Source organism: Ictidomys tridecemlineatus, chromosome X (assembly GCF_052094955.1).
Source record: "Ictidomys tridecemlineatus isolate mIctTri1 chromosome X, mIctTri1.hap1, whole genome shotgun sequence".
Taxonomy (NCBI): Eukaryota; Metazoa; Chordata; class Mammalia; order Rodentia; family Sciuridae; genus Ictidomys; species Ictidomys tridecemlineatus.
In genome coordinates, this window is record NC_135493.1 from 29,960,598 (window position 1) to 30,021,545 (window position 60,948).

General features: G+C 38.6%; 3 protein-coding genes across 4 annotated transcripts; 2 read left to right on the top strand and 1 right to left on the bottom strand.

The window, feature by feature from the left end:
- Positions 1 to 5,761: 5,761 nt before the first annotated feature.
- On the top strand, positions 5,762 to 7,367 carry LOC101975093 (rhox homeobox family member 2). Of its 2 annotated transcripts, XM_005319509.4 has the most exons (3): positions 5,762 to 5,980; positions 6,162 to 6,480; positions 7,037 to 7,367. In XM_005319509.4, the coding sequence occupies exons 1-3, from the start codon at positions 5,899 to 5,901 to the stop codon at positions 7,125 to 7,127; spliced, it is 492 nt and encodes a 163-aa protein (XP_005319566.1). In that variant the 5' UTR covers positions 5,762 to 5,898; the 3' UTR covers positions 7,128 to 7,367. The 2 variants fall into 2 exon arrangements, with proteins under 2 accessions (XP_005319566.1, XP_021578019.1); XM_021722344.3 differs by having other exon boundaries at positions 5,957 to 6,480.
- A 22,077-nt stretch (positions 7,368 to 29,444) lies between these two features.
- Positions 29,445 to 46,359, top strand: Nkap (NFKB activating protein). Its single transcript, XM_005319363.5, has 9 exons — positions 29,445 to 29,987; positions 32,658 to 32,738; positions 35,245 to 35,315; positions 35,802 to 35,942; positions 38,063 to 38,126; positions 39,174 to 39,283; positions 39,380 to 39,455; positions 40,419 to 40,568; positions 42,946 to 46,359. The coding sequence occupies exons 1-9, from the start codon at positions 29,602 to 29,604 to the stop codon at positions 43,118 to 43,120; spliced, it is 1,254 nt and encodes a 417-aa protein (XP_005319420.1). The 5' UTR covers positions 29,445 to 29,601; the 3' UTR covers positions 43,121 to 46,359.
- Positions 45,014 to 60,658, bottom strand: Akap14 (A-kinase anchoring protein 14). The gene is made up of 5 exons (XM_078034324.1): positions 60,436 to 60,658; positions 57,128 to 57,321; positions 56,956 to 57,047; positions 49,867 to 50,046; positions 45,014 to 47,237 (listed from the first exon to the last, which is right to left on the bottom strand). Exons 1-5 carry the CDS (start codon positions 60,591 to 60,593, stop codon positions 47,181 to 47,183), a joined length of 681 nt encoding a protein of 226 aa, XP_077890450.1. The 5' UTR covers positions 60,594 to 60,658; the 3' UTR covers positions 45,014 to 47,180.
- Positions 60,659 to 60,948: the final 290 nt, after the last annotated feature.

A 60,948-nucleotide genomic window follows, 5' to 3' on the forward strand; every position in this document is an offset into this window, starting at 1 on the left:
ATTTGTTGTCATGTCACACATATTAAAATTTTTAGAAAAGTGTGTTCCATCCTCAGTAACACACACACACACAAAAATAGAAAAGTACCTTTTTGTTTCGGAGGCATTAATTTTCCATTTATTTTTAGTTATATCTAAAGTGTTTATGCATATGCTGCTAGTTATCTACCTTTCTACTACCTTAATTTAAGAAGAAATAAGAAGCTGATATATTCCATGCTTGTGTAAATATATTAAAATAAATTCTACTGTCATGTATAACTAAAAAAGATCAAATAAAAATAATTTTAAGGGCTGGGGTTGTAGCTCAGGGGTAGAGTGCTTGCCTAGCATGTGTGAGGCATTTTGTGTTTCTATAACAAAATACGTAAGACTGGATTCTTCTTAAAGAAAAGAGGTTCATTTAGCTCACAGAGTATAGCACTGGTATTGGATTTTGGTAATCACTTCATGCTGCATTATAACATGGTGGATGGCATCACATGTTGGGAGCATATGAATGTGTGTGTGTGTGTGTGTGTGTGTGTGTGTGTGAGAGAGAGAGAGAGAGAGAGAGAGAGAGAGAGAGAGAGATCACATGGAAAGAGATCACCTCCACCAGTCCAATGAGTGAGAATCATTTCCAAGAAACCTAACTCACTGCCACAAGAAAAGTATTGTAGCCCACGTTCTGTGCGGGCTACGGAACCAGGGTCTCTTGGGCTGGCACGAACAAATCACACAGACACAGAAAATACCTTTTTCGGGATGAGGCTCCTCTGCCTCAGCAGTAGGCTCCCACAAGGGAGGCTAGAGAAAAAACAAGGGAGGTAGGCGAGAGAGCAAGAGCACGCCCACCGCCGGGAACCCTAGTTTTAATTGAGGAGAGCTGTTCTATAGAATATTCCATCCAAAAAAGACAAAAGGGTAGTATTACAAAAGAATGAGGAGGCAGCCCACTCCAACTGGGTAACGCCCACTCCCAGAGCTTCACTGCCCTGCCAAGCAAAAGTGATGTCCACCTGCTTTCCCACAGAGTGGAAGTCAGAAGCCAGTTCCACATCTCCATCCATCAAGGCTAAGGGTACGTGTGCTCAGCTCCTATGGGGCAGCTCTCGGCAAAGTATGCAGCTTTCTTAAAGATCTAATCAACATCTTTCAAAATCCTCACCACCTCAATCCTATTACATTGGGGGCCAAAATTCCAGCACATAAATCTCTGGGGGTAAACCATATCCAAACTATAGTAGATATGCTTTTTTTTTTTTAAGAGAGAGTGAGAGAGGAGGGAGAGAGAGAGAGAGAGAGAGAGAGAGAGAGAGAGAGAGAGAGAGAGAGAGAATTTTTAATATTTATTTTTTAGTTTTCGGCAGACACAACATCTTTGTTGGTATGTGGTGCTGAGGATCGAACCTGGGCCGCATGCATGCCAGGCGAGCGGGCTACCGCTTGAGCCACATCCCCAGCCCAGTAGATATGCTTTTAGTTCATGGTTTCTACTAGATGTTCTAATACGCTTTAGTTAAATATTTACCTAAGTACCACTATTTATTTATAGTGCTAACTTCTTAATACAACTGAAACATAAAAAGAATATAGAATCCAGGACAAACTTTATTTCAGCTTCAAACTTCCCAATTACTTATTCTACATATCTCTAGCCATCTCTATGTTACTAACATGTAGGTGCCACTAGTTACAGTACAAACAACATCCTATTCCAAAAAATGTTCAGACTAACATTTGAGAAGAATTTTTGTAGCCTTCAGGCTTCAACTATTTGTCCTGCTTTTATATGGTTATTTCACTTTAACTCTATCCGTGTTTATCTAGTTATCTACTTTACTAACTCTACATTCCCAAAACAAAGAATTAACAATTGGAAAGAGTGTGTTTCCCAGCCTCCTAAATTTGAAGTTCCTGTACATATCTAGTAAACTGGTTACTCCTAATTATCTATACTACTGATACATTATTTCAATCAGAAATTAGAATTTTGTATTCAGAAGATTGATTTCACACTCTTGCTTCAACTAGTTATTTGCAGTTAACTAGTATACATGTCACTACTAATTATTCATATATCTAAATCTTCATTCCAACATAAGATTAGGGTGGTAAGGAATAATACTACAATTTTTCAACTTCTGTACTCAAACAGATTTCTTGGTTATTCTAACTATCCCCTATAAACTAGTTACCTGGGTACCAATATTCATCTATGACAATTACAGATGATTGCAACAATAGTTACATTTATGTGTCAACAAGATGATTTTTTAAACTTCCTGGATTCAAATTGTTGTTCTATGTATACCTCATTCCCTGTAATTAAATAAATAGGTACCATTACTTCTAAATAATATTAACTCATTATTTTTTAAATTTTTTAGTTATAGATGGACACAAAACTATTATTCTATTTATTTTTATGTGATGCTGAGGATCCTACCCAGTGCCTCACATGTGCCAGGCAAGTGCTCCACCATTGAGCCATTATCCCAGCCCCTCGTTATTTTTATAACACATAAAAGTTAGAATTGAGAATAAAGCCTTCATTAACTTCCTGGTGTCAAATATTCATTCTTTTCTAGTCACCTTTATTTAACTAATCACCTACATGCTACTTCATGACCACACTACTCACTCATTATTCCACTATAATAAGAATTTAAGCTTAAGAAAAAGTGTTTTTTTCAGATTCTGGGTTCCTATGTGTTTTTCTATTTATCTCTACTTATTTCTAGTTAACTAGTACCCTGGATATTCTCAGTTATCAGTAATATTAACTCCTTATTTCAACAAGAAATTAGAAGGTAGAATTAAGAATATGGTTTTCATCTTCCTAGATTTAACTAATAACACTAGTTGTTTGTAGTTGACTTTTTCCCTAGGTTCTGTGACTTATCTAACATATTAACACAGTACACTTAAAAAAACTATGATGTCCAAGTTAAGAAGGATGCTTTTTCACTTCCTGGCTTACACTGGTCATTTTAGTTATTTCCAGTTTTCCCTAGTTATCTAGCTTTTATAAGGTTTCACTACTTATCTGTAGTTCTAAGGCAACATCCCAACAAGAAATACGAATATAGTATACAAGACTGTGCTTTCCAATTTCCAGACTTCAAATCAATGTTCTAATTATCTCTAGTTGTCTAATTAAATAAGTGTCACCAAGAATCTATCATATTAGATAATTATTATAATAAGAAACAGGAAATCAGTATAGTGAATTATGATTTTCAACTTTATGACTTCAAATATTTTTCTTAAGTATTCCAACAATAGACAAGAATACAGTGTTATTGAGAAGAATGGTTATTTAACTTACTAAATTCAACCACTTTTCTTTTGTGTCTTGTTTTCAACTCATTTTTTTCTGGATATTACCATTTATTCCTTGGTTACTTACTAATATACAAGGTGTCATTAGATATTTATGACACTAATTTGCTAGTTAAATCAGTAAAGAGAATTTTGAGTTGAAAAGACACATCTATCTCTGGTTATCTCTAGTTAATTAACTACAAAATATGATGATAATGGCATATAGCATATCAGGAAACATAATTGAGCATATCCTTGGTGTCAGGGTTAGTATTCAGAGGACAGACACAAATCCCATCTTCCAAACTGGGTGACCATAAACAGGTTACCTAATGTCTCTGTGACTCTGTAACATGAAGGTAATAATACATCTATGCCTATGGGGTGGTAAGAAGGTTAAACATATTAATATAAACCAGTTACTTAGACCACGAAGTCTATGAAAAAATTTGAGTGATTCATGCCAATTTTTACTTGGATAAGGCTAAATTAGGTATGTAGTGTTTTCAAGTCTGCATCAATTTAACTAAAGACTTTAAAACTAACTTGGCTAGGGCTGGGGATGTGGCTCAAGCGTAGCACACTCGCCTGGCATGCGTATGGCCCAGGTTCGATCCTCAGCACTACATACAAAGAAAGATGTTGTGTCCGCCGAAAACTAAAAAATACATATTAAAAAATTCTCTGTCTCTCTCTCTTAAAAAAAAAAAAAAAAAAACCTATTTGGCTAGTGCCCAGACAGGCAACAGTCAACAAAAGGGCACATGATTGAAGTTTAGAAAGCACTGGAATAAATCAAGGAAATCTCAGATGTGAGACCATAGGATTCAAACTTTGATAGATGTCCTACCTAGGCTTATGAAAGCCACGATTAAAAGTGTTGTAGTTCTCTCTTATGACTTCAAATATTTGAAGTCACAGGCCAAAAATCATTGCAGGGTACCTAGCTCTGAGATACAGAGCCCTCCCGAACCCAGTAAGAGCCAGCCTGAGGAGGTTGGTTAAAGTTAGGGAGAGACTGTGGGGGTGAAATCACTCCACAGTTTTTTTTTTTATTTTCAGAATAAAGAAATCATCATCCTATAGCTAGTTTCCTAATCATTCGCTGGAAACACAAAATATAAGAGATTTATTTTCATCTGTTAAGCCCAGGAAGCCAGTAAGTAGGGTCCACCTTACTTTTAGGGGCTTATAAAAATAGCTGGCTGGGGTTGTGGCTCAGTGATAGGGCACCTGCCTTGCACATGTGAGGCACTGGGTTCGATCCTCAGTACCACATGAAAATAAAAAAGATAGTGTGTCCATAAAAAATGGTTAATTTACCTTATAAAATGAGTACTGATGACAACCGTGGTTATGAAAGTAAAGATGGGGTAAATGATGTGCATTTTCAAGCATAGGGCCCATTATTAGGAACTATTCTCAATATTGGGGATATTAACATGACCCATGGTACTACAAAACACTTTTTGAAGGGAATCTGCTCCGCCTTTTGGGGGACCTTTATCAATAGGGAGCAAGAATTTAGAAAGACAGTTCTAGATCTAAAGGGAGCAAAAGAAAAGAGAAGGGGGTGGAAGACCAGGAGGGGGAGAGAAGGATGAGGAGGGGGAGGGGGAGAGATGTAGAGCTGAAGGCGTGTACTACCCCAGGTCTACAGCGAAGGGAGCCAGCGAAGCATAAATTAGCAGATACTGCATACTCCACAGTCGCGTCCAAAGGAAGAGCCAAGTGCAGCATAAGCATTCTTGGATGCACTGGGCAAGGTCTTGCACGCGGGCGTGTTGGGTTTCCTGCAGGTTGCATCTGAATCCTCTGAAAATCCAATCTGAAGCTTCCACTCCTCCGTACCCCCTGGAGAGCTTGGGGCGCTAAGCTTTCTGTACATAATTGCAAAAATTTTGCAAGTAGCCTACTACCTATTCATTTAATCTTTAATTACTAGGCCGATTTAGGGATTTGGGGAGAAAACGGAAAAGAACCAGAGTCCTAGGTGGGAGAGTGGTGCTTACAGACCTCAAGTGTCACAAGGCTCAAAGCCTTCGGTTCAGCGTGCTGGAGCTGCTAGGGGCTAGACGCGGGTTTTTCAGCTCTATCACGGCTTCTCTCGCTCTTGAAGAGCTTAGGATACCTTGCCATACGCCAGAGAGCCAGCATCGATGGCTGGGCTGAGAGATGTTCCAAACATTCCTCCAACGTCTCTGGAGGGTACTGTGAGGTCTCTCTCCTCCGCCCCTCCCCCTACACCAAATCCACTTGCTTTGGGGTGAACTCTTGTTCTAGACACGGGCAGTCTGGTACAGCCCCTTCTTCCAGACAGTCACCCCACTCGGGTCATAAGTACTCTAAGTTGCAACTTTCAGTTCCCAATAACCATATAGGCACGCCCCCTAGGCGCCCATCCCCCCAGTTTTGTGGCCACGCCCTAGCCCCATGCGCATCCCAGGAGGTCCAATCCACCAATCGCAGTGCAACTGGAGATTACAAGAATAGTAGTCATCTAGCCAGTAGCGTGCAAACAAACGATCACCCAGACTAGGCACCGGAGACTTAGTAGTGGCACACAGCTTAATCGACGGCACTGACATCATGGACCCTCCGCAGGAGTGCAGCCTCGAGGACGCCAGCTACCAAAGCCTGGGAATAGGGGAGCTCACAGAGAAAGTTCAGGGTCAGTGCTTGGGCCGGGACTTACGCTTTGGCGAGAACTCTTAAAAAACCAAAATCCGTCTGGGAGAGGCGAGTGATGGGACGCTGTTGCGCTGCCACTACCTCCGTTTCACTGGTGGTGGCCCAGGGCTTGAACACCGTGATCTCTCCCCGTCCCGCCCCCCGACTTCCCTCTTTTCCAGATAAGAAGCTGGCCAAGATCTCGGTGATTGTAAAGGGTAGAGACGACCATGGACAGAAGATAAGGTCCGAATCTGAGCAGGGAGCGACAACAGAAGTCTGCTATACTGGTGCGGGAGCTCTCGGCCCCTGGAACCAGAAGGGCGGCGGTGACGAGAAGCCCAGGCTGCAGCAGTTGAAGGAGCCAGGCCACGAGGCCGCTGAGGGTTCACAGTCCGGAGACACCAACCAGAGCGACTTCTGCAACAAGTTCAGCCAATTGCAACTGCAGGAACTGGATCGCGTTTTCCAACGCACTCAATACCCCGACGTGTTCGCACGGTAAGGGTTAGGGTTTGCTCTGGAGGTGCGTAGTTCTCCAGGGCAATAGGAGAACATCACAGGGCACCTTTGGCTTTCTCCCAGTCTCCTTCCCTTCCCTCCGGAGCCGGAGCGGAAAGCTACCTAGGGGACTCAAAGCCAGAGTCTGCCCGCCAGGTTGGGGCGATACTTACTGGGAATCACGGTTCATATTTTCATGCCTATATAAATTCAATCAACTAGGGAAACTTTAGCAGAACTTTTTTTAAAATAATGTTTTAGATGTTAGGGCAAGGAGAGTGAAGATAATGTGATCATTGTAGAAACATTTCATTAGTTTTGATGTTTAAATGCTGAATTAAAATAATTACTATTAAATCTTGAAATTTTTAGCGCCCCCTTAAATTCTACAAAGAAAAATCCATCCCTAAAGCAACCCTGGAACTGGGACGATGGAAACATTGGCTAGGGCCCATGGAAGGATAGACATTTTGAAATAAGTAAGAAACGTACATCTGCATATTTTACTTCATTCATAAATCCAAATACTGAACATTTGATGTTTTCTCCCCTTCAGAAAGGAACTTGCAATACCCCTGAGTGTTACTGAAGGCAAAGCGGAGCCCAATAAATCTGAAAAGCCCAATTTGCCAGAGAAGCCATTCTAAAACCTGCATCAAGACTTCAGATACTTTTCTACTAGATATTCTCAAGCTGCTGCTGTTTTTGTTGCCTTTTCCGTGTTTGTGAAATGAGTTTTGAATGGGGGGGGGGTTGGGGAATGAGAAATGAAATAAGTAAACCTTAGCATATGGAAATTTCTCGTTACCAAAAAGAACATGACTTATTAATGGAAGAAATAAAAATGATAAAGAACCAAACCGTTTATTCCATGTATGAATAAAATATAAATAAAGTTCAACTTCTAACAATGGTATTTATTTATTATTTATTTTTGATACCAGGGATTGAACTCAGGGATGCTTTAACCACTGAGCCACGTTTCCAACCTTTTCTTTTATGCCCCCCCCCCATTTTTAAAATTTTGGGACAGGGCCTCATTAAGTTGCTTAGAGCCTCACTAAGTTGCTGAGGCTGGCTTTGAACTTGGGATCCTTCTGCCTCTGCCTCCCATTGCTGAGATTACAGGCACATGCCATTGCACCTGGCTCTAATAATGATTTGTTTTAGGAAATACTTCTATGTGGAGTCAGGTTAGGGCTCAGTCTGACCTGGGAAGTACGCAAATTAATACACCAAGGAGCTAGGGCATGAGAGAGTTCACTGTTAAATTGTTTAAAACTATTTAAATCATGTGTAGACTCTTGGCTAAATGAGTGACTTTATAAATGTTTAGACAACAGAGTAAAGGAATAATGAATTCCCACACAGCACACTATATGAGTGGTTAAGTATGTTTGATTAATGAGCGGGGTAGTGTAAAAGTCTAAGCGCTTGGTTGTTCTGTTTTTATTCTTCAGTAAAGCAATGTAGATAGTGGAAGCCCTAAATTTCAGTTTTCTGGAGTGGTTTGATGTGTCAGCCTGAAAACATTGATAAAATACATTGTGAAGGGAGGGGGCAAGGTTTAGCAAACTGGAAATTTGTGTAATATTGAAACCAAAAGAACAATCTAGAGCTGGGGTTGTGGCTCAGTGATAGAGTGCTTGCCTAGCATGTGTGAGGCACTGGGTTTGATTCACCACATATAAATAAATAAAATAAAGGTCCATTGACAACTAAAAAAAACTTAAAAAAAAACCAATCTAGAATAAAGTTACACTGACCTAAGAAGGGCAAAAAGGTTAAAGACAAATTGCATACACTCAAATACATGCCTTGAAGATATGGCACACATTTAAGTTTTTGAACAAATATTCTTGAGGAATTTCTGACATCCAATGGTATTTTTTACCTTTATTTTGTTTATTTAGTTTTTTTATGTGGTGCTGAGAGTTGAAAGCAGTGCCTTACTTGTGCTAGGCAGGTGTACTATCACTGAGCGACAACCCCAGCCCCTAAGGATATTTTAATTTTTTTTAGTTGTCAGTGGACCTTTATTTTATCTATATGGGGTGCTGTGGTTTGAACCCAGTGCCTCACACATGCTAGGCAAGCACTCCACCACTGAGCTACAGCCCCAGCCCCTGAGGGTATTTTTGATTGGACAATAAGAATGTTTATATGTATTACATATAATTCCTTTGTCAGATATATGTTCTCAAGGTATTTTTCTCCTAGTCTCTACTATTTTATTTTCTTAATGCCTAATAAGGTTAAAGGGTTTTATTATTATTATTATTATTATTATTATTATTATTATTATTATTATTACTTAGTTGTAGTTGGACACAATACCTTTATTTTATTTATTTATTTTTATGTGGTGCTAAGGATAGAACCCAGTGCCTCCCATGTGCCAGGCAAACATTCTGCCACTGAGCCACAACCCTAGCCCAAGGTTAAAGTTTTTAATTTTGAAAAAAAGGTATTGTGGGGGCAGGCCAAAAAATGGCTTTAGTTAGGCTCCCTCACTGAGACTTCTGGTGGGCTGTTATGTTTTTGAGACTTCTGGTGGGTTATGTTATGTTTTTAGTGCATAGCCAGGGCTGGGAACTAGCTGTTATGGTTAGTCAAGGCCAGAAACACCAGGATTCAGTATATGGACTCAAGGTCATAAACATTAAATTGGGAATATGTGCCCCCCCCCATTATGTAACCTGTTGACAATGTGCCCTCTTTGGCCTGCATATAAAAAGGGCCCAAGGAAATGGGATAGGAAGGGCTAAAAGGGAACTGTCTGGGGCAAAGCTGAAGCTGGAGCTTGGCTAATGGCTATAGGGGCCTCCAAATAAAGGATGATCAATACTCCCACATCTTCTTCCATCTGCTCAACCCCAAATTTGTTTCCTGGGTCAGAGCCCCACCCCCCACCCCTGCACGACTGGTATTTTTTGTTGTCTGGTTTTGTTTGTTCAATTTTGAGAGTTTGTTGTTTTGTTTGCACTGGTGTTTGAACCCAGGGCCTTAGCATATGCTAGGAGGGGGCTCTACTACAGAGCTAAACCCCAACCCTGGTGGTATTATTTTTAAAGAATGGGTTCTGTGAAGTTCATTTGGTAGAGAGGGGTAGAGACTCTTAATTCAGACCAGATTGTTACCTGTGTTAATTTGAAATACTTTTGCAGTGGCTCAGGCAGTGGTGACTCATTTGTAGGTTAAGGGGCCAAAATATTACTATCTGACACCACAGAAAGCCATCAGTTGTATTAAGAGAATATTTTTCTAAACCAGAAGCAAACTCCAGGATGAGTTTATTCAGCTTTGCTCCACAGTGCATGCCTGAGTATAGTGATGGAAAGGAGCCATACATCTGGCTGTGTTGAGTTTTAGTAAATTTTGACCCATTTTGGCTAAATTGCTTTAACTCTATAGGCTGAAATACCCTTTTCCAATCACAGGTAAGGCAAGCTACAAATACTCCAGGTCACCCACGAACAGCGTTCCTTTTCAGACTATCTTTTTTTTACTCTTAAGAGGTTTCAGAGGATAAATGGCTCCTTAGACATCCTTGAGAAAACCTGTGTAAAAATCCATTGCACTTCTATTTAGTTACTTCAGACTAAAGTTGGGCTTTTCGCATAGGCTGTTCTCTGTAGTATGACTTTTTGTTTGTTTGTTTGTTTCTTTGTTTGTTTAGGTCTTGGGATTGAACCCAGGGGTGCTTCACTGCTGAACTACAATCCCAGCCCTTTTTATTTATTTTTCATTTTGAGACAGGCTTTCCCTAAATTGCTGAGGCTAGCCTCAGACTTGTAATCCTCCTGCTTCAGCCTCCCAAATTGCTGGGATTATAGGCAGGCACTGCCACTTTAAATGCGTTCCACCTTATGCTCTTCCCCCACAGCCAGGGTGATAGGAAGGACCAAAAACATCTGAACACCTGATGGTCAATGGTCAGCTCTCAGGATCATTTCTTCAGTATGTTACCAGGCATAGTATTAACTGCTGGAACTGAGTACAGTGTGTCAGCTGGGCTTGAATTCAAGAATAGGAAAAAGTTACTAAAGAATTTACAGACGGAAGGAAAGACAAAGCAATTAACCTAGTCCCAAAGTGAACTGAAGGGAAACAGTGATAACTCCCCTAAAATATTTTATCAATAAGGGGCTGGGTTGTAGCTTAGTGGTAGAGTGCGTGCTTAGCATGTGTGAGATTTGATCCTCAGCACACATAGAGATAAATAAATAAAGGTATTGTGTCCATCTACAACTAAAAAAAAATTAAAAAGTATTTTATCAATAAGGAAATAGCTTATTCCTGTGGAGTCTAAAATTTCAATGGTGTAAAGACTTGCATGTTGTGGAGTTTTTTTTTTATTATGACATTAATTGTTCAATATGATTAACCAATCCCCCCCCATTAAAGTTTTGGTTTAAGAATAAGAGGGTCGGGCTGGGGATGCGGCTCAGGCGGTAGCGCGCTCGCCTGGCATGTGTGCGGCCCGGGTTCGATCCTCAGCACCACATGCAGACGAGGATGTTGTGTCCGCCGAGAACTAAGAAAAAAATAAATAAATGTTGAAATTCTCTCTCTCTGTCCCCCTCTCTCACACTCTCTCTTAAAAAAAAAAAAGAATAAGAGGGTCAAGTGGAGGTGGTGTCAGAGGACATTAATGTTCAGAAATATTCCTCTTCCCCATAGCTCTGTGGGTGTAATCTTGGATGGACCTTAGAATGACATCCTAGTTCTGGGTTCTGATTGGAGATGGATTCATCTGGAGTCAGTCACTCAGGCCACCTATGTCATCCATGCCTCCTCTGCTCTTGCCTTCTTTTGGCCTGGAATGAGTTCCTGTCAACATCAGTCATTTTGTAGTCCCTATTTTCTTTCTTTTTTTCTTGGAGTTGGAGGGTACTGGGGATTGAACTCAGGGGCACTCAACTACTGAGCCACATCCTCAGTCCTATTTTGTATTTTATTTAGAGACAGGTTCTCACTGAGTTGCTTAGCACTTTGCTTTTGCTGAGGCTGGCTTTGAACTGGTGATCCTCCTGCCTCAGCTTCCCGAGCCACTGGGATTACAGGCGTGCGCCATTGCGCCTGGCTATAGTACCTATTTTCTAAGGTCTATCTTCATGATAGTTTTTCCAAAGTGTTATTTTGCCACTTTGGAGAACATAACATGACATCAAGAGTACATCACCAGGGCCAGAGTTGTGGCTCAGCGGTAGAATGCTGGGTAGAGTGCTTGCCTAGCACGTGTGAGGCCCTGGGTTCAATCCTCAGCACCACATAAAAATAAATAAGAAAAATAAAGGTATTGTGTCCAACTACAACTAAAAAAAAAAAAAAAAGAGTACATCACCAAATTCCTGTTAAAAAGAATTTAATAAATTTAACAGAGGGCTGGGGACGTGGCACAAGCAGTAGCGTGCTCGCCTGGCATGCATGCGGCCCGGGTTCGATCCTCAGCACCACATACCAACAAAGATGTTGTGTCCGCCGAAAACTAAAAAATAAATATTAACATTCTCTTTCTCTCTCTCTCTCTCTCTCTCTCTCTCTCTCTTCTCTGTCTCTCTCTCTCTCTTTAAAAAAAAATTTAACAGAGTCAATGCCTTTTTTTCTTTTTTCTTTTTAGGTGTAGGTGAACACAATACCTTTATTTTATTTATTTTTACGTAGTGCTGAGGATCGAACCCAGGGCCTCACATATGCCAGGCAAGCACTCTACCACTGAGCCACAACCCCAGGCCCACCTTTGTTGTTGTTGTTGTTGTTTTTGATAGGACTTGTTTTTGTATTTTTCAGTAAACAAGGGACTTCTCAGTATGATTGATTTTGTGTATAAAATGTTGTTATTAGTATACAGATGGGAATGCCATTTAAACAGAATGGTGGGAAGATCTCTTTTCATGAAGTGACATCCCTGAATCACCATCAGTAGGCCTATGCATCCCACAAAAGTTTGCCAGATACCCATAGAGTCTTTACACTGACCTCCATTTTTTTTCTCCTCTGCCTTCCATCACTCCACCCTCACTCTCACACTTTGGGACCACATGCATGTGCAAGATGGTGCAAGATGAGTCCCCAAGTGAGAGAACTATATTTCCAGGCAGGGCAGAATCCTTTCTGTGCTAATATGAATGTTCAGGCCCAACACTGGACTCATATATAAGGGAAACTTCTTAAGAGGCTATTCAGAGCTTCATGGGAAGGTAGTAGTGGAATCTTCATCTAGAACACTCCAAATTATGCTACTGCCCTCTCTCTTTATGAAGAACACAAGGAATAGCCATTCTGGCCCAGAGGTCCTGCTGCTTCAAAAGAAACACAACAGAATACTCCAAAACCAGAGTGAGACCCTTTTCCCCTTTCTCCTCCATCCCCGACCCAGAGAAGCTTGTTATTGTACCTTCCACATTGAAAACAGATAATCATGTTTTCAAATGTTCTTTGATCATCTTTGAGAGAAACCTGAATCCTGCTAATTTAATTTGGAAAGGGAAGTTTGGGGTTTAGTGCCATTGGAATCAAGGAGATAGAACAATCCTCACAGGAAAGAAGCATTCATTCATTTATGCTGTCATTTTCATGTGAAATAACCAGAGTAGAAAATAACAAAAATGAAAGTTCAGGCTGAGCACAGTGGCACACATGCCTGTAATCCTAGTGGCTCTGGAGGCTGAGGCAGGAGGATCGAAAGTTCAAAGCCAGCCTCAGCAAAAGCAAGGTACTAAGCTACTCAGTGAGACCCTGTCTAAATAAAATACAAAATAGGGCTGGGGATGTGGTTCAGTGGTTAAGGACACCTAAATTCAATCCCCGACACCTAAAAAAAAAAATTCAGCTGGGCATGGTGGCTCACACCTATAATCCCAGAAGTTTGGGAGGCTAAGGCAGGAGGATCGCAAGTTCAAAACCAGCCTCAGCAATTTAGCTAGGCCTTACTTAGCAAGATCCTGTCTGTAAATAAAATATAAAAAAGGCTGGGGATGTGGCTCAGTGATTAAGTGGCCCTGGGTTCAATCCCTGGTACAAAAATATATAAACAAATAAATAAATAAATTTAGGGTGATATAGGAGACCAGGACAACTTTTTCTGGGGGGAGGTACTGAGATTGTATCCCAGGGAATGCTTAACCAGTGAGCTACATCCCCAGGCCCCCCATTTTTAAGAAAAATTTTAATTAGTTATTGATGGACCTTTATTCATTTATTTGTTTATACATGGTGCTGAGAATCGAACCCAGTGCCTCACACATGCCAGGCAAGTGTGCTACCACTGAGCCACAACTCCAGCCCCAGGCCCCTCATTTTTAAAAATATTTTGAGACAGGGTCTTAGTAAATTGCTGAGGCTGGCTTTGAACTCGAAATATTCCTGCCTCAGCCTCCCAAGCAGCTGGGGTTTTAGGCCACCATGCCTGACATCAGGCCCACTTTCTAAAAAAACACTTTAAGGATTTCTCAGTACAGTCTTTGATTTTGAGTGATCTCCTGCAATTCAAGGACACATTAAGGTCATTTTTTGTTAAAAATAGTTAATTGTGCCAGGTGCAGTGGTGCAGGCCTATAATCCCAGTGACTCAGGAGGCTGGGGCAGGAGGATTGTGAGTTGAAAGCCAGCCTCAGCAATTTAGTAAGACCCTAAGTAACTTAGTGAGAGACCCTGCCTAAAAATAAATAAATATATAAACAAAGAGTGCTAGGGATGTGGCTCAGTGGTTAAGTAACCTTGGGTTCAATCCCTGGTAACAAAAAAAGAAATAAAGAGGGCTGGGATTGTGGCTCAGTGGTAGAGTACTTGCCTAACATGTGTGAGACACTGAGTTTGATTCTCAGCACTGCATATCAATAAATAAAATAAAGGTCCATCAACAACTTAAAAAAAATTAAAAAACAGAAAGAAATCAAGAAAAGAAAAATAGCTAATTGTGAATACTTAGGTCACACACTATGAAGTAATTGCTAGCATGAAGTACTATGGTTACATCAGAATTTCCTCCCACAAGGGTTAATCAAATTTGTAAAGGGTTAACCAATTTGTAAAGAGAGGAAAGCATTTTTTTGCCATTTATCCACTATTTTATTTTAAAATATTTATTTTTTAGTTGTAGTTGGACACATTATCTTTATTTCATTTATTTATTTTTTTATGTGGTGCTGAAGATCGAACCCAGGGTCCCGTATATGGAAGGTGAGCACTCTACCACTGAGCCACAACCCCAGCCCCACTATTTTATTTTTTTAAATATTTGTATTAGTGCATTATACTTAAACATAATGTTGGGGTTCATTTTTACATAATCATATATACATGGAATATAATTTGCTCCACTTCAATCCCCAATACTTCCTCGTTGCCTCCCCTCCTCCCTATCCCTGTTCTCCTTCTTTTTGTTTACTGGTCTTCCTTCTATTTATTTATGTTTTTAAAAATTTATGCTTTATAGACATACATAGAGGTGAAATTCACAGTGGTATATCATGTACACAATTTGGTCAATTTCACCCCACAGTTTGTACACTTTTTTTTTTCTACTGGGGATTGAAACAAAGGAAGCCTAACCACTGAGCCACATCTCCAACTCTTTTTATATTTTATTTAGAGACAGGGTCTTGCTGAGTTGCTTAGGGCTAATTTGCTGGGTTGGCTTTGAACTTGTGATTCTCCTGTCTCAGCCTGAGCCACTGGGTTTACAGGAGTGCGCCCCCCCCCCCCCCGCGGCTTGTCCACTATTTTAACTCCTTTTTTCTCTGTAACCTTCACACCTTTGGGTATCAAGCATCAGCAAAGCACTTGCACATAATGTGGGCTTTTGCACTAAAAGGTCATTACTACCCAGAGGACCCAGGCCCTGGAAGGAGTGAAGAACATCTAAGAATACACCTATACATGCCCATTGTATATATAGGTGTATTCTTAGATGTTTAGATGATTATTAAACCAGCTCCTTATTCTCAATGTTGAGCCCTGTCCTTTTATTTTATTTATTTTATTTTTTATAGACAAGGTCCTACTATGTTGCCCAGGCTGGTCTCAAACTCCAGGGCTCAAGTGATCCTCCTCCCTCAGCCTCCTGCATAGCTGGGGCTATAGATGTGCACCACTGTGCATGAGAACTCCTGTTTATTATTGTTGTTTTGAGATGGTCTTACTAAGTAGCTGAAGCTGGCTTTGAACTCATGATCCTCCTGCCTCAGCCTCCCAAGCCACTTAGATTACAGGTATGTACCACCACACCTGGCTCCTATTCTGTGTGTGTGTGTGTGTGTGTGTGTGTGTGTTTTCTCATTATGCTGATAGGTTGAGAATATATAAATTTAAATATATTAATGTAAGTTTTTTCCTTTTAATCATTTTTTTATTCATCCATTAGTTATTCAGCCTTTTTTTTACTTTGGAGAGTTGGGATTTTATGTGTGTTTGTTTTGATTTTTTTAGTTGTTGATGGACTTATATTCATTTATTTTTTTAAAATGTCCTTTGTAAGGTGAATGGAGAAATTAATTGTGCTTCTTCCCAACAGTGGAATGCTATTCTTCTTCTTCTTCTTCTTTTTTTTTAAGGGTTTATTGCATTGATAGCAAAGGAGAAACACAGGGGAGTCTTTTTTATTTTTTAAAGAATTTTAATATTTATTTTTTAGTTTTCGGCGGACACAACATCTTTGTTTGTATGTGGTGCTGAGGATCGAACCCGGGCCGCACGCATGCCAGGCGATCGCGCTACCGTTTGAGCCACATCCCCAGCCCCTTATATTCATTTATTTACATGTGGTGCTGAAGTTTGAACCCAGTGCCTCACACATGGTAGGCAAGCGATCTACCACTGAGCCACCACCTCAGCCCCTTGATTTGATTTTTAATTTGTTTGTTCTCACCTTTTTGTTCCTCTTATTGCTCCTTATTCACTTTCTTCCACCATTAGTTCCCAAATTCTCTTGTTCCCTCTTGCTTTCTTTTTATTTATTTTATTGGGTGTAGTTATTTTTCATTCCTTCTTTGCAGACATCATCTGCTACCTCTCTCTGCTCCTCTCTGTTCATTTTTAAATGTTTTGAAATTTCTCTTTGCCTTTCTATCTCATTTTCCCTTCACTGTAATTTTACTATGTGTTAGAACTATTCAGTCTATATAATCCCTACCCCCCACCAAAATCAAGTTGTGGTTATCAATACAGTGGATGATGTAGTTGACATCTGTTGTTTAAAGTTGGATCTAGTTCACAGCTGTTAATTGTTAGTGCTGATGTTAAATGCTGACCTAACCATTCTTCTTTGTCTGGCAATAAGTGTTATATGTCATAGTAGGCACTGGACATTTATTTTAAGGCTTTATATTGGTTATTACTATTATTGCTATTCTTTGCTCACTCTTTATCTAGGAGAGACTAGGAAGTGATTGGGATACTACAAATTTATGAGTAGAGATCCTGTTACTGAGCTACATTCACAGATCAACCAAGTAACAGCAAACCTCACTCCATGCATGAATTTGCCCCATCAAGCTTCAATAATACTTCACATACAATAGGAGAAACAAAAACCCCAAACCAATGACCAGCCTCCAAGGAGGAACAGCTCTAGGAGGACCTAAGGTTCCACTCCTAGACATCTACTCATAGAGCAAAGAGAGAGAGAAGTCCTAAGATAATAGCTCAGAAAAAAACATAGTATGCTGCAGCTCTCCAAGAATGAATTAAATCAGTAATTTTACAGCAGCAAACTCAACAGAACTGAAACTAGAAATTTACACTTGGATTATGCTGAGCCTAGATGGTGAAGCTAAAAGATACCAACAACCTAAGACTTACTACAAAAAAGATAATTTCACACTGTTTTAATCAGCTTTTCATTACTGTGTCCAAAGACCCTGACAAGAACAATTTAGAGGATAAAAAGTTTATCTTGGCTTATGGTTTCAGAGGTTCAGGCCATGATTGGCCAACTCTGTAGCTCTGGGCCCAAGGTGATGCAGAACATCATGAGGCAAGTGTGTAGTAGAGGAAAACAGCTGAGGACATGGCAACCAGGAAGTAGGGAGAAATGTTTGCTCTCTAGGGATACAACATAAACCCAAAGACATACCACCAATGGCCTACTTCCTCTAGCCACACCCTTCCTGCCTATAGTTATCACCCAGAATGATAATCCTTCCAAATTATTAATCCATCAGATGGATTAATCTACTGATTAGTTTACAGCTCTTATAATCTAATAATATCACTTATGAAATTCTTTCATTTTCTCACACATGAACTTTCAGGGTATACCTTATATTTAAACAATAGCACACACTAAAGGACACATGCATAAAGGAGGATGAGGAATATATATCAACAAATGCACAAGTCCATCTCCTCTGAAAACATGAATAAACAGGCAAACAAGTCTCCCCATAAAATTTACAGTACCCCAACAAAGGAACCCACAGCTATGGAAGTGGATGAAATTCCACTACAAATTCATGGGTAGAGAAAAAGACTATTAAAAAACTGGTTATTAAAATATTCCAGTAGCGGGCTGGAGTTATAGCTCAGCGGTAGAGTGCTTGCCTTGTACACGTGAGGCACTGCATTCAATTCCCAGCACCACATATAAATAAGCAAATAAAATAAAGGACCATATTTTAAAATATTATTTTTTAAAAAAAAGAGAGAGAGAGAGAAAGAGAGAGAGAATTTTAATATTTATTTTTTAGTTTTCGGCAGACATAACATCTTTGTTTGTATGTGGTGCTGAGGATCGAACCCGGATCGCATGCATGCCAGGCGAGCGCACTACTGCTTGAGCCACATCCCCAGCCCAATATTAATTTTTAAAATTCATTTTTAATTTAAATATTAAAACATGTTCAAATAGCTATATCTAAGGAACAAATTAGGAAAGCAAATACAGTAAATGAAAGATCATTTCTCTTTTAAAAATTTTTTTTAGTTGTTGACCTTTTTTAAAAAAAAATATTTATTTTTTAGTTTTAGGTGGACACAATATCTTTATTTTCTTTTACGTGGTGCTGAGGATTGAACCCAGTGCCTCACACATGCCAGGCAAGTGTGCTTCCACTAAGCCCCAGTCCCAGCCCCTGAAAGACCATTTCAATAAAAAAATAGAGATAATGGAAAGAAACCAATTGGAACTCCTGAAAATGAAAGACTCAATGAATCAAACAAAAAATTCACTTGTATGTATCACCAACAGATTAGATTACATAGAAAATAGAATTTCAGTCCTCAATGATAGAAATTCAGGCCTTGAAGACAGGCTATATGAACTTGAACATTCAGTATACAATGAAGGAAAAAAATAAAAGACCATGATCAGAATGTACAAGAACTCTGGGACATTATCAAGAGAACAAACTTGAGGGGCTGGGGTTGTAGCTTATTGGTAAAGTGTTTGCCTAGCATGTGAGAGGTACTGGGTTTGGTCCTCAGCACCACATATAAATAAATAAAGGTACTATGTCCATCTATAACTAAAAATATTTTTTTAAAAGAGAACAAACTTCAGAGTCATTTAGGACACAAGCGAATATGGAGATACAGGCTAAAGGCATTCAGAACTCCAAATAAACAAGATCAAAAAAGAATCTCTGTGGTAGAGCACTTGCCTAGCACATGTGAGACACTGGGTTCAATGCTCAGCACCACATAAAAATAAATAAAATCAAATAAAGGTATTATGTCTATCTATAACTAAAAAGTATATTTAGAAAGAACCTCTTCAAGACACATCATAATCAAAATGTCTAATAGAAAATAAGGAAAGAATATTAAAAGTTTCAAGAGAAAAACATCGGTCATATTTAGAGACAATCAATAAGGCTCACTCTGACTTTTCAACTCAAACCCTAAAATCAAGGAGGGAATGTCAATGAGATATTTCGGGCTCTAAAAGAAAACAACTGCTAGCCAAGATTGCTATATCCAGTAAAGCTGTCAATGAGGATAGCTTTGTCTTTCTATGATAAAGATAAACTAAAAGAATCCATGACCACTAAGCTAACACTACAAAGAATACTCAAAGATAAACGGCACACAGAAGAACCCAAAAACAAACCCCAGAGCTCCCAAATAGATGAAGATCACTAGAAGAACAACTAACTAAATGAAAATCAAGACTAATTTAAATATAGCAAACATACCAAAAAATGGCAGGAAACTAGAAACACATAGCCATAATATAATTGAATGTAAATGGTCTCAAATTCCCAATTAAAAGATATAGATTAGGGGCTGGGGTTGTGGCTCAGTGGTAGTACACTTGCCTGGCATGTGTGAGGCACTGGGTTGGATTCTCAGCACCACATATAAATAAATAAAGTAAAGGTCTATTAATAACTAAAAAAGACATAGATTATCAGAATGGATCAGAAAAACAAAATCCAACTATATGTTGTATGCAAGAGACTCATCTCATAGGCAAAGACACCCACAGGTGAAAGCTAAAGGATGGAAAAAGGTATTCCATGCAAGTGGAGTCTGAAAAAAAAGCCTGAGTACCTATTTTCATATCTGACAAAGCAGATTTCAAGCAAAAATTAATTGGAAGAGACAAAGAAGGTCACTGCATACTTGTAAAGGGAACAATCCAACAAAAAGATATAATGACAGCTGCTCACAGTGGCTCACACCTGTAATCCCAGTGGTTTAAGAGTCTGAGGCAGGAGGATCTCCAGTTGAAAGCCAGCCTCAGCGAATTAGTGAAACCCTAAGCAACTTAGGGAGACCTTGTCTCTCAATAAAATACAAAATAGGGCTGGGGATGTGGCTCAGTGGTTGAGTGCCCCTGAGTTCAATTTCCTGGTATCCCCTGCCCCCCCAAAAAAGATAAGCCCAGGTAAATGTCAGCGCACCTATTTACATTTAAAAAAAAAAAAGAATACTAGGTGATTTCTTTCAATGCACTCTTATTACCAAAAGACAGATCATCCAAACAAAGTTAATAAAGATATTTCTGATCTAAATAATACTATGAATCAAATGGACCTAATAGGCTTTGTAATGGCTAATCTGAATTGTCAACTTGATTAGATTAAGAGACACCTAATATTAAGAGGCTTCTGGATATGCCAGTGAGGGTGTGTCAAGGCATGGTTGGCAAGTGGGACAGTGAACTGAAGTGGAGACAGTCGATTCTTCTTGAATGGTTTCTTGATTGCTGCTGCAGTTGCCTAAGGATATCTTTCATTCTTCCAAAATAGACTCTGCCAGTGATTCTCCAGGGGGTTTCCAGGACTTGAGTCCTGAACTGTGATAGCATCATTGATCCCTCTTGTTCTGAGGCTTCAGCATCTTGGACTGCACAGCTACTGGTTCCTTCAGCTCTCCAGCGTGCAGATGGCCATTGTGCTTCCGCCAGGACATTAATTTTTATTTTTTGGTACTGGAGATTGAACCCAGGGGTGTTTTACCACTGACCCACATCCCCAGGCTTTTAAAACTATTTTATTTAGAGGGGCTGGGATTATGGCTCAGTGGTAGAGCTTGCCTTGCACGTGCAAGGCCCTTGGTTCGATCCTTAGTGAAGGAAGGAAGGAAGGAAGGAAGGAAGGAAGGAACTGTGTACAACTACAATATGTATATATATGTATATATTTAAAGAGAGAGTGAGAGGGAGAGAGAGAGAGAGAGAGAGAGAGAGAGAGAGAGAGAGAGAGAATTTTAATATTTATTTTTCAGTTTTCGGTGGACACAACATCTTTGTTTGTATGTGGTGCTGAGGGTCGAACCTGGGCCGCACGCATGCCAGGCGAGCACGCTACTGCTTGAGCCACCTCCCCAGCCCTGAAAAAATATATTTAAAAATTTTTTAAATATTTTATTTAGAGGCATAGTCTTGTTGAGTTGCTTAGGGTCCTGTTAAGTTGCTGAGGCTGGCAACTTAGGTGACCCTCCTACTTCAGCCTTCCAAGCCGCTGGAATTACAGGCATGCACCACTGCACTTGGAAAACTGGAAGACTTTCCTCTGCCCACTTTGGACTCCTCATATCTTTGAGTCAACAGGCTAATAAGGGAGTTATGGTGCTGGCGGGGTGAGTGATCCAGATTACCAAGGGGACATTGGACTATTACTACAAAATAGAGGTAAGGAAGCATAGTCCTGGAGTACAGGAAATCCCTTAGAGCATCTCTTGGTGTTACTACGTCCTGTTATTATGTTCTGTGGGAAACTTCAACAACCCAATCCAGGAAAGATGACAGATGTCTCAGACCCAGGAATGAAGGTGTGGGTCACACCTACAGATAAAGAGCCAAGACTGGCTTAGCTGCTTGTGAAGGTAGAGGGAATACAGAATGGGTTACATAAGAAGGTAGTTATAAATACCAACTATAGCCACATGACCAGTTACAGAAATAAGGATTATAATTGGTATTAATGTTTCTTTCCTATTTTGTTAAGATTATGTTTGTGCATTAGTAGACATGCATTAGGAGGACACTTTGTTACTCTCCTATTATTCATTAATCATGCCATGTAATATTGATTGACTTAACATCAGTAATTAAAGTGATATTAAATGTGTATTAGAATATTTAAGTGGTGGGATGTCAGAAGAGCAAGCATCAAAAGCATTTTTCATTTTTTCTTCCTTTCTAGGGAAAGAACTTTTTTGATTATGTGCAGGATAGTTATATCATGTTAGAATTATAACCTTCTTATCATGTTTATTTGGAGATTAAGTATGATGTAAAGAGTCATGTTTGGGTATCAGATTAACAAGGGCTAACCTGAATTGTCAATTTAATTAGATTAAGAAACACCTAAGGGCTGGGGATATAGCTCAGTTGGTAAAGTGCTTGCCTTGCATGCACAAGGCCCTGGGTTCAATCCACAGCACCACCAAAAAAAAAAAAAAAAAAAGAAACACCTAAGAGGTCTGGGTGTGTCAATGTGGGTGTGTCTAGGAATGACTGGCATGTGGGACAGTGAACTGAAGCAGAGATCTACCCTAAATGTGGGCAGCACTGTCCAATAGGTTGGAGGCTTAGATAGAATAAAAGTTGGAAGAACAAGGAAGTAGCAGCAGATGCATGCTTGATTCTTCTTAGGTCCTTCACTCTTCCAAAGTGGCCTCTGCCAGTGATTCTCCAGGAAGTTTCCAGGCCAGACTTGGGTAGCATAATTGCTTCCTCTTGTTCTGAGGCTTCAGAATCTTATACTGTGCAGTTACTAGTTCCTCCAGCTCTCTAGCCCACAGAGGGCCATTGTGGGACTATCCAACTTCATGGATGGATGGATGGATGGATAGATAAATAGTTAGATAGATAGATGCCTATAGATATATATCCTGTTGTTTCTGTTCCTCTAGAAAACCCTGATAATACAGATATCTACAGAATATTTCACCTCAAACAGCTGAATTGGACTGGAATGTAGCTCAGTGGTAAAGCACTTGCCTCACATGTGTGAAGCCAAATAAAGAAACCAAAACCAAAACAAACAAACAAACAAACAAACAAAACAACCAGCTGAATTTACATTCTTCTCAGCAGCTCATGAAAGCTTTTTCAAAATACAACATATTCTAGTTCATAATGTAAATCTTAGTAAATACAAAAAAAGATATAATCCCACGCATTCTAGCAGATCATAATGGAATGAAACTAGAAACAAACAGCAAGAAAAATAATAGGAACTAATAAACACATGGAGATTGAATAATACTCTTTTAAATGAAGAATGGATCATAGAAAAAATGAGAGAAGAAATCAAGAAATTCTTAAAAACAAATGAGAACAAGGGGCTAGGGATGTGGCTCAAGCGGTAGCGTGCTCACCTGGCATGCGTGTGGCCTGGGTTCGATCCCCAGCACCACATACAAACAAAGATGTTGTGTCCGCCGAAAACTAAAAAATAAATATTAAAATTCTCTCTCCCTCACTCTCTCTTAAAAAAAAATGAGAACAAAATAGAACACATCACAATCTCTGGAAAGTATGAAATCAGTTGTAAGAGGAAAATTTATATCGTTGAGTGCTTACATTAAAAATAGAGATCTCAAATAAGTAAGCTTAGGTACCATCTCAAGGTCTTACCAAAGGAAGAACAAACTAATTTCAAAATAAATACAATACAGAAAATAATTAAGATCATATACAAAATTGATGATATTGAGAATAAAAATACATTATACAGGATCAATGAACCAGGGTTGCAGGTGTACAACACCATGCCTAGCTTCAATGTCAACATCTTCTGTTAGTATGTTACATTCATTAAAATTGATGAATCAATATTGGTACATTATTAAATAAAGTCTATAGTGTATATTTGGTTTCATTCTATGTATTGAACATCTTATGGATTTTGATTTTTTCTTTCTGATACTGGGGATTGAGCCTGGGGGCACTCTGCCACTGAGCTACATCCATAGTCTTTTAATTTTTTTGTTGTTCGTTTGTTTTGAGATAGGGTCTCTCTAAGTTGCTGAGGCTGGACAGGTATGGTGGTGCACAACTGTAATTTCAGTGACTTGGGTAGCTGAGGCAAGAGGATTACAGATTTGAGATCAGCCTCAGTAGTTTGGAGAGATCCTGTTTCAAAATGGAAGGGACTGGGGATGGAGTTCAGTAGTGGAGTGCCCCTGGGTTCAATCTCCTGTACCAAAAAAAAAGTTGCTGAGGCTGGCCTTGAATTTGCAATCCTCCTGTCTCTGCCTCCCAAGTAGCTGGGACTATGGGTGTGTGCCACCACACCTATCACTGACCAAAGTTTGATGACATTTATCTAACATATAGTATCATGCAGAATAGTTTTACTGCCCTAATAATCCCTCATGATCCACTGGTTTTTCCCTTCCTCCATCCTCTGTAAATCAGATATTTTACTGTCCCTATAGTTTTGCCTTTTCTAGAAGGTCATGTATTTGGAATCACATCACATGTAGCCTTTCAGATTTCTGAAATATGTATTTAAGATCTCTCCCTATCATCATGGATTGATTTTTTTTGTGTGTGTATGTGCTAGAGATTGAACTCAGAGGTACTCGACCACTGAGCCACATCCCCAGCCCTATTTTGTATTTTATTTAGAGACAGGGTCTCACTGAGTTGCTTAGTGCTTCACTGTGGCTGAGGCTGGCTTTGAACTCACAATTCTCCTATCTCAGCCTCCCAAGCCACTAGGATTACAGGCGTGTGCCACCATGTGGGCTGATTTGTTTGTAATGCTCAGTGATATTCCTTTCTCAAGATGTACCACACTTTATGTATTCATTTACCTACTGAAGGATACCTTGGTTGTTTCCAAGTTTGGACAGTTATGAAAAAAGCTGCTATACACAAACAAAAGAATACACATAACAAATTCAGGTAAGGATGTTGGGGGAAAGGTACACTCATATATTATTGGTGGGACTGCACATTAGTACAACTACTCTGGAAAGCAGTGTGGAGATTCTTCAAAAGACTAGAAATAGAACCATCATATGACCCAGATATCCCACTCCTTGGTATTTATCTAAACTAAAATCAGCATGCTATGGGGATAAAAGGCACATCAATGTTTATAGAAGCACAATTCACAAAAGCCAAATTATGGAACCAGCCAAGGTGTCTGCCAACAGATGAATGGATAAAGAAAATATAGTATATATGCATAATGAAGTTTTACTCAGCCTTAACGAAGAACGAATTTGGGCTGGGGTTGTGGCTCAGTGGTAGAGTGCTCACCTAGGACATGAGAGGCCCTGGGATCAATCCTCAGTACTACATAAAAACAATAAACAAAATAAAGGTATTGTGTCCAACTACAACTAAAAAATAAATATTAAAAAAAGAAGAATGAATATATGGCACTTACTGGTAAAAGGACGGAACTGGAGAACATCATACTAAGTGAAATAAACCAGATTCAGAAAGTCAAGGGTGAAATGTTCTCTCTCATATGCAAAAGCTAGAACAACATAAAGGACAAAAGAGAGGGAGGCAGATTTCATGAAAATAGATGGGAGATCAGTGAAATAGAGGAAAGGGACTGAGGGGAAGGACAGAGGGACAGGAAAAGGGAGGAAATGAGGAATAAAATGGACAAAATTATGCTACACACATACACACATATCACAATGAATTCCACCTTAATGTATATCTATAAAGCACCAATTTGGAAAAAAAAAAAGAAGGAAGACCTGTAGAATAAATGAAGGGGAATAGGGAGAGGAAGGGGGGCAAAGAAGCAGTACAGATTGAAATGGAGCAAATTACATTTCATGCATGTGTGATTCTGTCAAAATGAACCTTACTATTATGTATAACTATAATACACTTTTTAAAGAAGTAAGTGATTCAGGTTTTGAGCATGATAATTCATGGTGATGCATGCCTGTAATCCTAGCAACTCAGGAGTCCAAAACAGGTGAATTGCCAGCTTCAGCAATTTAGCAAGGCCCTAAACACATTATCAAGACCCTGTCTCAAAATATAAAATAAAAATGACTAGGGATGTAGCTCAGTGGTAAAGCACCCCTGGGTTCAATCCCTAGTACAAAAAAAAAATGTGATCAATAAATTTTAGTCTTGGAAGCTCTGAAACAATTATTGTTATAATCATAAAGTATCCACTAATTCAAATGGATACTGATCAGAAAAGTTTCCCTAATCACTTCTTCAACCCCCATTTTCACAACCCCAAAACTTGTCTCAATTCTTGTGGATATCAATCATGTACCTTCCCAGTCAGCCGCAGGGTCTCATATTACAAAGAGGAATAGTGTATTGAAACTGAAGGCTCCCATGCCCCATAAGATACAATGATTTGATTCCTGAAAAGAATGTCAGGTCTGTGTTTAGTGTAAATGATTCTTTGTCTGGGCTGTGCTGGTATTCCATAGGACCCACCCTCTGCAAGCCTGGAAGCACTGGGCATGGTGGCTTACCTGTAATCCCAGTGGCTGGGGAGGCTGAGGCAGGAGGATCATGAGTTCAAAGCCAGACTCAGCAATTTAGTGAGGCCCTAAGCAATTTGGTGAGGCCCTGTCTCTAAGTAAAATAGAAAAAAGGCCGGGGAGTGGCTCAGTGGTTCAGTGTCCCTGGGTTCAATCTCTAGTACAAAAAAAAAAGCAAGGAAGCATGTGTCATGGGGCAGATAGACTACTGTTGCAAAACTTTTATGCTTAACTGATACAAAAGTGCACAGCTTAGTATCACAGAAGTTAGGCTGTACACTTTCTTCCTTCTTAAGGGGTCTCTATATGTTGCCAAAGCTAACCTTGAATTCCTGGACTCTTGGAATTCCTCCTTTTCTCAGACTTCTGGCTAGCTGGGATTATAGATACACCCCACAGTGCCCAGCTAGACAGTAGTTTTTACATTGAAAGCTTTCTTATTAGAAAATTTCCATTCCAAATCACATAATTTCTCTGACTCAGTTTAGTTCAAAATTTTTTATTTGTAGTGTGGGAGATTGAATCCAGGGCCTATACTCATGCCAAGCAAGCACTCTGCCAATAAGCTACATCCCTAAACATTTTTTTTATTTTTTAAAATAATTTTAGCTGTAGATGAAAAAAAATCTTTGTTTTTTAATGTGGTGCTGAGAATCGAACTCTGTGCCTTACACATGCTAGGCAAACACTCTACCACTGAGCCACAACCCCAACCTATCACAACCATTTTTAAAAATGTTTGTTTTGAGACAGGGTCTAGCTAAGTTGTGCTTGCCTCCATCTTGGATCTTCTTGTCTCAGCCTCCTGAATAACTGGGATTACAGGCATGAGTTACCTCTGGTTTCAATTCAGATTTTGGATCTTGCCCCATGACCAATTGGTTTTTACATAGAAGATATCGATATCCAATATTGTGGTCCCTTTTTCTGTTTAACATTATTTCATAAAACTGTCCTTTCAATTTCAAAAAGAAAAGATTTCCTATAATCACTTCACATTAGTTTTCAGTTTGATGAGTTACTTCTTAGGAAAATTCCTGAGGCCATTAAGCTACTAATAGACTTGATTTGGAATTTTTACAGGAAATCTATGTGTCTTCAAAAATCCAAATCAGATAGCCTGGGGATGTGGCTCAGTGGTCTACCACTTGCATGTGTGAGGCCTGGATTTGATTTCTAGCACTGCAACAACAACAACAACAACAACAACAATCCAAGTCATTTAAAAACAGTATAAAATGGTGCTGCAACACAATTCACGATAGCCAGATTATGGAATCAACCCAGATGGCTGTCAACAGATGAATAGATAAGAAAATGTGGTATATTTACAAACTGGAGTTTTACTTGGCCATAAAGAAGAATGAAATAATGTCATCTTCTGAGAAATGGATGGAACCAGAGAACATCATACTGAGTGAAATAAGCAAGACTCAGAAAATCAAGGGCCAAATGTTTTCTCTCATAAGTGGAAGTAAGAGCAAAATAAGATAAAGAAGGTAGTTGGGGAGGGGACCAGATATCATAAGACATAAGGAAGATCAGTGGAGTAGGAGGAGAAGGAGAGGGAGGGAGGAAGGGAAAGGGGAAGAAATATGGAATGAATTCAACAAAATCATGTGATATACATTTGTAAATATACCAAAGGTAATTTCATCTTTATATATACATAGAAAAAGCATATAAGGGGCTGGAGCTGTAGCTCAGTGGCAGCATGTGTGAGGTACTTGCCTAGCATGTGTGAGGCACTGGGTTCGATCCTCAGCACCACATAAATAAATAAATAAATTAAATAAAGACTTGCTGTCCATCTACAACTATATTAAAAAATAAAGAAAAGAATGGAGTTTTTGTGAAAGTGAAAAACAAACAAAAAGCGTTTATCTTATTCTTTGCCTTCTGGTATGCAATTATAAATTTGTAGGAGAAAAGAAGTACCAATCAAACATAAATAAATAAAGGAGTGAAAGAAAGATCATCAGAGTAGAGGAGGGAGAATAGGAGGAGAGAGAAGGGGAGGGAAAGTGGGGGGAATTTGGGTTGAAATGAAGGTTAGGGGCTGGGGATGTGGCTCAAGCGGTAGCGCGCTCGCCTGGCATGCGTGTGGCCTGGGTTCCATCCTCAGCACCACATACCAACAAAGATGTTGTGTCCGCCGAGAACTAAAAAATAAATATAAAAACACTCTCTCTCTCTCTCTCTCTTTAAAAAAAAAAGAAATGAAGTTTAAAAAATAGTGCTACAAAAGTGTACAGACTGGTATCACAAAAGTTCATAAGCAAAAAGAGACCAACTACTTGGGAGGCTGAGGCAGGAGGCTTGCAGTCTGAGGTCAGCCTGGGAAATTTAGTGAGACTCTGTCTCAAAATTAAAAATAAATATCAGTGGAGAACACCCATAGATTCCATCCCCAGTAGCATGCAAAAAATTATAAAATGAATATAAATACTGATCATTAACCCTATTGCTTCGCTAGTAAATGAAAGACTGGTTCAATGGGCTGGATAACTAGTGGGTTCCAGTTTCCTTTAGTTGGAGCACATTGGTGGAGATGTGTGACTGGGGAATTAAATATGCAGTTTTTCTTTGGGCTGCTAATTTGATTGGAGAGCATCAGGCTCAAGTCATTAACATAGAATTTGTGCTTTCTAAGTTAACTAGAAAATATGGGCATAAATATCATAGCTCACTCCTAATTGCAATAAACCCTCCTTATTTTGCTTGGGATTTCAAAAAAGAAAAGAAATCATATTTTTTGATGTGTGTATATATATATATATGTATATATGCATAAAGTACATACATTCATATACATATACATGCCTATATAATTATACAGACAAAACACACGAAACACATGCAGAATTGTGTGTTGTTCACATGGTTACTCAGTGAAACATATCCTGTGTTCCGTGGACTTTCTCTTCAGGTATTTCAAGTTCGAATCTGAGAAAGGACTTGATCTACGCACCTTAGATTTGATGAACCTCTGTCGGAACTGAACACATGCGCGGACCCAGTTTCCAGACCGGCTTATTTATACTGGTACCTGCCCCTTCCGGTTGGGAGGAGCCCTTAGGTCTGGGGAAGGTATTTGCTGACGTACCCGGAACTGTTTCCAAGGTTTCTTCAGGTTTGGGAGGTTGCTCGGCGGCGAGTTGTGGGAGCCAAGGCAACCGGGAATCTTCCCGGGGTCACAAGAGCGCCCCCTTGGCCCTCAGCTTCAGGGGCACAGCTGCGGTAATGGCTCCAGTGTCCAGTTCCCGCAGCCCTGAGCGGGAGGCCTCTGGCTCCGGAGGAAGACGCCGCAGTTCGTCGAAGAGCCCCAAACCCAGCAAATCTTCCCGCTCCCCGCGGTGTCGCCGGTCGCGCTCGCGTTCTTGTTCTCGGTCTGGTGACAAGAATGGCCTAAGTCATCAGCTGGGTGGTCTCAGCCAAGGTTCCCGAAACCAGTCGTACCGCTCGCGCTCGCGTTCGCGCTCTCGGGAGCGGCCCTCTGCGCCACGGAACACCCCTTTTGCTTCTACCTCCTCGTCCACGTATTATGGAAGCTACTCACGCCCCTACGGGAGCGACAAGCCGTGGCCTAGCCTTCTGGACAAGGAGAGGGAAGAGAGCCTGCGGCAGAAGTGAGTGAGCTCGCCGCATCTTTTCTTGTATGAGCCACCCCCCCCCCCGCCTTTCGAGTCCGATTTATCGTTCATTGTGTTTCTGACTATTCGCATTTCGTTCTGCCTGTCTTGCACCCATTTTCGTCCCTTTCTTCATTCCACTCACGGCAACCTTATATTCCGCCTTTATTTCCCATATATTTTCACTTGTCGGCGGGTCCCTTTATACAGCGCCCTATTTTATCGCTGTCCCCTTACCCGCTCCTGGCTTGTTAGCAGACGTCTCCAAGAGCCTCAGATCTACTGGAATTATAGCATTTACTTGGCTGTGTCATTATCAGTCGTGAGCATGATTTTATTGCTCACAAACTGAATTCATGGAAAGAAGGATCACTATTCTGTTGGTTCCAGAATTCGACATGCAATCAATCATTGCTTGAGTGGAGAAACAGACAAGTTTGAGATAACGGAATATATCAATGGAAATGTTTTGTACAGAATTGGAAAGAGTTGAAATTAAGGATTTATATTGCACAAGATAATTACATGAATGTGGGGGAAATGATCTGCTTAGCTGTAGATGTAGTTACCTTAAGAAAGATCTGGGTAAGTGGTCTCAATCTTGTTGGTGAAAAATGATGTCAGGGTGAGATTGGGTCTCCTCTAATAAGAATGAATATTGGAGTGGGAAAGTGCCTGGTTTAAGGAAGAGGAAGAGGCTTAGAATCATTGCTGTGTGACTCACAATATCTAATATTTATTAAACATTATGTGTTGGGCATTGTACTAAGCCATGCACTATGTGTTTAAGAAAGGAGAAGTCCGAAAGTATTACAGGCATTGAGGGGCAAATTAAAGTTCCAACAGTTGGGAGATGGCTTCATGATTCTTTTTCTTCCAGCAATGGGAACTAATAAAGTATAGAGATGAGAAGGACAGGCTCCAGAATCAGACTGTTTGAAACCTTTGTTATCCACCTAATAGCAGTGCAGCCTTGTGAAAGTTAATTTAACCTCTGTGAACTTCATTTCTTCACCATTAAAAAGATGCTGAGGCTGGGATATAGCTCAATGGTAGAGTGTTCACTGAACATACTTGAGGCCCTGAGTTCCATCCTGAGCATTGTTAAAAAAAAAAAAAAAAGCAGGCTGAGGGTATGGGGGTAGATAAAATTAGTACCATGTCTTTTAAGGTTGTAATAATTTAGTGCCTGGAACATAATAAATTTTCCATAACTGTTAGCTATTAGTGCCTCATGCATGGAAGCAGAAAATAAAAACAGTCCTGAATTAGGTTAAAAGACCTACCCAAGTTAAATTGTTCAGAAAAGTATCCATAGAATATATCACTCAAAAAGCAAATGGCTTCTTGCTGGTGAATCCTCACCAAAAAATGTCAGAACTGCTTAAGTGATTTTTTTTTAAATTTTAGTTATAGGTGAGCACAATACATCTATTTATTTATTTATTTTTGTGTGGTGCTGAGGATCAAACCCAGTGCCTCACATGTGCTAGGCAAGCGCTGTACCACCAAGGTACAACCCCAGCCCCATGCTTAAGTGAAATTTGCATTTGTACATTTAGAAGATAAGTAATTTGTCTTAACAGTGCAGATGAAGCCAGATGGCAACAGGTATAAGAACAGGACTTTATGTTCTTCAGAGTCTGGCAGCATTCTTTCCCCTATATTTGTATATTCTAAATACAGTTACAAGTATGGCCCCTTTTGGACTGTTTCTTCAAAGTGGCAAACCCTTTGAGACTGACTCTGTATAGCTATATCTTTTCCCCTGAATAAAGAAGTAAAAAATTCAAACCAATTATGTTTATTTTGAAGGATTATTAAAAACAAATGGAATCTAAAACAGCTAAACTTTGAGGAATTGAGCCTTAGGGTTTTATTTTTCAGTATATGAAAAATAGCAAAAATTAAAACAGAATAAATCACAAACATCATAAAACAAAATAATTAAACAATTTTAGTGTCCTCTAAAGAACAGAGAATGTACTCCTTTTCCAAAAAGGAGCTAAAGGGAAAACTGAGGGAACAAACCTGACATCTCATTGAGTATAATATTTGTCAAATAATTTTTTTCTTTTATTTTCAGAACTCCCTTTATTTTCTAATTCTTCATTTTTATTTTCTTTATTAATTCTTAGCTTCCTGAAAACTGAAGGTTTGACTAAATCAAAAGAGACTTCTTTTTTAATCATGAATGAACAAAGTTATTTCAAAATGTAAAACATTCTGTCACATATTACAATGAAGTGATCAGTTAGAAGCTGTGCCATGCACTTGGCATAGGGATGCCCTGGACAGTCTCCCAAGCTATTGTTTCTTATCCAGGCACTGAGGCTATCTGTAGTTTGTACCATTTGATAGGATTACGAGAACATCAACTCCTATGTGATTAATTTCCACTTAAACCAGGTTTTTATTAACTTTTAAAACATAAGGAAAGTCAGGCTCCTATAGTCTCAGAAGCCTGTGAGGCTGAGGTAGAAGGATCACTTGAGCCTAGTAGTTTGAGGCTAATCTGAGCAAAATAGGGAGACCCTGGCTATAAAAAGAAAAAAATATAATAAAACATTGGGAAAATAGGATTTAACCGGACTCTTATTGAATTTGATTGTACATTTAGGAAATAATCCATCCATGAGTTATAATTTAAATGTTTATATCCTCTAGGAGACTAAGTGAGAGAGAGAGGATTGGAGAATTAGGAGCTCCTGAAGTATGGGGACTTTCTCCAAAGAATCCTGAACCTGAGTAAGTGATTTAAAAATATGTTATAACGTTAATTTAAATCCTGATTCTATTGTGAACTTTTTTTTTTTTAATACCAGAGATTGAACCCAAGGGCACTTAACCACTGAGCCATTTCCTCAGCCCTTTTTTATATTTTATTCAGAGACAGGGTCTTGCTGAGTTGTTTAGGACCTTGCTAAATTGCTGAGGCTGACCTTGAATTCATGATCCTCTCAACTCAGCCTCAGGGTGCTGGGATTACAGGTGTGCACCACTACGCCCAGCTCTGTGAACATTATGGTTAAGTGAAGAACTTTACATCTCAGTTTTTTTTTTATTTTCTTATGATTTGTGCTATTCTACTCCTACGTCTTAAAAATGTAGAACAAGCTGGGCACTGTGGCATATGCCTTAATCTCAGTGACTCAGGAGGCTGAGACAGGGAGATTGCAACTTTGAGGCTAGCCTCAGCAATTTAGCCAGGCCCTAAGCAACTTAGTGAGACCCTGTCAAAAAATTTAAAGAAAGGTGGGGGTTGGGGATATAGCTCAATGGTAAAGTGCCTCTGGATTAAATTCCTAGTACCAAAGAATAAACAAATAAATAAAAATAAAAACGGAACATATCTAAGGATTAAACATGTTGCTAGTGGACTTTAGCATGCTAATTGTTCTGTTTAAATTGTAATCCATGCATCTAATTTCCTATTTATAGAAAGGTTCAGTGTTAATATACATTATTTTGAATTATTGTTCTCCACTAACCCAGTTTCAGATTGCATGGCAGTTTATAGCATTACAAAGAAATTTCTTTAAAAATGAACATCAAAAAAGAAAGAAAAAAAGAAAAATGAATATATTGGGCTGGGGTTGTGGCTCAGAGGTAGAGTGCTTGCTTGCCTAGCACACTTGAGGCACTGGGTTTGATCCTCAGCACCACATAAAAATGAAATAAAGATATTGTGTCCACCTACAACTAAAAAAATAAATATTAAAAAAATGAGGGCTGGGTTGTGGCTCAGTGGTAGAGCGCCTGCCTTGCATGTGCAAGACACTGGGTTCGATCCTCGGCACCACATAAAAATAAATAAATAAAATAATGGTATTGTGTCCATCCACAACTAAAACAAACAAACAAATTTAAAAAATGAATATATTAGTATGGATTTGTTCAGTTGATTTTCCTATATCCAATACTATCTGAAGGTGTGATGCTTTTTCCCCTTATTTTGTTTCTTTTGGTACTACTCATAAGTTTTTTCTTCCCTCTTCTGTATTTCTTTGTCTACTTTAATTTGAATTGAGACAATTAAAATTGCCTGACAGGTAAACTATAATTTGTGGCAGGATGAAAAGCATTATTATCTGAAACTTGAGAGCTAGGTGGGGTACTAGGGATTGAACCCAGAGCACTCCACCACTGAGCTACATCCTCAGCCCTTTTTATTTTTTATTTTGAGTCAGGGTCTTGCTAAGTTGCTGAGACTGGCCTCAAAATTGTGATCCTCTTGTCTTAGCTTCCCTAGTACCTGGAATTGCATTTGTGCACCTCCACACATAGCTTGAAACTTGTTCTTATAGATACCTTTGGAGAAAGCTTAAAGAACCTGAACTCAGAGAATTAGAGTTGGAAAAAACTCTAGAAATAATTTTTTAGACAATTCCTAAATTATTCCAGGTTTTATTTTCAGAGGAAAAGATTATATGATGTGGAAACTCTCCTTCTGAACTATTTTAAAGATTTTATTAATTCTCACTTTCAGAATTCTCTGCAAATGAATGAAATCTCTTTAGACTAGTTTATTAGGTTCTTCCTTCTCTGGGGAGGCAGAGCAGTTGTTGCTTTATCATATATCCTTTACACACTTTGAATAAAATCCTGAGGCAGGGAAGGTAGCTTAGTGGTAGAGTGTTTGCCTAGCATGCTTGAGGCCCTGGATTCTGTCCTCAGCCTTTCCAAAAGACAAAAAAGGTAAGAATAAAATCCTAAAGTCTCCAGGCACAGTGGCACATGCTCAGGAGGCTGAGGCAGGATCATAAGTTCAAAGCCAGCCCCAACAAAAGCAAGGCCCTAAGCAACTCAGTGAGACCCTGTCTCTAAATAAAATTCAAAACAGGGCTGGAGATCTGGCTCAGTGGTTGAGTGCCCGAGTTCAATCCCCAATACCCATCACCCCCTCTCCCCCCCCCCACCTTAAAAACAATCCTGAAGTCTTTCCATAGTCTTTCATCTTTCCTTATGGTTTCTATTCCTTTTTCCCTGTGGTTTCTTCTGAAATTATAGATTTTTCTGTGTTTTGTTTGAATAACACTTTATAAACCCTGTAGAATGATGGAAATGCAAGAATTTTTTTTATTATGAAGGTAATAGACCCTTGAAATATGCTCTTACAAAAATGGTCCTGTGCTTACTTTTATGGTTCTTAGGCAATCAGTGTTGTTACTAAAAATTTTAAGGCTCTGTTTAATACTCCTAGGTCCATATTTCATCACTTTTCTAATTCTTACAACCATTTTCTTTAAATTAGCTCTGATGAACATACACCAGTAGAGGATGAAGAGCCAAAGAAAAGCACTACTTCAGCATCTAGTTCAGAAGGTATTTTTTAAATATAGAACTTTTTAATTGATTTTATTTTTATTTTTTTTAATATTTATTTTTTATTTGTACACAATATATTTATTTTGTTCATTTACTTTTATGTGGTGCTGAGGATCGAACCCAGGGCCTCGCACATGCTAGGCGAGTGCTCTACCACTGAGCCACAACCCCAGTCCCTTTAATTTATTTTAAAAAGTAAGTTTAGGGGGGGCTGGGGTTGTGGCTCAGTGGTAGAACACTTGCCTAGCATGTGTGAGGCACTGGGTTCCATTCTCAGCACCACATATAAATAAATGAATAAAATAAAGGTCCATCAACACTAAAAAATATTTTTTAAGTTTATAAGTAGTTGAACATTGGACTTTGCTTTTCTTCAGATTGCCAATCATCTATTCCTTTTCCATATTTCAAAAACAATAAAATTGACGTTTAGAAATACTTCTTTAGAAATTAGTTTTTTTTAAAAATCTGTGTTTCCTACAGATGAAAAGAAGAAAAAGAAGAAGTCTAGTCATTCAAAAGAAAAGTCTAAGAAAAAGAGAAAGAAAAAATCATCTAAAAGAAAACACAAGAAATATTCTGAAGATAGTGACAGTGACTCTGATTCTGAAACAGACTCCAGTGGTAAGCAAACCAACATCATTCTGCAAGCCTTTCTTCAAAACTAGTTTTTTTTTTCTTAAAATTTATTTAGAAGGACGTTGTTAAATAATAGTAGCCAAAAGTTTCTGAATGCTCCTTAATTTTATGCAGGCAGCCTGCTGTGTGCTTTATATTCATTATTGCTATTTAGTCCACACAATAGCATCTTATAGATGAGGAAATGGAGGAACAGAGCAGGTAATAAGTACCACACCTAAGGTCACATTTGGGATTCAAATGTAAACTAACTGACTCCAAATTGATTGTGCATAGTTGTACATAGCACAGGGAACCCAAACCAACTTGGGGTTAGGCTGCAAGATGTGTGGTGCCAAAGGAAACCATATAGGGCTCCATCAGTGGAGAGCTCTTTTTGTGTAATTAGCATGCCCAGTGGGCTCCACCTCTGTATAATTTTTTTAAAAGGCATGCTATAAAGTACTCCCTTCAGGTTGGCTGCAAGGTACCCCATCTGGGGTGGTACTTCACAATAAGCCACCAAAAAGATGGCTTTTAAAAAAGTTTACTGTTTATCCGATTTATTTTATTTTTTTGGTGGTGCTGGGGATCAAACTCAGGGCCTTGCAAATATTAGGCAAGCACTCCATCAACTAAGCTACTTTCCCACCTGAATTTATTTTTAAATGTGTTCCAATTTGAGCTGGTTTTGTGGCTCAGTGGTTAGAGTGCTTGCCTGGCACATGTGAGGCACTGGGTTTGATCCTCAGTACCACATGAAAATAAATAAATAAAGGTATTGTGTTCATCTACAAATAAAAATATTTTTAAAAATGTGTTAAAATTCAACAGTGTGATATTATCTTATTTTTCTAATTATATTCTTACCTTTTTGTTTTCCTAATTTTCTGTAAATTTGTATAAAAGCCACATTTTTATACTCTCTCCTGGCTCATATATGACCAGAAGTTGCCTCCTTTGGGGTTGACACATTATATATAAGTGTCTCTTCCTCTGATGTTATCTAGGTTTCCTGGTTCCCATTGTCATTTTTCTTCCTTACTGCTGGAAGACTGAATTCTCTTAAAGTGCAAATCTAGGGCTGGGGTAGAGCTCAGTGGTAGAACCCTTGCCTAATATGTGCAAGGCCTTGGGTTCTATCCCCAGCATCACAAAAATAAAACCAACAAAAGCATAAATCTGAGGATGCCGATCCCCTACCTAAAATCTTTCAGTAGCTTTCCCTAGCCTTCAGGGTAAATTTCAGACCCTGATTGATCAGAATCCCATGTTCTTTCTCTTGACCCTGTCACTTGGTACAGAGGGACTCTTTGTACAGTCTGTCCCTTCCTCCAGCTTCACTCACTCATAGCAACCATGGGCATAGAGTACTTTTGTAATAAACTGATATTTTTTTAAACTAGCTTAAGAGTCACCTTTTCCTAGCCAACTATTCTTCAAACACCCTCCCCAAATCAGTCTGATTTCAAGATTCCTCTGTCACTCTGGATTATATTTATCTCTATACCCATCTCTCTTCTCTATCACACTGAGCCACTAGAAAATATTCTCCTCTGTACTGCAATACCATATTTTCACCTTTTTTTATCATGAAAATCTTTATAAACATTCAGAAAAGTAAAGAGAATAGCATGACTGATAGTATAATTAATACCATATTCTTATCCAAATTTAACAATTGTTAGTATTTTTGACATAATTGCTTCAAATATGTTTTTGTGTTGGTGCATTATAATTATACAGAATAGTAGGACTCATTATGCCATATTTGTACATGTGCATAACACAATCACATATGGGTCTTTTATTGAGATAGTCAAAGTAAGTTACAAATATACTTTGATGTAAATATTTCTATATGCATTTTTAAAAAGTAAGGACAACACAAAACTGTTATCTCATTCAATGAAATTAATAATACTCTATATCGACTTATACCTAGTATAACTTTAATTTTATGTTCCCAGTGCCTAGTACAGTTTCTGGCAAGTTGCAATAAATACTAGTATGAATTAATTTCTCTGTAACATCAAATGGTATAGCAATAGGACTTCATCTACTCAAAAGTATTAGGGTTTTAGAATTTAAAATTGTTTCTAATTATAATGTGTTTTAATTTACAGATGAAGTTACAAAGAGGAGAGCAAAGAAAAATAAGAAAAAGGAAAAGAAGAAGAAACACAGATCGTCAGTTTTTTTCTATAATGTTTTAGTGGAAAAGCTAAAATGTGTATAAAATTATATAAAACAGTATGATTCCCCTGTATACTCATCACCCAGTTTGAATTATTTTCAACTCATGGGCAGTCTCCACTATCACCTATTGTCTTGGAACTAATTCCAAATATCATTCCATCCATAAATAATTCACCTTTCTCTAAAAGATAGGCATTCTTAAAACACACACACACACACACACACAAAATGTTGTTATCATGCCCAAAATATTTAACAATAATTACTCAATTCTCAGTAGTTTTTTCTACAGTTTATTCAAAGCAGAATCCAAATAATGTCTATAAATTGCAATGATTATATTTGTATAGTGTACTTCAGCATGCTCTTCTGACCTCTGTATTTCCCATACAATAATAGATCTAGAGACTGGACAAGCTTAATTTGGGCAGCTTCATAGGTGGTGCTGTCTACTTCCATTAGGAGACAAAATAATGTCTGGTTGTCTCTTTTTGCTATATGAACAGCCATTGGTTGTTATTGTCTAATCCTTTACTTCATTAGGGTTTGCAAAATGATGATAGCCTAATTCTGACTTTCCTTCTTCATTAATTAGGTAGAATAATTCTATAAAAGAAGCTTGCACTCATCAATTACCTAAATATCCTGAAGTATAGTTTGTACAGCAATTATCATCACTTGTTTTTTAAAATAATGAATTGGATTTTTTTAGTATTATGAGCTCAAAAATGTAAACACATTTAATGCATTTTAATTCATTACAAAGATATTATTAGTGCTCAAATTGGTAAGAGCTGTTCTTAAGCTGTTTTATTTCTGTTGTCTTTCTACAATGTAAGAACTATATTTCATTGTTCCCTTTAATCTCTTTTTAAATAGTGAAACATGATTTGGGTAAATATTAGAAAATTTTTAACTTAAACTTCTCTAACAAGTTTGAATTAGCTTGGAAGTCATGTTCATTACTGACTTAAAAATTAAAATATCTTTTAACATGGGAATATTAAGTGAATTTGTATCAAATTATAATCCCTACAGGAAGAAATATAAGAAAAAGAAGTCTAAGAAGAACAGAAAAGAGTCTAGTGATTCAAGTTCTAAGGATTCTCAAGAAGAATTTCTAGAGAATCCCTGGAAGGATCGATCAAGTAAGTTCTTCTGATAGACTTTAACTCAAACAGATGAAACATTAAAGTAACCATTTGGTCAAAATGTGAATGTGTTTCTGAATATCTTTCATGCAGAGGCTGAAGAACCCTCTGATTTAATTGGCCCAGAGGCTCCAAAAACACTTGCTTCTCAAGATGACAAACCTTTGAAGTAAGTTGCAGTGTATTTATAATATCTAATGTACCTTTCAAAAAGTATGGCCGTAACTTACCTTGCCAAGTTTATCCCCCTCTACTCCCCAGGTTCCATCTGACCTGGACTACTAAAAGTTCCCTTTGTTTACAGTACATGTTTCCACTTTTGTGCCTTATTCAGCTTGTTTCTCCCCCCAACTTGCCTTTGCTTCTTCTTCCTGCCCTGTTTTCTTCCCTATCCCCAATTTCTTCCTGTTAAAAATCTTTATCCTTCAAAGCCCTTTTCAAAAAGAGGAAGCATATGCTGATTCCCAATACTTCCCCTCCACAAGTAGTTGTAATTTCTACCCCACTTTAATCCTTACAGCATATTCCATTCTTTTGTGGAAGACATTTTTTACCATGTATTATAATTATATCCTTATTAATATGTAAACTCCAAAAGAACAAAGATTATTTTTGTATTTCAAGCTTTGGGTTTAATAGGTATGCAAGAAACATTCACTGAATTAAATGAAGGGATAATAGCTTTTAAAGTCTCTTTGAATCAAAGGTAATAGATACTTGTTTCTAAATAGCATTATTATTAGTATAAGTCTAAAAATATTAATTTTAGAGATATTATTTCTCCATTTAGGGTTTTTTTGTAAGGGAAAAAGAGAAAAGGAATGAGCTAGAGGAAGAAGCAGAAATGGCAGTACCTGTAGAGATAAATAAACCTACAATTATAAACCCTGAATTTACACTCACTAATGTCAGTTCTTTTGTTTAAAATATTTATGCGTTTCTGAGTTAATAATGTAGGTCATAGTGCATTGTTCATTAATTAAAGGAATTCACATTGGGCTTCCCAGCATACTACTGCTCAGCACTGTTATTCTTGTTTGAAAAAAATGTTTTGTGCTCTCTTTAGACGATTAGTTTTATTATATTGAGATGGTTTTTAATGGACCTTTTCTGATTCTGAATTACTTTGTAGCTATGGCCATGCTCTCTTACCTGGTGAAGGTGCAGCTATGGCCGAATATGTAAAAGCTGGAAAACGTATCCCACGAAGAGGTGAAATTGGCTTGACAAGTGAAGAAATTGCATCATTTGAATGCTCAGGTTATGTAATGAGTGGTAGCAGGTATGTTCTTGGCATTGAATTCAGTTTCCATGATTAGCTCTTTTCCTTTTCCTTCTACAAGAATAATATTTTGGTGATTGGAAATTGGAGTATAAATATTGGTTTGATATTGGCTTTTTGGTATAAACATACTTAGCTAACATTCCAGGTTTATATAAAACTTAGTCTCAAACTCAACTATAACCCTAACTTTGAAGAATCACTATTTCCTGTGTCCTTTCCTAGTTCATTTTTTGATACAGATATTTTATCCATTGGAAGATATAGTGAAGTTTAACTATCTATCATAGTTCCACAAGGAATGTGGCAATTTAGTAGTAAGAAAAACATTTGCACAAGAAATGTTTCTTGGTTTTTGAGCTTGCTTCCAGCTGTCAATGTACCCAGTTTTATGGTAATGAATAGCAGAGAAGGATTTTGAAAGATGTCAAGTTCAGTATGCTGAAAGGAATACAAAATTAGGGAGAAGAAAGCACAGTAACCAGGGAGAACAAGGAGAGTAAGGTAATAGGGCAGAAGTACTAAAATCAAATTGAAATTTGGATTCTTTAAAACTTACTTCTTTAAAAAGTAGATAACTAGGGCTAGGGTTGTGGCTCAGAGGTAGAGCACTTGCCTAGCATGCGTGAGACACTGGGTTCAATCCTTAGCACCACATAAAAATAAAGATATTGTGTCCACCTATAACTAAAAAGTAAAAAAAGTAGATAACTATTTTGAAATGACACTGGAAGCAAATATTTGCAGAACCCCTAAAGCACACCTTCAGAATCTTGAGAATTCTGAGGACCAACATGTGAAACATCGTTTCAGAGACCTAGCACAGTAAGACAAGGAAAAGAAACCAGAGGCATAAGAATGGGAAAGAATGATATACCACAGTCATTTTTTGTGAAGTATATGTTTACATAAAAAATTCCAAAGAATCTTTAGTTGAATTATAAGTAATATAAGGGTGTAACAAATTGTTGTATATAAGGTTACTACACACAAGTAAATTGCATTTTTATATGCCATCAAAAAGCAACTACAGAATGTAATAAAATAAAAAAAGAAAACATCTTTTATAATAGTGTCAGAGATTACAAAGGACTGGGGAATGAATCTAACAAAAGATGCCCCAAACCTCTACAGGGAAAACATTATTAAGAGACATTAAATAAGACCTAAATGGTGGAGAACTGCCGTGTTCATGGATAGGAAGGCAACATTTTAAAGTTGTCGTTTCTTACCAAATTGATCTATAGATTTGATAAAATTCCAATCAAACTGTTTTTCATGAAACTTATCAAACTGGTTCTCAAATATATTTATTAGATTAAAAGGCCAAGAAGAGCCAAGTCATTTCTGAAGAAGAGTAGGGAAGGTTAGATTTTCTCTATCAGAGATGAGAACTTAGGAAACTACAGCACTTTAGAAAGTATAGGAGAACCACCAAATTGCTCAATGGAATAAAATACAGAGCCCAAGGACAACCATATGTGTATGGGACTTTGGTGTATGAAAGATATGGCATGTCAGATCAGTGGAAAAGAGGGAACTATTTAGTAAATGGAAAAAGAAAGATATGGTTATCCATATGGAAAAAGATGAAAGTAAGACCCTAAATCATCATATGTGAAAGGCAGGGCCACTAGATTAAGGACTCAAAGAGCAGATATCTTTTAGACCTTGAGATGAAGAAGTATTTTCTAAAGAAAATAAAAAGTCTACTGACCATAATATATATTGATAAATTTGCCTAGGTTAAAAATAAGAATTTGTGTTCATGAAAAGATGCATTAAAGTAAGTAAAAAGACAAGTTTCAAACTGGCATATGATCTTAGAATACACACAACTCATAGTTGAGAAAATTTAAAGAATACCTGTAAATAACACAAAAGAAAAATAGGAAAATGACACAAACAGGCATTTGTCAAAAGAAATAATACATATGCCCAATATTCACTTAAAAAGATATTCTTATTATTGGAAATAGAAATCAAGAACTTAATGAAATACCATTTTACACCCATCTGATAGACAAAAGTTGAAAGTTCTAACAATACTCATCATTTTAAGGAATGTGGACCTATAGGCTCTCTTAAATACTGCTAGTAGAGCTGGATGCAGTAAGGCATGCCTGTAATCCCAGCAGCTCAGGAGGCTGAGGTAGGAGGATCATGAGTTCAAAGCCAGCCTCAGCAACTTAGCGAGGCCCTGTCTCAACATAAAAAAATTTAAAAAGGTAGGGGATGTAGCTCAGTGGTTAAGCGCCCCCGAGTTCCATCCCTGGTACCAAAAAAAAAAAAAATGGTATTATTAAGAAAAGATTGATGAGGATATTCTGTGAGAAGAATTACTGAGAAATTAAGCCAAAAATAAAATGATCTCCAGGCATCGCCGAATGGAGGCTGTGCGACTGCGGAAAGAGAACCAGATCTATAGTGCTGATGAGAAGAGAGCCCTTGCATCCTTTAACCAAGAAGAAAGACGAAAGAGAGAGAACAAGATTCTGGCCAGTTTTCGAGAGATGGTATACAGAAAGACCAAAGGAAAGGATGACAAATGAGGATTTTCCGATTGCTCAGCAGATATTTTTAATAACAAAAAAGAAAGTCTGGGTTCCATACATATACCCAAAAAGATTATTATGCTCTGAAAAAGCTTTACAGTGCTACTGTGCCTTCTATTTAACTCTTTCAATCCCTCAATAAAAAGCTGCTTATTGATATATCTTTAGTAAGTTCTTTGGGTTATTTTGGATTGACTTACAACTTTCTGGTTTAAAAATCCAAAATATGAGTGAAATCCTACTGTATTAAGGGAGGTGGCATAGAGAGAAAGAGTCAGTGAGATGAGAAACCTTAATCACATGCCATGGTTCGGTGCTACTATTGGCTCTACATGATGCTCTCCCCCATCCCACTGAACTTGTGGGAAATGATCATTCCTCTGTGTTGAATGTGTTATAAATGGACTTGATATATAGAAGCTATATAGGAGGCTATTTTTGTTAACAAAATGAAGGCTTTGCTGAAAAAAGCAAATCTGGAATTTGAAAACTGACTTGTATAATACAATATACAGTCTGCCCAGGAATTAATTAATTTTGGTTTAAGTCCCTACCTCCATTCTAAAACTAACAAACCAACATTCATACTAGCCTATGGATTTGTTTAAATGAAAATGTGAACATTAGGTGGAATTCCTAATACATTACTTAAAAATAGTTATTTTAGGGGCTGGGGGTGTAGCTCAGTGGTAGAGCAGCAGGTGCTTGGCATGTGTAAGGCCCTGAATTTGATCTTCAGTACTGCAAGAAACAAAAAGTTCTCTCAAATATAAAGTCTTGGGAAATTTATTGCTATGCCAATATAAATTAGTATTTCTAAGTTGTACTTTAATGATAAGATAACATCTAAAAAGAGTGAGAGTCAACTACGGTCAAGAGTACTGATTGGAAAAATATAGTATTTTAACTTAGTTGTTTCAAACAGATGTAGATAAAATGATATTAAACTTTTTAACCCTATCCTTTATGTAATAGGTAGATTTCATTTTAAGCATGGTTAAAGCTTTCAGTTTATGTTTTTATATCTATCATTCATTTTAATTCTTAACTTTTATAAAAGGCCCTTATTTCATCACATTTTTGAAAGTAAAAATTGTGATCATAATATTTTTCCTTCCCTTATTTTGTTCAATTTTAGTTAGGTCACAAGTGTAAAAGGGGAGGGGCAATGTAAATTTTGATTTGTTATGGTTGGAAACTGATCTGTGTTGTTATTATGTACATAGGATGAATTTAGGTTACTGGATGATGGGTAAATTCAGACTGTGCTATTTTTAAATGCCCTCTGTCCTTATAATAGTTTAAAGTGGTTTTTTCTTTAAGGAATTTATAAGTAAAGCAGTCATATTTCATAGTATAGAGCACAGGTTTTTCTGTATGTTCTAAGAAAATGTCTACTTTTAACCCGCAACTACTGAACTAAACAGCTGTCAGCATGTAACAACATTCATGACCCTGAACTTGAAGGGATTTGTGTTTATCCATTTTGCTGAGCCTAATAAATCTGTAGTTTCCTAAAGTTAAAAGGAAACTAGAGCTAAGCACAGTGGCACATGACTGTAATCCTAACAACTCTGGAGGCTGAAGCAGAAGGATCACACGTTCTAGGTCAGCCTCAGCACTTTAGCAAGACCATGTCTCAAAATAAAAAATTAAATAAATAAATAAATAAATAAAAAGGGCTGGGGATGTAGCTCGGTAGGAAAGCAACCCTGTGTCCAGTCCTCAGTATTGCAAAAGAAAAACGGAACTAAGTTCCCAAACTTGTCTTAATCCATTTACTTCCTTATATAATAAAACCTAAAGTTTATAATTCCCACTTAAAAGTTTTATTCTCTAAGGACGTTATTTTTTAAAAAATATTTTTTACTTATAGATGGACACAATATCTTTATTTATTTTTTATGTGGTGCTGAGGATCAAACCCAGTGCCTCACACATGCTAGGCAAGTACTCTACCACTCAGCTACAACCCCAGCCCCAGGACATTATTTTTAGTTGGCATGGTAGTTTTAACTGCAGCAATTTTGTGATATCCGAATATTGTGAATTTTTATTTGATTCTCTTGTGTCCTCCAGAGAGTAGATGCTCAACAACTGTTTGTTGAGTAAATGAAAGAAAAGGTATTTATTTCAGAACCTTACCATTCCTTTCATCGGGGTTTGTATAGGAAAGATCTGCCAAAGAATTGTTTTGGTAGCATATTCTTTGGGGAAGTAAAGGGAAGAATAAAAGGGCTAAAAGTATTTCATTTTCAGCTTATTACAATTAATGCTTCAAACTATGCTTAGTCACTTGAGCCATGAGTCAATAGTAAGGCTATTGTATTTTAAATGTATATATATATATTTTTGTTGTTGTTGTTGTTCTCCAAGAAAACTTATCTAGTTTCCCACCTCATGTCTATTGCTCTGATAAGATTATCCCTCCTTTTTAATTTATTGTACAAATATAATAGTAAAAAAATAAGGAAGAAAAATTACAGTTCCTTCACATCAATTATCATTTGTATTTTGTGTTTCTTTCCAGTATTTGTCTTTGTAAATATGTATTCTAAAGTACTTGTAAGTAGTCACTCAGAGTATAATGTAATTTTGTCTTTGGTGTTTTAAAATTTGGCAACCAGACAAGGGAGTCTCACAGGAAAATTAGAAACAAGTGATAATCTGGTGTGAGGATAGGAAGACAAAAAATAAGTGAGGGTAGTAACTGAACCCATCCCTGTGTCATTATCCTCCCACCCCCATCCTCAAGCCACCCAGCTGCTAATGTAAGTAAAGTGGTAAGTTGAGGAAGGCATCATGCCAGGTTGCAGAGTTTTAAAATGTATTATTTAGCAGTAAGATTTAACTCACTATAAATGAATGGGCCTATGAGGAAGGGGAACCCTTCAAACTGATTATACTATAAACTGTAAAACTATTGCCTTTTTTTTTTTTGATTCCCACTTGTGTCCATAAAAGGTGTGTCTGGGCTGGAGACTTAAGTGCAGAGGGGAAACAAGAAGCCAAGTACTAATCTTAGTTTGGTCTGAGAGGTGAATTTTAGCACCTCTCTAAATTCAGCTCTGTGCTTGAAAGGATCTAAAGGATGCATAGAGGGATAATAAAATCTTTTAGAAACATACTAGTTAATCTGCTAATGTGATGGAAGTTGAATGGAAAAATGAATGCAAAAAATTACAGCTGGATTGTATGCCGCAAGTTTATTATTCAATAAATATTCTGTGGTTCGATGTGCTGTATTGTATTTTTAATATATTTGGATTAGAAAAACAATCCTAAAACATTCTGTAAGATTCAGACAATTGAATTTAGAAGGTGATTGACTCCATTAAAAGATTTTTGGCCTCAATAATGTCCCTCGGCCATTTTTCTCGAAAGCGAGCCATTCCTGGTCTACAGAGGAAGAAAAACAAACACCAAAAGCTTTTAAAATTTAAAAAAAAAGTTGAACCAGGGATTTACTGTTATATTCCTAGTGAGCAATAAGCCATTTTTTTTTTTTTTTTGCCAGGGAGAGAGTAAGTAGAGAGGGTGGCAGGGTTCTCTCTATTCGTTACAGTTTTTGGGGCCCAATCAACAAAAGGATTACTGAGCTTACATGTAAAGATCTTTAAGAGAGCTATATACAGATAAAGGGATTATTTAATACATGATATAATTCCATGTAATTTTGAAGTTTCTTATAGAAACAATAGACATGACCAGCTTTTTTACCCACCCTATTCCAGCAAATAATCCTCAAATTTCTAATTATTATTATTATTTTTTGGTGGTACTAGAGATTGAACCCAGGGCTTTGTGAATTCTAGGCAAGCACTCTACCAAATGAGCTATATCCCCAGCCCCTCAAGTTTCTAATTATTGCAAAACCAGACACTAAGGAAAAGATGTTCTAGACCAATGGCAGAATTCTAGTTTTAGTTCATTCTAATAGGGTAGGTCCAAAGAAGATAAATGACTGTTACGTGAATTATCTGGCTGTGGGTCTTCTGGATTCCTGGAGTATAATAACCTTTTCCCCACCCTTTCAAAATATGTCTCCAAATGTTCATTACCTTAGAACTAATGAATGGCCCTCAAAGATATAAGAGACATCAATGGGTGTATCCTAAGAGAAAGAAGGACAACTGTCAGCGTAGACTGAACATACCAACTCTTAATTCCCTCCCTATTCTTCTCTAGATATATACTCTTGAATTTCCAGAATTTGTTCTACTTATAAGGTGAGAACCTCTAAGTGGTAGTTCTTTGTCACTTTAAATCTATCTGAAAAAAAGATCTTTTTGGCAAAAAATATCTTAAGAATTGCCACAAAATTGAAGACAGGTTGTCAGAGGATTGTGCTCTTTATTAATAGGAGCCTGAGGAGTTCATTTACTTTCTTTACATGCTTCAGTTTACTCAGCTGACAATCTCTACCTCTGAAGAATGACATCAAATGGAACCTCTAAGTGGTAGTTCTTTGTCACTTTAAATCTATCTGAAAAAAAGATCTTTTTGGCAAAAAATATCTTAAGAATTGCCACAAAATTGAAGACAGGTTGTCAGAGGATTGTGCTCTTTATTAGGAGGGAACCTCTAAGTGGTAGTTCTTTGTCACTTTAAATCTATCTGAAAAAAAGATCTTTTTGGCAAAAAATATCTTAAGAATTGCCACAAAATTGAAGACAGGTTGTCAGAGGATTGTGCTCTTTATTAATAGGAGCCTGAGGAGTTCATTTACTTTCTTTACATGCTTCAGTTTACTCAGCTGACAATCTCTACCTCTGAAGAATGACATCAAATGGAAATAATATAAATGAACAAGATTTGAAAACAGAACGAAATATAAGTCATAATGTCTCAATGTTCCCCTCCCACTCTGACCTCCAAAATGATGCCTGGAATATTGAGCAAGAGCCCTCTTCCCAAGACTATCTATATATTGTCTCCAGTGTGGTCTGGATCATTTCCACCAGCCTTACTTCAAAATCTCTTGACTTTCAGAGCAAGACAACTGATGGAGGGATATATGACCAGAATTGAACTCTCCATCTATTGTACCTCTTTAGATTACTCCAGCTAAAGATACATGTGTTCTGGAATAGAACGAGTAGGGGACATAGCTGGTTCACTGACGATATCATTCATATATAAAGCCTTAAAGTCAGATCAGAGCTCAGGCAACTTTTGAGAAAGGATGGGAAGACAAAGGGAAAATAACACTTTTCATGTCTGTTATGTTCCAGGCATTATGCTTGGTACCAGCCCTGCTCCTCTGAGGACCTTTCTCCTGTAATCATGGGTGTTGTTTTGGCTCCTTTCACACCAACTCTCAAGTCAACATGCTATTTGTGGTCTACCTACTGGCTACAAGCAGTCATTCCTTCAAGATTTTTTTTTTTGCCAGGTCTTGTTTTTCAGCAAGACAAATGGCCTGCCCTTATAGAACTTACATTCTGGTGGAACAGACAAGAACAAAATAATTGATGATATAGAATATTTGAAGGTAATAAAATGTAATGAAGAAAAAGCATGGGGGATGGGATGGAACAGAAAGAAAGTGCAGGAGAAAAGGTGAGGGGGTAGAAAACTACACAATGCATGCACTTAGAGGAGAGTATTCTAGTCAAATGGCACAGCAAGTGCAGAGTCCCTGAGGCAGGACTATACCTGGCTTACTTGAGAAGCAGCAAGATCAGAGGGGTTGGAACAGAGTAAGTTAGTGGAAGGGGAAAGCAGATAAAACAAGGGACCAGATCACACAAGGCCTTGTAGCCATTTGATATGCAAATATAAGTCTCTGGACCTGCAGTGTGAGCACTGCCTGGAGACTTGTTAGTGATGCAGAATCCCAAGTTTTACTCCTTACCTGCTGAATCAGAATCTCCATATTACCAAGTACTTTGTATGTGCTTTAGAATTGGAAAAGCACTTTTGGAAAGTTTTAAACAGAGGAGTGACAGAAATTCACTTGATGAGGTTCACTGGCTGATTGCTTTATAGAAAAGAGGCACATTGATGGCAAGAACAGAAGCAGAGAGACTGGTTTGGAAGCTGTTGAAATCATCTTGGTGCAAGAGGATGGTGTCTTGGAAGAGGGTGGTACAAATGGACTGGTATGAAATTGTGGGGCACTGGGTATGTTTTTGAAGGTAGAGTCAGCTGGATTTCTTAATGGATTGGTTGAGGAGTGTGAGAGAAAAGAAAGGGTCAAGGATGACGCGAAGAATTTGGCTATCAGCTGAGACAAGGAAGACTGCATGTAGCTCAGATTTGGAATAGAAAATTGAAAGTTTAATTTTAGACACAATAAATGAAATATTTATTATACCTCTGAGTGGGAGAGATCTGGACTTGGGAACCACAAGCTCTTGGTGACATTTTTCAAGACTGATCAAGATAACTATGGAAGTGAGTAAAGAAAAAGGATTTAAGACTTGAGTTTTGGAACACATCACATGTAGAAGTTGGTGTGAGGCAGAGATAGCAATGGAGACTGATAGAGAATGGATGGTCAGTGAAGCAGGATAAAAACTAGAAGAGTGTATTCTTCTAGAAACCAAGTGGGAAGTTTCATGGAGGAGGGAATAATCAGGTAGGACAAGTGCTGCAGATGGGCCAAGTAAGATGAGGACAGAAATATGATAATTAAATTTTGCAAAGAGGGCATCATTGATAAATTTGACTAGAGACATACATCTCCATTCTCCTTGAAGCTTCACTGTGGGGAACAGAGCACCAAAAGAAGAGCTTACCGGAGGTTTGCTTTTGGTGATCTTGATGGTGAAGTAGGCAGCAGCACTGACTCGCGGCATGGGTACCTGAGCTGTTGGGATGCTCCAACGCACGCAGTAGATATAGCAGAAGGTGTGACTTAACTCTTCCTTCTTTATAAACTCTGTGTAGTGCACCCAGCGGCTTTGGTACTCCCAAGTCTGCTTCATAGAAAAAAGAAAGCTCACAGACAAAGAAAGGCAGACTTCTACTCAAGCACTTTAAGCAGTGCATAACAGTCAGGGTTGCAGCCCTGTTCCGGAGTCCTTGCATTTTTTTTATTGGGAGTCAAACTAGAGTCAACTCTCAGTTATCTCCACAGTGGGGGCGTGAAAAGGTGAAGCTGAAATGAAACAAGAAAAGAATGCACATATCACTTGAAATTGGGCTTTAGACTGGAGGGGCACACCCTCTGAAGTGTACCTGTACATATACACAGCCACAGGCTGTTCCACACCCTTACTTGGGTGTGTAATTGGAGTTGTGGTTAATTGGAAAATAATTAAAGAGTGATTAGAACATGTGTTCTGCTTGCCCCATCTCAGGAGACCTACAGGTGTGACTAGAAAGGAATGAGGCTGGTTTCCACCATTTGTGAAAACTGGACCCTTGATCACAGCTAGAGATGGTTTATAAAATAAGAGCAGAAGAAGAAGTCAGGCAATAGGATAATCCATATCCCTCAGAAAGGGATGATGCTGTTGCACCATAGGAAAAGCTTCTCCTTTCCAAAGCACTAGTGGAGTCAATAAACAGAAGACCTTAGAATATCTAACACTCATGGGATCTGTTTTCTGCCTCTCTTATTGCATTTGACACTCCCCTCTATACTCTAGTGATGAGAAGCAGTGTTCACTGTAGTATCCATATTAAACATTATGGCAGGATCAAATTACCCATAATACATAATGGGCATAGCATTTGGGACCCACAATACATTGAAAGCCCACAAAACTTTTTTTCTTTTAAAATCAGAAGAAATGGGCACAGTGGTGCATGCCTGTAATCCCAGCAACTCAGAAGGCTGAGACAGGAGGACCACAAGCTCAAGACCAACCTCAGCAACTTAGCGAGGCCCTAAGCAACTTAAACCTTGTCTCAAAATGAAAAATAAAAAAGGGCTAGACAGGCGCAGTGGCACACACCTGTAATCCCAGCTGCTCGGGAAGCTGAGACAAGAGGATCATGAGTTCAAAGTCAGCCTCAGCAAAAGTGAGGTGCCAAGCAACTCAGTGAGACCCTGTCTCTAAATAAAATACAAAATAGGGCTGGGGATGTGGCTCAGTGATTGACTGCCCCTGAGTTCAATCCCTGGTACCAAAATAAAAAGGGGGGGCTAAGGATGTGACTTACTGGTTAAGTACCCCAAATTCAATCTCTAGTACCCCCAAAAAAATAATAAATAAAAATAAAATGAGAAGAAAGAAATGAACTTTCAGGGCCGATGTCATCTTTATAATGATGTTGTCTTAAACTAAAAATTTGAGGAAGGATCCCACAAAAGGAAGAGGGCAGCCTGGACTGGAGGATGACTCAGGAGGGTTGCTTGAGTCCAGGAGTTCAAGACCAGTTTGGGCAATGTGGCAGGATGCCATTAAAAAAAGTATAGTGTATATATGGGAGAATAGTGCATAGAAATCATAATGCAACCCTGATTCTTAGCACAGGACCTGAATGTAATAGATATTCCACAAGTTAAATTCAGGCTGGGGATGTAGCTCAGTGGTAGAGCAGTTGCATAGCATGTAAGAGGCCCTGTCCATTACCAGGGCCACAAAACAACAACAACAACAAAATACTCCAACTGAATCCCCTTGGGCTACTGAAGTACAGGAAGCTTCTGAATCAAAGAACAGACGTAAGTAGGAAGCAGGATATCTAACAATCCCAGTGATATGGGAAGGGAATGTGGGGAAGCAGATGGCAAAAAGATTTCAGGCCCTCTTTTGTAAAAAGTAGGCTGATCTGCTTTGGTTTGTTTCCAACTCATATCTAGTTGTCCAGAGAGAACCATGGGAATCTAGATTTCTTGAGATCAGAAACTGTGTCTTCTTTCATATATCATCTTTTTTTGTTTGGTACCAGGGATTGAACTCAGGGCTGTTCAACCACTGAGCCACATCCCCAACCCTACTTTGTATTTTATTTAGAGACAGGGTCTCACTGATTTGCTTAGTGCCTCAGCCTCCTGATATATCATGGCTTTTCATGAAGAAGCCCAAAGTCAACCCCTTGTAGCCCAGTGAAGCATAACTTATTTTCCCTTAACCTTTCTATATTACTTAATATGTGTTTTCAGCTCTAAAATTTAATCTTTCACACAATCACAGACTTCATAGCACTGGAATGGTCCCTAGAGATAATCTAACAAAGCCCCTTACGTTGCAGATGAGAATTCTGGGTCCTTGAGTAGAGACACTCTAACATGACACCTGGATGGTACCCAGGGTTCAAAGCAGCCAGCTCAATATTTTTTTTCCACCCCACCAGATGCTTCAATTTTAAGAGTTCTTCTTCTGAGCTTGGCTCTTTGTGTATTTTTTCCCTTTCATGAACTAAGGCAGCCTTAGATTGACATTAAATTCAACTATTCCCATTAGGCTGGTCTCATCCCATTTTTATCATTATGCAGGCCCCTGGTTGTTTTTTTTTTTTTTTTTTTGTGGTGGTGGTGCTGGGGATTGAACCCAAGGCCGTGTGCATGCAAGGCAAGCACTTTACCAACTGAGCTATATCACTAGACCCCTAGGCCTCTGATTTTTATGTACTTCCAGTGAATGTGTATGTTATCCTTATGTTTTGTAATTTTTATATAATACCACTTCATATACTCACTTCCAGGAAACAGTATGTCACTGTGTCACTCTACCATGGATGGCTTAGTCATTTACTTATTATTGGACCCTCAAAATCAATAGGCACCTGGAATTACATGCACAAAACTGTTATCTATAGTAAATGACCTTTGGGAGAATAGAACTGGGCATCCTGGCAGTGGAGGGGAAGCTTTCATTTTCTACTTTGTGTCTTTTTGTTCACTGGGTTTTGAAAATAATGTCTTATTTTTATTTATAAAAAGAACTGTATTAGATGATGGGAATTTTCTATTTTTTTAATAAACAACCCACTTGGGGGCTGGGGTTGTGGCTCAATGGTAGAGTGCTTGCCTAGCATGCTTGAGGCACTGGGTTCTATCCTCAGCACCATATAAATGTAAAATAAAGATACTGTGTCCACTTAAAACTAAAAAATAAATTTTAAAAAAGACTAGTGTAAAAAAAAAAGAACCCATTTGTGGGGCTAGGGTTGTGGCTCAGTGGTAGACCACTTGCCAAGCAGGTGTGAGGCACTGGGTTCAATTCTCAGCACCACATATAAACAAATAAATAAAGGTCTATCAATAACTAATAATAATAATAAAAGAGAACCCACTTGTAAAGCTAGGAGTGGTAGCACATGCACGTAATCCCAACTACTTGGGAGTCTGAGTCAGGAGGATTGCAAGTTTGAGGTCAGCCTCAGCAACTTAGTGATATCTGTCTCAAAACACACACACACACACACACACACACACACACAAACTTGTATATTCTCATTGCCAGATTATGTTTCTGAAAAGAATAAATAAATCATTATGCTCACTGGCAATATATGAGTATACTATCCCTACCCCCACAAATGCACAAACTTCCCGATACTAGATCTAATCATTCTTATTCACATTGCAACACCTTGAAATCTTTTGAATTTGCATTTTAGGGATTTTAATTGATGATAAAACTATTATTTTGTCATCAAAAATAATTTTATTATTAAGGTAGAAAGAATATATCAGATGGGGGCTGTGGGTGTAGTTTAGTGATAGTGCACTTGCCTGGCATGTACAAGGCCCTGGATTTGATCCCCAGCACCACAAAAACAAATAAACAAACAAACAACAAAAGAATATATCAGACAATTAGGAAATGAGATGGCACAGGGCTGTAATCCCAGTAACTCAACTCAGGAGGTTGAGGCAGGAAGATCACATGTTTGAGGCCAGCCTCAGCAACTTAGCAAGATCCTGTCTCAAAATAAGAAGGACTGCAGGGCTTGGGTTGTGGCTCAGTGGTAGAGTGCTTGCCTGAGGCAGTGGGTTCGATCCCCAGTACCACATAAAAAACTAAAGTATTGTGTCCATCTACAACTAAAAATATTTTTTTTTAAAAATAGAAAGGACTACAGATACCTCACATTTCCTCATCTATAAAATGGTCATTGATATACCAATGTACAGGTTTGTTGTGAGGACTAAATGAGATAATACATGGTGAAGTGCTTGGAGTGCTTGGCACATAGCAATGCTTAGCAAATCATCATCACCTAATTGACCAACCCCTGTAATGTTGTAAACTCTGAGAAACTGACAATAAGCTTAAGAAAACTCTCCATCAGAAATGCCTTGCATTTGGGGGCTGGGGTTGTAGCTCAGTGGTAGAGTGCTTCCCAGCACATGTGAGGCCCTGAGTTCAATTCTCAGTACCACATATAAATAAAAGTAAAGGTCTATTAAAAAAAAAAAAAAGAAAGAAATGCCTTGCATTTGGTAAATGGATGGACCCGGAGACTATCATGCTAAGTGAAATAAGCCAATCCCCAAAAACCCAAGCCAGAATGTTCTCTCTGATGCTGATGCTGATTTACAATGGGGTGGGGGGAGAAGGGAAGGTTCACCAGATTGAACAGGGCAGAGTGGGGGAAGAGAGGGGAGACAGGAATGGAAAAGAAAGTAGAATGAATCCGACCAGTGTAACTCCACATCATGTACAACCACAAGAATGGGAAGTTGTACTCCATGTATGTATGATATGTTAAAATATACTCTACTGCCATGTATAACTAAAAAGATCAAATTTTTTTAAAATTAAAGAAAGGAAATGCCTGGCACTGCCAGGCATAGTGGTGCATGCCTGTAATCCCAGTGGCATGGGAGGCTGAGGCAAAAGGATTGCAAGTTCAAAGCCAGCCTCTGCAACTTAGTGAGGCCCTAAGCAATTTAGCAAGACCCTGATTTGAAATAAAAAAAATAAATAAAAAGGGCTGGGGATTTGGCTCAATGGTTAAGCACCTGGGTTCAACCCACATACAAAAAAAAGGAGGGGGGATGAGGAGGAGGAGGAAGAAAAAGGAGGAGAAGTAGAAGGAAAGGGAGAAGAAGAAGAAAGAAATGCCTGGCATCTAGATAGTAGACATCACTTCTCAGGTTCACTGTATTAGTGGAGCTGGGAACAAGGTTCTTTTTTATCATGAGTTATATAGAGCTTTTAGCTTTTTAGTCATCTTCTTTCTAATTGAATCTATCCTCACAATAGGCCTCAAAGTAGTTGAGACAAATATTTTGACCCCTGGCTTTTCATCTATGAAGAAATAATGGTAATGAGATAATAAATCCACTCATATATTCAACACAGATTTATTGAGCATCCACTGTGCAGCTGATGTTGCTAGGGCCAGGGACAACAGTGATCTCAGCCTTCATTGTCCTTATTATCTGATGGTCTCTGGTAGAGATAAGTGCTGAGAGAGGAATGAATCAGAGAAAGGGAGATTGCAATTCTCAGTGAAGTGGCCAGGAAAGGCCTTGATGAACATGTGGCATTTTAACAAAGATCTAAAGAGAGGTAAAGCAGTGAGCCATGAAAATATATCTTGAGAGAGTTCCAGGCAGAGAAGACAGTGAATGCAAAGACCAGGGCAAGAACATACCTGAAAATTGAAAAACAGCAAGGAGGTGGGAGGCTGAAGTGGGGAAAATGAAAGGGGAGAAGGTAGTTGCCGATGGAGTCAGACTCATAAGTGGTGAGAAAGGAGCAGGAGCTCGGATAACTTTATACCTTTTAGGTCATCATCAGAATTCACTTTCCCTTTTTTAAAAATAACTTTAGTTTTTATTTATTTGTGGTGCTGAGAATCAAACCCAGTGCCTCACATATGCTAGGCAAGTGCTCTACCACTAAGCCACAACCCCGGCCCTCACTTTGCCTTTAATCAGAATGGCCAGTGTGATTTCCAAAAGAAAGTTCACCTGCTTTCTCTGTCCCACTCCATTCTGATTTAGAAGCCCTGACTGCAGCAGACAGAGGTCTTTGCCCAACCTCAAATGGAGACATGTTGTAGAGCAGGAAGTTCCCAGAGTAACTAATACTTCACTCCATTCCTCCTCACCATGCTCTACCCCTCTTGATGAGAACAGTGAGAGGTGCTACTGGAGCACAGAGGGAGAGTGTAGAGCCAGAAATGCCTTTCCTTTCCTCAGAACCACCTGACCAGGGTCTCTCTAGGGCCTAGGAAACTACTCCAAAGAATGTAGTCTAATGGGGTGGCCAGAGGAACAACACAGCTGGAAACTTGTCTTGGGAACAGGTGAGTTCACCTCCATCAGTTTCAAATGGTTTCTCCTCTGTGGAAGTACAATGAGAGATTTCAAGCCATATTTCTTTAGGTACCTGGCAATTAAGCAAAGCAACCCAAGATCTTCTTCCCAAATCTGCCAGGAAAAGACATAGAGGGATCAGAGCTGGACACAAGTGGGGAGGGGGAACTGATGGACATGTACATCTTACCATTTGGGCAATACATTCCAAAGCTGTAGCAAAAAGACACTTGTTCCTGGGGATGTGGATGTAGCTCAGTGGTGGAGTGTGTGCTTTGAATGAGGGAAGTCCTAGGTTATATCCCTAGCATCACACATACAAAAATGCACTTGATCCACTCACATCCACTCTTTTAGTATGAGCGTAGTGAAGTTGGGAGCCACTAGGACCCCACTGAATGCAATAGCAGGAACAATATGCTTAATGGGAAATGCTAGTTGTCTTTTTTTCCCCTCTAGGGCAATGTCAGGTTAAGATGATACAAACACAGAGCAATATGATTAAACTTTTTACCTTCAAAGACTAACCCACCTTGATTTTGGAACCCAGATGGAGACAATGCTTACTTAATCTAGTCACCTTTGATGTCATTACCTAGGTTTTCTGGACCTCAAACTTTTGATCAAACAAGGGCCCTTTTGTTGTTAACTAACTTACCAAAACAAACTTCTCAATTTGTTTACGGCCTTTTTCTACTGTGAATTCACCATGAGTAATCCACTTGATGTTTTTGATGGGGTTTCTAGCTTCTGCAAACAAGGCATGGATTTGTTAGTTGCCTGGTAGTTGCCATGAAACAATTCTTCAGGCAACCAAACAGAATTATTACCTTCCACAAACTCAACGGCAACAGCGATGGCATCCTCAACTAGAGCCAGAGCTACTTCGGTCACATTTCTGTTGTCTTGTGTGTCCTCCATCATTGCTGTCATCATAGACGTTGTTGCATTGATTTCAGAATCCTTATCCAAAAACATTACCTTCTGACTTTTGGGTATTTCAGATGCATCCATTTTCTTTTGCCTGGATAAAGATTCAAGAAGTTACTCTCTGGGGCTGGGGATGTGGCTCAAGCGGTAGCGCGCTCGCCTGGCATGCGTGCGGTCCAGGTTCGATCCTCAGCACCACATACAAACAAAGATGTTGTGTCTGCTGAAAACTAAAAATTAAATATTAAAAAAATTCTCTCTTTTCTCTCTCTCTCTCTCTCTCTCTCTCTCTCTCTCTTTAAAAAAAAAAAGAAGTTACTCTCTGCATGTGTACGTACTTGCACAGGAATGCACTCAAGTAAATATAGACTATCTCTTGAAGAATCATGACACAGGTAATAGCCGTTGTCCCTAGGAAGAAGATTGGGAATTAGGGGTAGGAGTGAGACCTCACTCTTCTTGACTTTGTACCTAGCTGCTGAGTTCTAATTTTCCTGAAAATTAAGGATTTCCACATTCTTAAAGCCATGAAGACTTACATCAAAATGTGTAGAACTGGACATAGTGGCACACACCTATAATCCCAGTCAGTACCTTGGGAGGCTGAGGTAAGAGAATTACAAGTTTGAGGCCAGCCTCAGCAACTTAACAAGACCCTGTCTCAAATTTAAAAAAATAAAAAGGACTGGGAGTGTACCTCAGTTGTAAAGCACCCCTGGGTTCAATGTTCAATCCCTAGTACTTAAGAAAAAGTAATAAAATGATTCTTAACTTCTTTAGAGTTCTAGAAGTCCAAATAATAATTTCTTGTTGAGTCTTTAAAAGAACCTCAATCCCTGCTCTGAGCAACTGGGGTACAGGCTCTTTTAAGATAATGAATTCACAAGCTGGGGGTGTGGCTCACTGGTAGAGCACTTCCCTATCTACCTTGTGCAAGGCCCTGGGTTCCATCCCCAGCACCACACACACACAAACAGTAGTCAATTAAAAGTCAAGGCAGCAGAGGGCAGGTTGGTGACTGTTTTTTTCCCCTCCTCTTGGATTTTTCAGGCATATAATTAGACCATTTCCAAGAAATTATCATTTTTACTATATATTTTCCTGAAAAATATATCTTTATGGGTATTAGCTTTGACACTTCCAGAAAAAAACAATGTTAAATGGAAATGGAGATAATGAGCAATCTTCTTTTGTTTCTGAATTCAGTAGGCATGTTTTCTGATGTTACACTATTAAGGATAACACATATGATTTGATATTTACCACATCAAGAAAAAATTTACTCCTATTCTATAAAGATTTTTATCATAAATTATAAAGTTTTCCAAATGCCATCAACATCTTTTGAGAATGTGAACATTGGCGTTATCAGGGCTATGGACATTCATCTGTCACAGAAGTATCTTGGCACATTTTTAGTCTTTTGAATATTTTTTCCTCAAGTCTTGAATTCTCTTTCTTTCTGCACTACTGCTTAAGTCTCTTCGCTTCTGAGAAATCACTTCTTTTCAACACACTTATAAATCCTTGCATGTAATTTCGTATATTGGAGTTCTGCATGATAGCAGATGTCTCTCTCCAAATGGAGCTATTTACTTTTTCTGTAAATAATAGTTTCCAGTGTGGGGGTGATTGATGTGCCACATTTCATTTAGCTGTTACCCCAGGGCTATGATATTAGCCAATGGATACCTCCATTTGCCCTTCCAGATCCACTCACTCCTCTTTCCCATCTCTCCCTGATCAATGTCCTGGAAAGCTGATCATACAAATAGGCTCTCTATTGCCCTCTGGTGTCCAGAAGTTTCCACACAAGACCAAACTTAGGGAAGGAGGGTGAGGTGGAAGTTATAGATCCCCTGATGGCTCTCCCCTATAGGGTCACCTGTGGCTGACTTCCTGGACAAGGTTCCAGCTTCACTTAGGGCCAGTGTCTCACACAACCTCTTGGTTTGGTAAGAAAATCATTTTTCCCCATCAACCTCCACTGCATCCCTCTGTTACTGGTGCTGGAGAAACAAAATGTTCCCTTGTTTCCCTGTACTCTAGTTACACCTTTGTATATATCCCCCTTACCAATTATTATAATTTTAATATGCCAACAGTTTCCAATAGAGATGCTGAGACATCAACAGAGGGACTCTTGTTACCATGTAGAAATGAGGAGACCAAGCCTGTCTGGCTCCATAGCCAGTGCTATTAACTACACTACTCTTCTCTCTCCAGGATTCAGAAAGGGTGGTGGGGCCTTATCCTCACATTTTCATCTGGCATCCAGAATGCACCCATTCTCCTGTGAACCTCCTTCATGAGGAGCAACTCCTTGTTGCCTTTCTTAACATCATTGTTGGTCATAGGGGTGGTGGATACTGTACAAGGCAAACTGGTTCCCATGGCCATCACCAAAAGTAATTTGAACAGCTTTTAAATAGTCCTATCATAATATTGACCAGTGTTCATTTAGACCTTGATATTAGCACATTAAGCTCATTATGCCTCTGTCCCAATTCCCTCTTACTGTAGCTGGAGGATAGACAAGATCATTTGCTAAAGGAAATAAAATCGTTCCAAGCTGCCTATTCCAAAACTGGCAGAGGCTAAAAGATGGGTGTGAAGGGGATCTGAAAGCCCTCAACACTGGAGAACTGGCTTACCTTGGTCCTTGGGCCATGCCCATTTGGCCAAAGGAATTTGCCATCAATTCTGTGGCTAAAGACAACCACACAAAAGGTTTTGTAATTTTTTCAGTTCAATAGGCTTTGGTGAGTTAGAGCATCTTGATCCTTGAGAGAATTGGTCATTTGGTGACTTAGCTTTCAGTAAATTGTCTCTTAAGGGATTGATTAGAAACCAAATCTGTGATCTCCAACACCAAGTAAATGAGCTAGGGGCTTTAAACATGGAAGGATCACCTTAAGATCTTCCCCAGGAAGCCATATGCCCCAACAGAAGGGGGCAGTTGGGGAGCAGGGCTCAGAAAGAAGCTCAGGTTTTATCCTCACACATCTGTATATCATTCTTGACCATCCCTCCAACTGGCTTCTTCTAGTTCTTTCTTTCCCCCTTCCCTTTCTAATAAGAGGCTAGATGAGCAGGATGGCTGGGAAGAAATGGGGCCATGGTCAAGTTTGAGGTCTGGGTGATAAGTAAGGAAAAATCATTGCAGATCCTTTTCATGGAATCTCCCACCCCTTAAGAATCCCCATACCTGAGTGAACAGATCTTTGTTTGAAGCAGTAGCAGCAGTAGCAGGGAAAGCCTCAGAAGGAATTTCTCAGCAGCTTTCCCCCCAAGATTCAGAGCCGGAATGTTTACAAATGCTGCCAAGGCAACACCAGTTTCAACCAATGAGAAGAAAACCCACATGTTTCTGGCTGCTTCTGTTAATGAAAAAGGAAAATAAAGAGTGAGGGAAGGAAGGGGGAGGAAGACCAGTCACAGGCACCATCTGACCATCTGACCTTGATATAACAGGACTAAGTCATAGGAGCCATACCCACTTCTTCCCAGCAGGAGATGAGCTTGCAGGGCTGTGCCTGGAGGACTAGTAATGTTGCATTTCTCAGCTGGTATGCATTGGGCATCCTGATGATATGCCAGTCACAGTATTAAACCTTTAATGATAAATTATCTATACCTTATAACAGCACCATGAGATAGGTATCTGTACTTTCATTTTATAGATGAACAAAACAAGGCCCAAAGAGTGTTAAATAAATTG

Excerpts from the sequence above, each read along its gene's own strand:
- Akap14 (XM_078034324.1), bottom strand. The coding sequence starts at position 60,593 with ATGTGGGTTTTCTTCTCATTGGTTGAAACTGGTGTTGCCTTGGCAGCA. Across the intron at positions 57,322-60,435 it reads ACAAAGATCTGTTCACTCAG|GCAAAAGAAAATGGATGCAT; the intron begins GTATGGGGATTC and ends ATCTTTATCCAG. Across the intron at positions 57,048-57,127 it reads TGCCGTTGAGTTTGTGGAAG|AAGCTAGAAACCCCATCAAA; the intron begins GTAATAATTCTG and ends CCTTGTTTGCAG.
- Nkap (XM_005319363.5), top strand. The coding sequence starts at position 29,602 with ATGGCTCCAGTGTCCAGTTCCCGCAGCCCTGAGCGGGAGGCCTCTGGC. Across the intron at positions 32,739-35,244 it reads CCAAAGAATCCTGAACCTGA|CTCTGATGAACATACACCAG; the intron begins GTAAGTGATTTA and ends TCTTTAAATTAG. Across the intron at positions 35,943-38,062 it reads TTCTGAAACAGACTCCAGTG|ATGAAGTTACAAAGAGGAGA; the intron begins GTAAGCAAACCA and ends TTTAATTTACAG.
- LOC101975093 (XM_021722344.3), top strand. The coding sequence starts at position 6,056 with ATGGGACGCTGTTGCGCTGCCACTACCTCCGTTTCACTGGTGGTGGCC. Across the intron at positions 6,481-7,036 it reads TACCCCGACGTGTTCGCACG|AAAGGAACTTGCAATACCCC; the intron begins GTAAGGGTTAGG and ends TCTCCCCTTCAG.